Source organism: Cervus elaphus, chromosome 1, assembly GCF_910594005.1.
Source record: "Cervus elaphus chromosome 1, mCerEla1.1, whole genome shotgun sequence".
Lineage (NCBI taxonomy): Eukaryota > Metazoa > Chordata > Mammalia > Artiodactyla > Cervidae > Cervus > Cervus elaphus.
The window spans coordinates 1,236,539-1,307,409 of NC_057815.1; positions in this window are offsets into that span (position 1 = coordinate 1,236,539).

Genomic DNA, 70,871 nt, shown 5'->3' on the forward strand with positions numbered 1-70,871 from the left:
ATGTGTGATGTGCAACACGGAATTGCTCTGCACGCAGTGCAGGGGAATCGGGCCTCATCTCGCGGCGAGGGGGAAGTCTCATGGTTTTTCTCGAGTTGCGGCGGGAACCTGGGGTATATTCTCGAGTTACGACGGGGATGGCCCTTCCACCCACGTGTTTGTTCAGCGACGTCAGGACTCCTGCCTAGTTGCGAGGGACAACTCGGGATTCTCCTCGAGGCTTGGCAGGGCAATTGGGACGCCTCTCCAGCTGAGTCGGGAGACCAAGGGTCCCTTTCCACGTGCCACAGGAATCCTGGGACTCCTATCAAGTTTCACGAGGAGTCAGGCATCGTCTCCTTTGGAGGCACTGATCTCCGCGTACCTCTGGAGTTTTCAAAGGATGTGAGGCCTCCGGTCGCGATGAGGTGGGGAACTAGGTCTTTCTCTGTGGTCTCCACAGGGGATTCAGACATCCTTTCATCTTGGGAGATGCAAGACGAGCCTGCATTCAAGTCACTGCAGGGATATTCGGCCTTATTTCGAGTCAGGGCATCGCGGTCTCCATTCCACTTGAGGCCGCAAACTCAGGGTCCCTCTCACATAGCTAGAGCTGAGAGAAGCCTACTCTTGAGGTGCTTGTGGTAAGGTGGTATTCCTCTGGAGTCGAAGCCAGGGACTAACCTCTCATCTCGAGTTGGTTTTTGGTCCACGGGGCTCTTTCGTGTTGCTACAGTGACCTCAGGATCCCTCTAGCCTTGAAACAGTGTTCTTGGGGTTTCTCTGGAGTGCCATCAAGGAAATCAAGGCTCCTTTCATGTGTGATGTGCAACATGGAATTGCTCTGCACGCAGTGCAGGGGAATCGGGCCTCATCTCGTGGCGAGGGGGAAGTCTCATGGTTTTTCTCGAGTTGCGGCGGGAACCTGGGGAATATCCTCGAGTTACGAGGGGATGGCCCTTCCACACACGTGTTTGTTCAGCGACGTCAGGACTCCTGCCTAGTTGCGAGGGACAACTCGGGATTCTCCTCGAGGCTTGGCAGGGCAATTGGGACGCCTCTCCAGCTGAGGCGGGAGACCAAGGGTCCCTTTCCACGTGCCACAGGAATCCTGGGACTCCTATCAAGTTTCACGAGGAGTCAGGCATCGTCTCCTTTGGATGCACTGATCTCCGCGTACCTCTGGAATTTTCAAAGGATGTGAGGCCTCCGGTCGCGATGAGGTGGGGAACTAGGTCTTTCTCTGTGGTCTCCACGGGGGATTCAGACATCCTTTCGTCTTGGGAGATGCAAGACGAGCCTGCATTCAAGTCACTGCAGGGATATCCGGCCTTATTTCGCGTCAGGGCATCGCGGTGTCCATTCCATTTGAGGCCGCACAGTCAGGCTCCCTCTCACATACCTAGAGCTGAGAGAAGCCTCCTCTTGAGGTGCTTGTGCAAGGTGGTATTCCTCTGGAGTCGAAGCCAGGGACTAACCTCTCATCTCGAGTTGATTTTTGGTCCACGGAGCTCTTTCGTGTTGCTACAGTGACCTCAGGATCCCTCTAGCCTTGAAACAGTGTTCTTGGGGTTTCTCTGGAGTGCCATCAAGGAAATCAAGGCTCCTTTCATGTGTGATGTGCAACACGGAATTGCTCTGCACGCAGTGCAGGGGAATCGGGCCTCATCTCGCGGCGAGGGGGAAGTCTCATGGTTTTTCTCGAGTTGCGGCGGGAACCTGGGGTATATTCTCGAGTTACGACGGGGATGGCCCTTCCACCCAAGTGTTTGTTCAGCGACGTCAGGACTCCCGCCTAGTTGCGAGGGACAACTCGGGATTCTCCTCGAGGCTTGGCAGGGCAATTGGGACGCCTCTCCAGCTGAGGCGGGAGACCAAGGATCCCTTTCCACGTGCCACAGGAATCCTGGGACTCCTATCAAGTTTCACGAGGAGTCAGGCATCGTCTCCTTTGGAGGCCCTGATCTCCGCGTACCTCTGGAATTTTCAAAGGATGTGAGGCCTCCGGTCGCCATGAGGTGGGGAACTAGGTCTTTCTCTGTGGTCTACAAAGGTGATTCAGACATCCTTTCGTTTTGGGAGATGCAAGACGAGCCTGCATTCAAATCACTGCAGGGATATTCGGCCTTATTTCGAGCCAGAGCATCGCGGTGTCCATTCCACTTGAGGCCGCAAACTCAGGGTCCCTCTCACATAGCTAGAGCTGAGAGAAGCCTCCTCTTGAGGTGCTTGTGGTAAGGTGGTATTCCTCTGGAGTCGAAGCAAGGGACTAACCTCTCATCTCGAGTTGATTTTTGGTCCACGGAGCTCTTTCGTGTTGCTACAGCGACCTCAGGATCCCTGTAGCCTTGAAACAGTGTTCTTGGGGTTTCTCTGGAGTGCCATCAAGGAAATCAAGGCTCCTTTCATGTGTGATGTGCAACACGGAATTGCTCTGCACGCACTGCAGGGGAATCGGGACTCATCTCGCGGCAAGGGGGAAGTCTCATGGTTTTTCTCGAGTTGCGGCGGGAACCTGGGGAATATTCTCGAGTTACGACGGGGATGGCCCTTCCACCCACGTGTTTCTTCAGCGACATCAGGACTCCTGCCTAGCTGCGAGGGACAACTCGGGATTCTCCTCGAGGCTTGGCAGGGAAATTGGGACGCCTCTCCAGCTGAGGCGGGAGACCAAGGGTCCCTTTCCACGTGCCACAGGAATCCTGGGACTCCTATCAAGTTTCACGAGGAGTCAGGCATCGTCTCCTTTGGAGGCACTGATCTCCGCATACCTCTGGAGTTTTCAAAGGATGTGAGGCCTCCGGTCGCGATGAGGTGGGGAACTAGGTCTTTCTCTGTGGTCTCCACAGGGGATTCAGACATCCTTTCATCTTGGGAGATGCAAGACGAGCCTGCATTCAAGTCACTGCAGGGATATTCGGCCTTATTTCGAGTCAGGGCATCGCGGTTTCCATTCCACTTGAGGCCGCAAAATCAGGGTCCCTCTCACATACCTAGAGCTGAGAGAAGCCTACTCTTGAGGTGCTTGTGGTAAGGTGGTATACCTCTGGAGTCGAAGCCAGTGACTAACCTCTCATCTCGAGTTGATTTTTGGTCCAGGGAGCTCTTTCGTGTTGCTACAGTGACCTCAGGATCCCTCTAGCCTTGAAACAGTGTTCTTGGGGTTTCTCTGGAGTGCCATCAAGGAAATCAAGGCTCCTTTCATGTGTGATGTGCAACACGGAATTGCTCTGCACACAGTGCAGGGGAATCGGGCCTCATCTCGCGGCGAGGGGGAAGTCTCATGGTTTTTCTCGAGTTGCGGCGGGAACCTGGGGTATATTCTCGAGTTACGACGGGGATGGCCCTTCCACACACGTGTTTCTTCAGCGACGTCAAGACTCCTGCCTAGTTGCGAGGGACAACTCGGGATTCTCCTCGAGGCTTGGCAGGGCAATTGGGACGCCTCTCCAGCTGAGGCGGGAGACCAAGGGTCCCTTTCCACGTGCCACAGGAATCCTGGGACTCCTATCAAGTTTCACGAGGAGTCAGGCATCGTCTCCTTTGGAGGCACTGATCTCCGCATACCTCTGGAGTTTTCAAAGGATTTCAGGCCTTCGGTCGCCATGAGGTGGGGAACTAGGTCTTTCTCTGTGGTCTCCACAGGGAATTCAGACATCCTTTCATCTTTGAGATGCAAGACGAACCTGCATTCAAGTCACTGCAGGGATATTCGGCCTTATTTCGAGTCATGGCATCGCGGTGTCCATTCCACTTGAGGCCGCAAATTCAGGGTCCCTCTCACATAGCTAGAGCTGAGAGAAGCCTCCTCTTGAGGTGCTTGTGGTAAGGTGGTATTCCTCTGGAGTCGAAGCCAGGGACTAACCTCTCATCTCGAGTTGATTTTTGGTCCACGGAGCTCTTTCGTGTTGCTACAGTGACCTCAGGATCCCTCTAGCCTTGAAACAGTGTTCTTGGGGTTTCTCTGGAGTGCCATCAAGGATATCAAGGCTCCTTTCTTGTTTGATGTGCAACACGGAATTGCTCTGCATGCAGTGCAGGGGAATCGGGCCTCATCTCGCGGTGAGGGGGAAATCTCATGGTTTTTCTCGAGTTGCGACGGGAACCTGGGGTATATTCTCGAGTTATGACGGGGATGACCCTTCCACCCACGTGTTTGTTCAGCGACGTCAGGACTCCTGCCTACTTGCGAGGGACAACTCGGGATTCTCCTCGAGGCTTGGCAGGGCAATTGGGACGCCTCTCCAGCTGAGGCGGGAGACCAAGGGTCCCTTTCCACGTGCCACAGGAATCCTGGGACTCCTATCAAGTTTCACGAGGAGTCAGGCATCATCTCCTTTGGAGGCACTGATCTCCGCGTACCTCTGGAGTTTTCAAAGGATGTGAGGCCTCCGGTCGCGATGAGGTGGGGAACTAGGTCTTTCTCTGTGGTCTCCACAGGGGATTCAGACATCCTTTCGTCTTGGGAGATGCAAGACGAGCCTGCATTCAAGTCACTGCAGGGATATCCGGCCTTATTTCGAGTCAGGGCATCGCGGTTTCCATTCCACTTGAGGCCGCAAACTCAGGGTCCCTCTCACATACCTAGAGCTGAGAGAAGCCTCCTCTTGAGGTGCTTGTGGTAAGGTGGTATTCCTCTGGAGTCGAAGCCAGGGACTAACCTCTCATCTCGAGTTGATTTTTGGTCCACGGAGCTCTTTCGTGTTGCTACAGTGACCTCGGGATCCCTCTAGCCTTGAAACAGTGTTCTTGGGGTTTCTCTGGAGTGCCATCAAGGAAATCAAGGCTCGTTTTTTGTTTGATGAGCAACACGGAATTGCTCTGCATGCAGTGCAGGGGAATCAGGCCTCATCTAACGGCGAGGGGGAAGTCTCATGGTTTTTCTCGAGTTGTGGCGGGAACCTGGGGTATATTCTCGAGTTACGACGGGGATGGCCCTTCCACCCACGTGTTTGTTCAGCGACGTCAGGACTCCTGCCTAGTTGCGAGGGACAACTCGGGATTCTCCTCGAGGCTTGGCAGGGCAATTGGGACGCCTCTCCAGCTGAGGCGGGAGACCAAGGGTCCCTTTCCACGTGCCACAGGAATCCTGGGACTCCTATCAAGTTTCACGAGGAGTCAGGCATCGTCTCCTTTGGAGGCACTGATCTCCGCGTACCTCTGGAGTTTTCAAAGGATGTGAGGCCTCCGGTCGCGATGAGGTGGGGAACTAGGTCTTTCTCTGTGGTCTCCACAGGGGATTCAGACATCCTTTCATCTTGGGAGATGCAAGACGAGCCTGCATTCAAGTCACTGCAGGGATATCCGGCCTTATTTCGAGTCAGGGCTTTGCGGTGTCCATTCCTCTTGAGGCCGCAAACTCAGGGTCCCTCTCACATACCTAGAGCTGAGAGAAGTCTCCTCTTGAGGTGCTTGTGGTAAGGTGGTATTCCTCTGGAGTCGAAGCCAGGGACTAACCTCTCATCTCGAGTTGATTTTTGGTCCACGGAGCTCTTTCGTGTTGCTACAGTGACCTCAGGATCCCTCTAGCCTTGAAACAGTGTTCTTGGGGTTTCTCTGGTGTGCCATCAAGGAAATCAAGGCTCCTTTCATGTGTGATGTGCAACACGGAATTGCTGTGCACGCAGTGCAGGGGAATCGGGCCCCATCTCGCGGCGAGGGGGAAGTCTCATGGTTTTTCTCGAGTTGCGGCGGGAACCTGGGGTATATTCTCGAGTTACGACGGGGATGGCCCTTCCACCCACGTGTTTGTTCAGCGACGTCAGGACTCCTGCCTAGTTGCGATTGACAACTCGGGATTCTCCTCGAGGCTTGGCAGGGCAATTGGGACGCCTCTCCAGCTGAGGCGGGAGAGCAAGCGTCCCTTTCCACGTGCCACAGGAATCCTGGGACTCCTATCAAGTTTCACGAGGAGTCAGGCATCGTCTCCTTTGGAGGCACTGATCTCCGCGTACCTCTGGAGTTTTCAAAGGATGTGAGGCCTCCGGTCGCGAAGAGGTGGGTAACTAGGTCTTTCTCTGTGGTCTCCACAGGGGATTCAGACATCCTTTCGTCTTGGGAGATGCAAGACGAGCCTGCATTCAAGTCACTGCAGGGATATCCGGCCTTAATTCGAGTCAGGGCATCGCGGTTTCCATTCCACTTGAGGCCGCAAATTCAGGGTCCCTCTCACTTACCTAGAGCTGAGAGAAGCCTCCTCTTGAGGTGCTTGTGGTAAGGTGGTATTCCTCTGGAGTCGAAGCCAGGGACTAACCTCTCATCTCCAGTTGATTTTTGGTCCACGGAGCTCTTTCGTGTTGCTACAGTGACCTCAGGATCCCTCTAGCCTTGAAACAGTGTTCTTGGGGTTTTTCTGAAGTGCCATCATGGAAATCAAGGCTCCTTTCATGTGTGATGTGCAACACGGAATTACTCTGCACGCAGTGCAGGGGAATCGGGCCTCATCTCGGGGCGAGGGGGAAGTATCATGGTTTTTCTCGAGTTGCGGCGGGAACCTGGGGTATATTCTCGAGTTACGATGGAAATGGCCCTTCTACACAAGTGTTTGTTCAGCGACGTCAGGACTCCTGCCTAGTTGCGAGGGACAACTCGGGATTCTCCTCGAGGCTTGGCAGGGAAATTGGGACGCCTCTCCATCCGAGGTGGGAGACCAAGGGTGCCTTTCCACGTGCCACAGCAATCCTGGGACTCCTATCAAGTTTCACGAGGAGTCAGGCATCGTCTCCTTTGGAGGCACTGATCTCCGCGTACCTCTGGAGTTTTCAAAGGATGTGAGGCCTCCGGTCGCGATGAGGTGGGGAACTAGGTCTTTCTCTGTGGTCTCCACAGGGGATTCAGACATCCTTTCGTCTTGGGAGATGCAAGACGAGCCTGCATTCAAGTCACTGCAGGGATATCCGGCCTTATTTCGCGTCACGGCATCGCAGTGTCCATTCCACTTGAGGCCGCAAAATCAGGGTCCCTCTCACATACCTAGAGCTGAGAGAAGCCTCCTCTTGAGGTGCTTGTGGTAAGGTGGTATTCCTCTGGAGTCGAAGCCAGGGACTAACCTCTCATCTCGAGTTGATTTTTGGTCCACGGAGCTCTTTCGTGTTGCTACAGTGACCTCAGGATTCCTCGAGCATTGAAACAGTGTTCTTGGGGTTTCTCTGGAGTGCCATCAAGTAAATCAAGGCTCCTTTCATATGTGATGTGCAACACGGAATTGCTCTGCACGCAGTGCAGGGGAATCGGGCCTCATCTCGCGGCGAGGGGGAAGTCTCATGGTTTTTGTCGAGTTGCGGCGGGAACCTGGGGTATATTCTCGAGTTACGACGGTGATGGCCCTTCCACCCACGTGTTTGTTCAGCGACGTCAGGACTCCTGCCTAGTTTCGAGGGACAACTCGGGATTCTCCTCGAGGCTTTGCAGGGCAATTGGGACGCCTCTCCAGCTGAGTCGGGAGACCAAGGGTCCCTTACCACGTGCCACAGGAATCCTGGGACTCCTATCAAGTTTCACGAGGAGTCAGGCATCGTCTCCTTTGGAGGCACTGATCTCCGCATACCTCTGGAGTTTTCAAAGGATGTGAGGCCTCCGGTCGCGATGAGGTGGGGAAGTAGGTCTTTCTCTGTGGTCTCCACAGGGGATTCAGACATCCTTTCGTCTTGGGAGATGCAAGACGAGCCTGCATTCAAGTCACTGCAGGGATATCCGGCCTTATTTCGAATCAGGGCATCGGGATGTCCATTCCACTTGAGGCCGCAAACTCAGGGTCCCTCTCACATACCTAGAGCTGAGAGAAGCCTCCTCTTGAGGTGCTTGTGGTGAGGTGGTATTCCTCTGGAGTCGAAGCCAGGGACTAACCTCTCATCTCGTGTTGATTTTTGGTCCATGGATCTCTTTCGTGTCGCTACAGTGACCTCAGGATCCCTCTAGCCTTGAAACAGTGTTCTTGGGGTTTCTCTGGAGTGCCAACAAGAAAATCAAGGCTCCTTTCATGTGTGATGTGCAACACGGAATTGCTCTGCACGCAGTGCAGGGGAGTCGGGCCTCATCTAGCGGCGAGGGGGAAGTCTCATGGTTTTTCTGGAGTTGCGGCGGGAACCTGGGGTATATTCTCGAGTTACGACGGGGATGGCCCTTCCACACACGTGTTTGTTCAGCGACGTCAGGACTCCTGCCTAGTTGCGAGGGACAACTCGGGATTCTCCTCGAGGCTTGGCAGGGCAATTGGGACGCCTCTCCAGCTGAGGCGGGAGACCAAGGGTCCCTATCCACGTGCCACAGGAAACCTGGGACTTCTATGAAGTTTCACGAGGAGTCAGGCATCGTCTCCTTTGGAGGCACTGATCTCCGCGTACCTCTGGAGTTTTCAAAGGATGTGAGGCCTCCGGTCGCGATGAGGTGGGAAACTAGGTCTTTTTCTGTGGTCTCCACAGGGTATTCAGACATCCTTTCATCTTGGGAGATGCAAGACGAGCCTGCATTCAAGTCACTGCAGGGATATCCGGCCTTATTTCGCGTCACGGCATCGCAGTGTCCATTCCACTTGAGGCCGCAAAATCAGGGTCCCTCTCACATACCTAGAGCTGAGAGAAGCCTCCTCTTGAGGTGCTTGTGGTAAGGTGGTATTCCTCTGGAGGCGAAGCCAGGGACTAACCTCTCATCTCGACTTGATTTTTGGTCCACGGAGCTCTTTCTTGTTGCTACAGTGACCTCAGGATCCCTCTAGCCTTGAAACAGTGTTCTTGGGGTTTCTCTGGAGTGCCATCAAGTAAATCAAGGCTCCTTTCATATGTGATGTGCAACACAGAATTGCTCTGCACGCAGTGCAGGGGAATCGGGCCTCATCTCGTGGCGAGGGGGAAGTCTCATGGTTTTTCTCGAGTTGCGGCGGGAACCTGGGGAATATTCTCGAGTTACGACCGGGATGGCCCTTCCACCCACGTGTTTGTTCAGCGACGACAGGACTCCTGCCTAGTTGCGAGGGAGAACTCGGGATTCTCCTTGAGGCTTGGCAGGGCAATTTGGACGCCTCTCCAGCTGAGGCGGGAGACCAAGGGTCCCTTACCACGTGCCACAGGAATCCTGGGACTCCTATCAAGTTTCACGAGGAGTCAGGCATCGTCTCCTTTGGAGGCACTGATCTCCGCATACCTCTGGAGTTTTCAAAGGATGTGAGGCCTCCGGTCGCGATGAGGTGGGGAACTAGGTCTTTCTCTGTGGTCTCCACAGGGGATTCAGACATCCTTTCGTCTTGGGAGATGCAAGACGAGCCTGCATTCAAGTCACTGCAGGGATATCCGGCCTTATTTCGAGTCAGGGTATCGGGGTGTCCATTCCACTTGAGGCCGCAAACTCAGGGTCCCTCTCACATACCTAGAGCTGAGAGAAGCCTCCTCTTGAGGTGCTTGTGGTGAGGTGGTATTCCTCTGGAGTCGAAGCCAGGGACTAACCTCTCATCTCGTGTTGATTTTTGGTCCATGGAGCTCTTTCGTGTTGCTACAGTGACCTCAGGATCCCTTTAGCCTTGAAACAGTGTTCTTGGGGTTTCTCTGGAGTGCCACCAAGAAAATCAAGGCTCCTTTCATGTGTGATGTGCAACACGGAATTGCTCTGCACGCAGTGCAGGGGAATCGGGCCTCATCTCGCGGCGAGGGGGAAGTCTGATGGTTTTTCTCGAGTTGCGGCGGGAACCTGGGGTATATTCTCGAGTTACGACGGGGATTGCCCTTCCACACACGTGTTTCTTCAGCGACGTCAGGACTCCTTCCCAGTTGCATGGGACAACTCGGGATTCTCCTCGAGGCTTGGCAGGGCAATTGGGACGCCTCTCCAGCTGAGGCGGGAGACCAAGGGTCCCTTTCCACGAGCCACAGGAATCCTGGGACTCCTATCAAGTTTCACGAGGAGTCAGGCATCGTCTCCTTTGGAGGCACTGATCTCCGCGTACCTCTGGAGCTTTCAAAGGATGTGAGGCCTCCGGTCGCGATGAGGTGGGGAACTAGGTCTTTCTCTGTGGTCTCCACAGGGGATTCAGACATCCTTTTGTCTTGGGAGATGCAAGACGAGCCTGCATTCAAGTCACTGCAGATATATCCGGCCTTATTTCGAGTCAGGGCATCGCGGTGTCCACTCCACTTGAGGCCTCAAACTCAGGGTCCCTCTCACATACCTAGAGCTGAGAGAAGCCTCCTCTTGAGGTGCTTGTGGTAAGGTGGTATTCCTCTGGAGTCGAAGCCAGGGACTAACCTCTCATCTCGAGTTGATTTTTGGTCCACGGAGATCTTTTGTGTTGCTACAGTGACCTCAGGATCCCTCTAGCCTTGAAACAGTGTTCTTGGGGTTTCTCTGGAGTGCCATCAAGGAAATCAAGGCTCCTTTTATGTGTGATGTGCAACACGGAATTGCTCTGTACGCAGGGCAGGGGAATCAGGCCTCATCTCGCGTCGAGGGGGAAGTCTCCTTGTTTTTCTCGAGTTGCGGCGGGAACCTGGGGTATATTCTCCAGTTACGACGGGGATGGACCTTCCACACACGTGTTTCTTCAGCGACGTCAGGACTCCTGCCTAGTTTCGAGGGACAACTCGGGATTCTCCTCGAGGCTTGGCAGGGCAATTGGGACGCCTCTCCAGCTGAGGCGGGAGACCAAGGGTCCCTTTCCACGTGCCACAGGAATCCTGGGACTCCTATCAAGTTTCACGAGGAGTCAGGCATCGTCTCCTTTGGAGGCACTGATCTCCGCATACCTCTGGAGTTTTCAAAGGATGTGAGGCCTCCGATCGCGATAAGGTGGGGAACTAGGTCTTTCTCTGTGGTCTCCACAGGGGATTCAGACATCTTTTCATCTTGGGAGATGCAAGACGAGCCTGCATTCAAGTCACTGCAGGGATATCCGGCCTTATTTCGAGTCATGGCATCGCGGTCTCCATTCCACTTGAGGCCGCAAACTCAGGGTCCCTCTCACATAGCTAGAGCTGAGAGAAGCCTCCTCTGGAGGTTCTTGTGGTAAGGTGGTATTCCTCTGGACTCGAAGCCAGGGACTAACCTCTCATCTCGAGTTGATTTTTGGGCCACGGGGCTCTTTCGTGTTGCTACAGTGACCTCAGGATCCCTCTAGCCTTAAAACAGTGTTCTTGGGGTTTCTCTGGAGTGCCATCAAGGAAATCAAGGCTCCTTTCATGTGTGATGTGCAACACGGAATTACTCTGCACGCAGTGCAGGGGAATCGGGCCTCATCTCGCGGCGAGGGGGAAGTCTCATGGTTTTTCTCGAGTTGCGGCGGGAACCTGGGGAATATTCTCGAGTTACGAGGGGATGGCCCTTCCACACACGTGTTTGTTCAGCGACGTCAGGACTCCTACCTAGTTGCGAGGGACAACTCGGGATTCCCCTCGAGGCTTGGCAGGGCAATTGGGACGCCTCTCCAGCTGAGGCGGGAGACCAAGGGTCCCTTTCCACGTGCCACAGGAATCCTGGGACTCGTATCAAGTTTCACGAGGAGTCAGGCATCGTCTCCTTTGGAGGCACTGATCTCCGCGTACCTCTGGAGTTTTCAAAGGATGTGAGGCCTCCGGTCGCGATGAGGTGGGGAACTAGGTCTTTCTCTGTGGTCTCCACAGGGGATTCAGACATCCTTTCGTCTTGGGAGATGCAAGACGAGCCTGCATTCAAGTCACTGCAGGGATATCCGGCCTTATTTCGAGTCAGGGCATCGCGGTGTCCATTCCACTTGAGGCCGAAAAATCAGGGTCCCTCTCACATACCTAGAGCTGAGAGAAGCCTCCTCTTGAGGTGCTTGTGGTAAGGTGGTATTCCTCTAGAGTCGAAGCCAGGGACTAACCTCTCATCTCGAGTTGATTTTTGGTCCACGGAGCTCTTTCGTGTTGCTACAGTGACCTCAGGATCCCTCTATCCTTGAAACAGTGTTCTTGGGGTTTCTCTGGAGTGCCATCAAGGAAATCAAGGCTCCTTTCATGTGTGATGTGCAACACGGAATTGCTCTGCACGCAGTGCAGGGGAATCGGGTCTAATCTCGCGGCGAGGGAGAAGTCTCATGGTTTTTCTCGAGTTGCGGCGGGAACCTGGGGTATATTCTCGAGTTACGACGGGGATGGCCCTTCCACACACGTGTTAGTTCAGCGACGGCAGGACTCCTGCCTAGACGCGAGGGACAACTCGGGATTCTCCTCGAGGCTGGGCAGGGCAATTGGGACGCGTCTCCAGCTGAGGCGGGAGACCAAGGGTCCCTTTCCACGTGCCACAGGAATCCTGGGACTCCTATCAAGTTTCACGAGGAGTCAGGCATCGTCTCCTTTGGAGGCACTGATCTCCGCGTACCTCTGGAGTTTTTAAAGGATGTGAGGCCTCCGGTCGCGATGAGGTGGGGAACTAGGTCTTTCTCTGTGGTCTCCACAGGGGATTCAGACATCCTTTCATCTTGGGAGATGCAAGACGAGCCTGCATTCAAGTCACTGCAGGGATATCCGGCCTTATTTCGAGTCAGGGCATTGCGGTCTCCATTCCACTTGAGGCCGCAAACTCAGGGTCCCTCTCACATAGCTAGAGCTGAGAGAAGCCTACTCTTAAGGTGCTTGTGGTAAGGTGGTATTCCTCTGGAGTCGAAGCCAGGGACTAACCTCTCATCTCGAGTTGATTTTTGGTCCACGGGGCTCTTTCGTGTTGCTACAGTGACCTCAGGATCCCTCTTGCCTTGAAACAGTGTTCTTGGGTTTTCCCTGGAGTGCCATCAAGGAAATCAAGGCTCCTTTCATGTGTGATGTGCAACACGGAATTGCTCTGCACGCAGTGCAGGGGAATCGGGCCTCATCTCGCGGCGAGGGGGAAGTCTCATGGTTTTTCTCGAGTTGCGGCGGGAACCTGGGGAATATCCTCGAGTTACGAGGGGATGGCCCTTCCACACACGTGTTTGTTCAGCGACGTCAGGACTCCTGCCTAGTTGCGAGGGACAACTCGGGATTCTCCTCGAGGCTTGGCAGGGCAATTGGGACGCCTCTCCAGCTGAGGCGGGAGACCAAGTGTTCCTTTCCACGTGCCACAGGAATCCTGGGAATCCTATCAAGTCTCACGAGGAGTCAGGCATCGTCTCCTTTGGAGGCACTGATCTCCGCGTACCTCTGGAGTTTTCAAAGGATGTGAGGCCTCCGGTCGCGATGAGGTGGGGAACTAGGTCTTTCTCTGTGGTCTCCACAGGGGATTCAGACATTCTTTCGTCTTGGGAGATGCAAGACGAGCCTGCATTCAAGTCACTGCAGGGATATCCGGCCTTATTTCGAGTCAGGGCATCGCGGTGTCCATTCCACTTGAGGCCGAAAAATCAGGGTCCCTCTCACATACCTAGAGCTGAGAGAAACCTCCTCTTGAGGTGCTTGTGGTAAGGTGGTATACCTCTGGAGTCGAAGCCAGGGACTAACCTCTCATCTCGAGTTGATTTTTGGTCCACGGAGCTCTTTCCTGTTGCTACAGTGACCTCAGGATCCCTCTAGCCTAGAAACAGTGTTCTTGGGGTTTCTCTGGAGTGCCATCAAGGAAATCAAGGCTCCTTTCATGTGTGATGTGCAACACGGAATTGCTCTGCACGCAGTGCAGAGGAATCGGGCCTCATCTCGCAGCGAGGGGGAAGTCACATGGTTTTTCTCGAGTTGCGGCGGGAACCTGGGGTATATTCTCGAGTTACGATGGGGATGGCCCTTCCACACACGTGTTAGTTCAGCGACGTCAGGACTCCTGCCTACTTGCGAGGGACAACTCGTGGTTCTCCTCGAGGCTTGGCAGGGCAATTGGGACGCCTCTCCAGCTGAGGCGGGAGACCAAGGGTCCCTTTCCACGTGCCACAGGAATCCTGGGACTCCTATCAAGTTTCACGAGGAGTCAGGCATCGTCTCCTTTGGAGGCACTCATCTCCGCGTACCTCTGGAATTTTCAAAGGATGTGAGGCCTCCGGTCGCGATGAGGTGGGGAACTAGATCTTTCTCTGTGGTCTCCACAGGGGATTCAGACATCCTTTCGTCTTGGGAGATGCAAAACGAGCCTGCATTCAAGTCACTGCAGGGATATCCGGCCTTAATTCGCGTCAGGGCATCGCGGTGTCCATTCCATTTGAGGCCGCAAACTCAGGGTCCCTCTCACATACCTAGAGCTGAGAGAAGCCTCCTCTTGAGGTGCTTGTGCAAGGTGGTATTCCTCTGGAGTCAAAGCCAGGGACTAACCTCTCATCTCGAGTTGATTTTTGGTCCACGGAGCTCTTTCGTGTTGCTACAGTGACCTCAGGATCCCTCTAGCCTTGAAACAGTGTTCTTGGGGTTTCTCTGGAGTGCCATCAAGGAAATCAAGGCTCCTTTCATGTGTGATGTGCAACACGGAATTGCTCTGCACGCAGTGCAGGGGAATCGGGCCTCATCTCGCGGCGAGGGGGAAGTCTCATGGTTTTTCTCGAGTTGCGGCCGGAACCTGGGGTATATTCTCGAGTTACGACGGGGATGGCCCTTCCACCCACGTGTTTGTTCAGCGACGTCAGGACTCCTGCCTAGTTGCGAGGGACAACTCGGGATTCTCCTCGAGGCTTGGCAGGGCAATTGGGACGCCTCTCCAGCTGAGTCGGGAGACCAAGGGTCCCTTTCCACGTGCCACAGGAATCCTGGGACTCCTATCAAGTTTCACGAGGAGTCAGGCATCGTCTCCTTTGGAGGCACTGATCTCCGCATACCTCTGGAGTTTTCAAAGGATGTGAGGCCTCCGGTCGCGATGAGGTGGGGAACTAGGTCTTTCTCTGTGGTCTCCACAGGGGATTCAGACATCCTTTCATCTTGGGAGATGCAAGACGAGCCTGCATTCAAGTCACTGCAGGGATATTCGGCCTTATTTCGAGTCAGGGCATCGCGGTCTCCATTCCACTTGAGGCCGCAAACTCAGGGTCCCTCTCACATAGCTAGAGCTGAGAGAAGCCTACTGTTGAGGTGCTTGTGGTAAGGTGGTATTCCTCTGGAGTCGAAGCCAGGGACTAACCTCTCATCTCGAGTTGGTTTTTGGTCCACGGGGCTCTTTCGTGTTGCTACAGTGACCTCAGGATCCCTCTAGCCTTGAAACAGTGTTCTTGGGGTTTCTCTGGAGTGCCATCAAGGAAATCAAGGCTCCTTTCATGTGTGATGTGCAACACGGAATTGCTCTGCACGCAGTGCAGGGGAATCGGGCCTCATCTCGTGGCGAGGGGGAAGTCTCATGGTTTTTCTCGAGTTGCGGCGGGAACCTGGGGAATATCCTCGAGTTACGAGGGGATGGCCCTTCCACACACGTGTTTGTTCAGCGACGTCAGGACTCCTGCCTAGTTGCGAGGGACAACTCGGGATTCTCCTCGAGGCTTGGCAGGGCAATTGGGACGCCTCTCCAGCTGAGGCGGGAGACCAAGGGTCCCTTTCCACGTGCCACAGGAATCCTGGGACTCCTATCAAGTTTCACGAGGAGTCAGGCATCGTCTCCTTTGGAGGCACTGATCTCCGCGTACCTCTGGAATTTTCAAAGGATGTGAGGCCTCCGGTCGCGATGAGGTGGGGAACTAGGTCTTTTTCTGTGGTCTCCACAGGGGATTCAGACATCCTTTCGTCTTGGGAGATGCAAGACGAGCCTGCATTCAAGTCACTGCAGGGATATCCGGCCTTATTTCGCGTCAGGGCATCGCGGTGTCCATTCCATTTGAGGCCGCAAACTCACGGTCCCTCTCACATACCTAGAGCTGAGAGAAGCCTCCTCTTGAGGTGCTTGTGCAAGGTGGTATTCCTCTGGAGTTGAAGCCAGGGACTAACCTCTCATCTCGAGTTGATTTTTGGTCCACGGAGCTCTTTCGTGTTGCTACAGTGACCTCAGGATCCCTCTAGCCTTGAAACAGTGTTCTTGGGGTTTCTCTGGAGTGCCATCAAGGAAATCAAGGCTCCTTTCATGTGTGATGTGCAACACGGAATTGCTCTGCACGCAGTGCAGGGGAATCGGGCCTCATCTCGCGGCGAGGGGGAAGTCTCATGGTTTTTCTCGAGTTGCGGCGGGAACCTGGGGTATATTCTCGAGTTACGACGGGGATGGCCCTTCCACCCAAGTGTTTGTTCAGCGACGTCAGGACTCCCGCCTAGTTGCGAGGGACAACTCGGGATTCTCCTCGAGGCTTGGCAGGGCAATTGGGACGCCTCTCCAGCTGAGGCGGGAGACCAAGGATCCCTTTCCACGTGCCACAGGAATCCTGGGACTCCTATCAAGTTTCACGAGGAGTCAGGCATCGTCTCCTTTGGAGGCCCTGATCTCCGCGTACCTCTGGAATTTTCAAAGGATGTGAGGCCTCCGGTCGCCATGAGGTGGGGAACTAGGTCTTTCTCTGTGGTCTACACAGGTGATTCAGACATCCTTTCGTTTTGGGAGATGCAAGACGAGCCTGCATTCAAATCACTGCAGGGATATTCGGCCTTATTTCGAGCCAGAGCATCGCGGTGTCCATTCCACTTGAGGCCGCAAACTCAGGGTCCCTCTCACATAGCTAGAGCTGAGAGAAGCCTCCTCTTGAGGTGCTTGTGGTAAGGTGGTATTCTTCTGGAGTCGAAGCAAGGGACTAACCTCTCATCTCGAGTTGATTTTTGGTCCACGGAGCTCTTTCGTGTTGCTACAGCGACCTCAGGATCCCTGTAGCCTTGAAACAGTGTTCTTGGGGTTTCTCTGGAGTGCCATCAAGGAAATCAAGGCTCCTTTCATGTGTGATGTGCAACACGGAATTGCTCTGCACACAGTGCAGGGGAATCGGGCCTCATCTCGCGGCGAGGGGGAAGTCTCATGGTTTTTCTCGAGTTGCGGCGGGAACCTGGGGTATATTCTCGAGTTACGACGGGGATGGCCCTTCCACACACGTGTTTCTTCAGCGACGTCAAGACTCCTGCCTAGTTGCGAGGGACAACTCGGGATTCTCCTCGAGGCTTGGCAGGGCAATTGGGACGCCTCTCCAGCTGAGGCGGGAGACCAAGGGTCCCTTTCCACGTGCCACAGGAATCCTGGGACTCCTATCAAGTTTCACGAGGAGTCAGGCATCGTCTCCTTTGGAGGCACTGATCTCCGCATACCTCTGGAGTTTTCAAAGGATTTCAGGCCTTCGGTCGCCATGAGGTGGGGAACTAGGTCTTTCTCTGTGGTCTCCACAGGGAATTCAGACATCCTTTCATCTTGGGAGATGCAAGACGAACCTGCATTCAAGTCACTGCAGGGATATTCGGCCTTATTTCGAGTCATGGCATCGCGGTGTCCATTCCACTTGAGGCCGCAAATTCAGGGTCCCTCTCACATAGCTAGAGCTGAGAGAAGCCTCCTCTTGAGGTGCTTGTGGTAAGGTGGTATTCCTCTGGAGTCGAAGCCAGGGACTAACCTCTCATCTCGAGTTGATTTTTGGTCCACGGAGCTCTTTCGTGTTGCTACAGTGACCTCAGGATCCCTCTAGCCTTGAAACAGTGTTCTTGGGGTTTCTCTGGAGTGCCATCAAGGATATCAAGGCTCCTTTCTTGTTTGATGTGCAACACGGAATTGCTCTGCATGCAGTGCAGGGGAATCGGGCCTCATCTCGCGGTGAGGGGGAAATCTCCTGGTTTTTCTCGAGTTGCGACGGGAACCTGGGGTATATTCTCGAGTTACGACGGGAATGACCCTTCCACCCACGTGTTTGTTCAGCGACGTCAGGACTCCTGCCTAGTTGCGTGGGACAACTCGGGATTCTCCTCGAGGCTTGGCAGGGCAATTGGGACGCCTCTCCAGCTGAGGCGGGAGACCAAGGGTCCCTTTCCACGTGCCACAGGAATCCTGGGACTCCTATCAAGTTTCACGAGGAGTCAGGAATCATCTCCTTTGGAGGCACTGATCTCCGCGTACCTCTGGAGTTTTCAAAGGATGTGAGGCCTCCGGTCGCGATGAGGTGGGGAACTAGGTCTTTCTCTGTGGTCTCCACAGGGGATTCAGACATCCTCTCGTCTTGGGAGATGCAAGACGAGCCTGCATTCAAGTCACTGCAGGGATATCCGGCCTTATTTCGAGTCAGGGCATCGCGGTTTCCATTCCACTTGAGGCCGCAAACTCAGGGTCCCTCTCACATACCTAGAGCTGAGAGAAGCCTCCTCTTGAGGTGCTTGTGGTAAGGTGGTATTCCTCTGGAGTCGAAGCCAGGGACTAACCTCTCATCTCGAGTTGATTTTTGGTCCACGGAGCTCTTTCGTGTTGCTACAGTGACCTCGGGATCCCTCTAGCCTTGAAACAGTGTTCTTGGGGTTTCTCTGGAGTGCCATCAAGGAAATCAAGGCTCCTTTTTTGTTTGATGAGCAACACGGAATTGCTCTGCATGCAGTGCAGGGGAATCAGGCCTCATCTAACGGCGAGGGGGAAGTCTCATGGTTTTTCTCGAGCTGTGGCGGGAACCTGGGGTATATTCTCGAGTTACGACGGGGATGGCCCTTCCACCCACGTGTTTCTTCAGCGACGTCAGGACTCCTGCCTAGTTGCGAGGGACAACTCGGGATTCTCCTCGAGGCTTGGCAGGGCAATTGGGACGCCTCTCCAGCTGAGGCGGGAGACCAAGGGTCCCTTTCCACGTGCCACAGGAATCCTGGGACTCCTATCAAGTTTCACGAGGAGTCAGGCAGCGTCTCCTTTGGAGGCACTGATCTCCGCGTACCTCTGGAGTTTTCAAAGGATGTGAGGCCTCCGGTCGCGATGAGGTGGGGAACTAGGTCTTTCTCTGTGGTCTCCACAGGGGATTCAGACATCCTTTCATCTTGGGAGATGCAAGACGAGCCTGCATTCAAGTCACTGCAGGGATATCCGGCCTTATTTCGAGTCAGGGCATTGCGGTGTCCATTCCACTTGAGGCCGCAAACTCAGGGTCCCTCTCACATACCTAGAGCTGAGAGAAGTCTCCTCTTGAGGTGCTTGTGGTAAGGTGGTATTCCTCTGGAGTCGAAGCCAGGGACTAACCTCTCATCTCGAGTTGATTTTTGGTCCACGGAGCTCTTTCGTGTTGCTACAGTGACCTCAGGATCCCTCTAGCCTTGAAACAGTGTTCTTGGGGTTTCTCTGGTGTGCCATCAAGGAAATCAAGGGTCCTTTCATGTGTGATGTGCAACACGGAATTGCTGTGCACGCAGTGCAGGGGAATCGGGCCTCATCTCGCGGTGAGGGGGAAGTCTCATGGTTTTTCTCGAGTTGGGGCGGGAACCTGGGGTATATTCTCGAGTTACGACGGGGATGGCCCTTCCACCCACGTGTTTGTTCAGCGACGTCAGGACTCCTGCCTAGTTGCGATTGACAACTCGGGATTCTCCTCGAGGCTTGGCAGGGCAATTGGGACGCCTCTCCAGCTGAGGCGGGAGAGCAAGTGTCCCTTTCCACGTGCCACAGGAATCCTGGGACTCCTATCAAGTTTCACGAGTAGTCAGGCATCGTCTCCTTTGGAGGCACTGATCTCCGCGTACCTCTGGAGTTTTCAAAGGATGTGAGGCCTCCGGTCGCGAAGAGGTGGGTAACTAGGTCTTTCTCTGTGGTCTCCACAGGGGATTCAGACATCCTTTCGTCTTGGGAGATGCAAGACGAGCCTGCATTCAAGTCACTACAGGGATATCCGGCCTTAATTCGAGTCAGGGCATCGCGGTTTCCATTCCACTTGAGGCCGCAAATTCAGGGTCCCTCTCACTTACCTAGAGCTGAGAGAAGCCTCCTCTTGAGGTGCTTGTGGTAAGGTGGTATTCCTCTGGAGTCGAAGCCAGGGACTAACCTCTCATCTCCAGTTGATTTTTGGTCCACGGAGCTCTTTCGTGTTGCTACAGTGACCTCAGGATCCCTCTAGCCTTGAAACAGTGTTCTTGGGGTTTTTCTGAAGTGCCATCAAGGAAATCAAGGCTCCTTTCATGTGTGATGTGCAACACGGAATTACTCTGCACGCAGTGCAGGGGAATCGGGCCTCATCTCGGGGCGAGGGGGAAGTATCATGGTTTTTCTCGAGTTGCGGCGGGAACCTGGGGTATATTCTCGAGTTACGATGGAAATGGCCCTTTTACACACGTGTTTGTTCAGCGACGTCAGGACTCCTGCCTAGTTGCGAGGGACAACTCGGGATTCTCCTCGAGGCTTGGCAGGGAAATTGGGACGCCTCTCCATCCGAGGTGGGAGACCAAGGGTGCCTTTCCACGTGCCACAGCAATCCTGGGACTCCTATCAAGTTTCACGAGGAGTCAGGCATCGTCTCCTTTGGAGGCACTGATCTCCGCGTACCTCTGGAGTTTTCAAAGGATGTGAGGCCTCCGGTCGCGATGAGGTGGGGAACTAGGTCTTTCTCTGTGGTCTCCACAGGGGATTCAGACATCCTTTCGTCTTGGGAGATGCAAGACGAGCCTGCATTCAAGTCACTGCAGGGATATCCGGCCTTATTTCGTGTTAGGGCATCGCAGTGCCCATTCCACTTGAGGCCGCAAAATCAGGGTACCTCTCACAAACATAGAGCTGAGAGAAGCCTCCTCTTGAGGTGCCTGTGGTAAGGTGGTATTTCTCTGGAGTCGAATCCAGGGACTAACCTCTCATCTCGAGTTGATTCTTGGTCCACGGAGCTCTTTCCTGTTGCTACAGTGACCTCAGGATCCCTCTAGCCTTGAAACAGTGTTCTTTGGGTTTCTCTGGAGTGCCATCAAGGAAATTAAGACTCCTTTCATGTGTGATGTGCAACACGGAATTGCTCTGCACGCAGTGCAGGGGAATCGGGCCTCATCTCGGGGCGAGGGGGAAGTCTGATGGTTTTTCTCGAGTTGCGGCGGCAACCTGGGGTATATTCTCCAATTACGATGGGGATGGCCCTTCCACGCACGTGTTTGTTCAGCGACGTCAGGACTCCTGCCTAGTTGCGAGGGACAACTCGGGATTCTCCTCGAGGCTTGGCAGGGCCATTGGGATGCCTCTCCAGCTGAGGCGCGAGACCAAGGGTCCCTTTCCACGTGCCACAGGAATCCTGGGACTCCTATCAAGTTTCACGAGGAGTCAGGCATCGTCTCCTTTGGAAGCACTGATCTTCGCATAACTCTGGAGTTGTCAAAGGATGTGAGGCCTCAGGTCGCCATGAGGTGGGGAACTAGGTCTTTCTCTGTGGTCTCCACAGGGGATTCAGACATCCTTTCATCTTGGGAGATGCAAGACGAGCCTGCATTCAAGTCACTGCAGGGATATCCGGCCTTATTTCGAGTCAGGGCATCGTGGTGTCCATTCGACATGAGGCTGCAAACTCAGGGTCCCTCTCACATACCTAGAGCTGAGAGAAGCCTCCTCTTGAGGTGCTTGTGTTAAGGTGGTATTCCTCTGGAGTCGAAGCCAGGGACTATCCTCTCATCTCGAGTTGATTTTTGGGCCACGGTGCTCTTTCATGTGGCTACAGGGACCTCAGGATCCCTCTAGCCTTGAAAGAGTGTTCTTGGGGTTTCTCTGGAGTGCCCTCAAGGAAATCAAGGCTCCTTTCATGTGTGATGTGCAACACTGAATTGCTCTGCACGCAGTGCAGGGGAATCGGGCCTCATCTCGCGGCGAGGGGGAAGTCTCATGGCTTTTCTCGAGTTGCGGCGGGAACCTGGGGTATATTCTCGAGTTACGACGGGGATGGCCCTTCCACACACGTGTTTGTTCAGCGACGTCAGGACTCCTGCCTAGTTGCCAGGGACAACTCGGGATTCTCCTCGAGGCTTGGGAGGGCAATTGGGACGCTTCTACAGCTGAGGCGGGAAACCAAAGGTCCCTTTCCACGTGCCACAGGAATCCTGGGACTCCTATAAAGTTTCACGAGGAGTCAGGCATCGTCTCCTTTGGAGGCACTGATCTCCGCGTACCTCTGGAGTTTTCAAAGGATGTGAGGCCTCTGTTCGCGATGAGGTGGGGAACTAGGGCTTTTTCTGTGGTCTCCACAGGGGATTCGGACATCCTTTCGTCTTGGGAGATGCAAGACGAGCCTGCATTCAAGTCACTGCAGGGATATCCGGCCTTATTTCGAGTCAGGGCATCGCGGTGTCCATTCCACTTGAGGCCGCAAACTCAGCACATAGCTAGAGCGGAGAGAAGCCTCCTCTTGAGGTGCTTGTGGTAAGGAGGTATTCCTCTGGAGTCGAAGCCAGGGACTAACCTCTCATATCGAGTTGATTTTTGGTCCACGGAGCTCTTTCGTGTTGCTACAGTGACCGCAGGATCCCTCTAGCCTTGAAACAGTGTTCTTGGGGTTTCTCTGGAGTGCCATCAAGGAAATCAAGGCTCCTTTCATGTGTGATGTGCAACACGGAATTGCTCTGCACGCAGTGCAGGGGAATCGGGCCTCATCTCGCGGCGAGGGGGATGTCTCATGATTTTTCTCGAGTTGCGGCGGGAACCTGGGGTATATTCTCGAGTTACGACGGGGATGGCCCTTCCACACACGTGTTTCTTCAGCGACGTCAGGACTCCTGCCTAGTTGCGAGGAACAACTCGGGATTCTCCTCGAGGATTGGCAGGGCAATTGGGACGGCTCTCCAGCTGAGGCGGGAGACCAAGGGTCCCTTTCCACGTGCCACAGGAATCCTGGGACTCCTATCAAGTTTCACGAGGAGTCAGGCATCGTCTCCTTTGGAGGCACTGATCTCCGCGTACCTCTGGAGTTTTCAAAGGATGTGATTCCTCCGGTCGCGATGAGGTGGGGAACTAGGTCTTTCTCTGTGGTCTCCACAGGGGATTCGGACATCCTTTCGTCTTGGGAGATGCAAGACGAGCCTGCATTCAAGTCACTGCAGGGATATCCGGCCTTATTTCGAGTCAGGGCATCGCGGTGTCCATTCCACTTGAGGCCGCAAACTCAGCACATAGCTAGAGCTGAGAGAAGCCTCCTCTTGAGGTGCTTTTGGTAAGGTGGTATTCCTCTGGAGTCGAAGCCAGGGACTAACCTCTCATCTCGAGTTGATTTTTGGTCCACGGAGCTCTTTCGTGTTGCTCCAGTGACCTCAGGATCCCTCTATCCTTGAAACAGTGTTCTTGGGGTTTCTCTGGAGTGCCATCAAGGAAATCAAGGCTCCATTCATATGTGATGTGCAACACGGAATTGCTCTGCACGCAGTGCAGGGGAATCGGGCCTCATCTCCCGGCGAGGGGGAAGTCTCATGGTTTTTCTCGAGTTGCGGCGGGAACCTGGGGTATATTCTCGAGTTACGACGGGGATGGCCCTTCCAACCACGTGTTTGTTCAGCGAAGTCAGGACTCCTGCCTAGTTGCGAGGGACAACTCGCGATTCTCCTCGAGGCTTGGCAGGGCAATTGGGATGCCTCTCCAACTGAGGCGGGAGACCAAGGGTCCCTTCCACGTGCCACAGGAATCCTGGGACTCGTATCAAGTTTCACGAGGAGTCACGCATCGTCTCCTTTGGAGCCACTGATCTCCGCGTACCTCTGGAGTTTTCAAAGGATGTGAGGCCTCCGGTCGCGATGAGGTGGGGAACTAGGTCTTTCTCTGTGGTCTCCACAGGGGATTCAGACATCCTTTCGTCTTGGGAGATGCAAGACGAGCCTGCATTCAAGTCACTGCAGGGATATCCGGCCTTATTTCGAGTCAGGGCATCGCGGTGTCCATTCCACTTGAGGCCGCAAACTCAGGGTCCCTCTCACATACATAAAGCTGAGAGAAGCCTCCTCTTGAGGTGCTTGTGGTAAGGTGGTATTCCTCTGGAGTCGAAGCCAGCGACTAACCTCTCATCTCGAGTTGATTTTTGGTCCACGGAGCTCTTTCCTGTTGCTACAGTGACCTCAGGATCCCTCTATCCTTGAAACAGTGTTCTTGGGGTTTCTCTGGAGTGCCATCAAGGAAATCAAGGCTCCTTTCATGTGTGATGTGCAACACGGAATTGCTCTGCACGCAGTGCAGGGGAATCGGGCCTCATCTCACGGCGAGGGGGAAGTCTCATGGTTTTTCTCGAGTTGCAGCGGGAACCTGGGGTATATTCTCGAGTTACGACGGGGAGGGCCCTTCCACACTCGTGTTTGTTCAGCGACGTCAGGACTCCTGCCTAGTTGCGAGGGACAACTCGGGATTCTCCTCGAGGCTTGGCAGGGCAATTGGGACGCCTCTCCAGCTGAGGCGGGAGACCAAGGGTCCCTTTCCACGTGCCACAGGAATCCTGGGACTCCTATCAAGTTTCACGAGGAGTCAGGCATCGTCTCCTTTGGAGGCACTGATCTCCGCGTACCTCTGGAGTTTTCAAAGGATGTGAGGCCTCCGGTCACCATGAGGTGGGAAACTAGGTCTTTCTCTGTGGTCTCCACAGGGGATTCAGACATTCGTTCATTTTGGGAGATGTAACACGAGCCTGCATTCAAGTCACTGCAGGGATATCCGGCCTTATTTCGCGTCAGGGCATCGCAGTGTCCATTCCACTTGAGGCCGCAAAATCCGGGTCCCTCTCACATACCTAGAGCTGAGAGAAGCCTCCTCTTGAGGTGCCTTTGGTAAGGTGGTATTCCTCTGGAGTCGAAGCCAGGGACTAACCTCTCATCTCGAGTTGATTTTTGGTCCACGGAGCTCTTTCGTGTTGCTAGAGTGACCTCAGGATCCCTCTAGCCTTGAAGCAGTGTTCTTGGGGTTTCTCTGGAGTGCCACCAAGGAAATCAAGGCTCCTTTCATGTGTGATGTGCAACACGGAATTGCTCTGCACGCAGTGCAGGGGAATCGGGCCTCATCTCGCAGCGAGTGGGAAGTCTCATGGTTTTTCTCGAGTTGGGGCGGGAACCTGGGGTATATTCTCGAGTTACGACTGGGATGGCCCTTCCACCCACATGTTTGTTCAGCGACGTCAGAACTCCTGCCTAGTTGCGAGGGACAACTCGGGATTCTCCTCGAGGCTTGGCAGGGCAATTGGGACGCCTCTCCAGCTGAGGCGCGAGACCAAGGGTCCCTTTCCATGTGCCACAGGATTCCTGGGACTCCTATCAAGTTTCACGAAGAGTCAGGCATCGTCTCCTTTGGAGGCACTGATCTCCGCGTACCTCTGGAGTTTTCAAAGGATGTGAGGCCTCCGGTCGCCATGAGGTGGGGAACTAGGTCTTTCTCTGTGGTCTCCACAGGGGATTCAGACATCCTTTCATCTTGGGAAATGCAAGACGAGCCTGCATTCAAGTCACTGCAGGTATATCCGGCCTTATTTCGAGTCAGGACATCGTGGTGTCCATTCGACATGATGCTGCAAACTCAGGGTCCCTCTCACATACCTAGAGCTGAGAGAAGCCTCCTCTTGAGGTGCTTGTGTTAAGGTGGTATTCCTCTGGAGTCGAAGCCAGGGACTATCCTCTCATCTCGAGTTGATTTTTGGGCCACGGTGCTCTTTCGTGTGGCTACAGTGACCTCAGGATCCCTCTAGCCTTGAAACAGTGTTCTTGGGGTTTCTCTGGAGTGCCATCAAGGAAATCAAGGCTCCTTTCATGTGTGATGTGCAACACTGAATTGCTCTGCACGCAGTGCAGGGGAATTGGGCCTCATCTCGTGGCGAGGGGGAAGTCTCATGGTTTTTCTCGAGTTGCGGCGGGAACCTGGGGTATATTCTCGAGTTACGACGGGGATGGCCCTTCCACCCACGTGTTTGTTCAGCGACGTCAGGACTCCTGCCTAGTTGCGAGGGACAACTCTGGATTCTCCTCGAGGCTTGGGAGGGCAATTGGGACGCCTCTACAGCTGAGGCGGGAGACCAAGGGTCCCTTTCCACATGCCACAGGAATCCTGGGACTCCTATCAAGTTTCACGAGGAGTCAGGCATCGTCTCCTTTGGAGGCACTGATCTCCACGTACCTCTGGAGTTTTCAAAGGATGTGAGGCCTCCGGTCGCGATGAGGTGGGGAACTTGTTCTTTCTCTGTGGTCTCCACAGGGGATTCAGACATCCTTTCATCTTGGGAGATGCAAGACGAGCCTGCATTCAAGTCACTGCAGGGATATCCGGCCTTATTTCGAGTCAGGGCATCGCGGTGTCCATTCCACTTGAGGCCGCAAACTCAGGGTCCCTCTCACATACCTAGAGCTGAGAGAAGCCTCCTCTTGAGGTGCTTGTGGTAAGGTGGTATTCCTCTGGAGTCGAAGCCAGGGACTAACCTCTCATCTCGAGTTGATTTTTGGTCCACGGAGCTCTTTCGTATTGCTCCAGTGACCTCAGGATCCCTCTAGCCTTGAAACAGTGTTCTTGGGGTTTCTCTGGAGTGCCATCAAGGAAATCAAGGCTCCATTCATATGTGATGTGCAACACGGAATTGCTCTGCACGCAGTGCAGGGGAATCGGGCCTCATCTCGCGGCGAGGGGGAAGTCTAATGGTTTTTCTCGAGTTACGGCGGGAACCTGGGGTATATTCTCGAGTTACGACGGGGATGGCCCTTCCAACCACGTGTTTGTTCAGCGACGTCAGGACTCCTGCCTAGTTGCGAGGGACAACTCGCGATTCTCCTCGAGGCTTGGCAGGGCAATTGGGATGCCTCTCCAGCTGAGGCGGGAGACCAAGGGTCCTTTCCACGTGCCACAGGAATCCTGGGACTCGTATCAAGTTTCACGAGGAGTCAGGCATCGTCTCCTTTGGAGGCACTGATCTCCGCGTACCTCTGGAGTTTTCAAAGGATGTGAGGACTCCGGTCGCGATGAGGTGGGGAACTAGGTCTTTCTCTGTGGTCTCCACAGGGGATTCAGACATCCTTTCGTCTTGGGAGATGCAAGACGAGCCTGCATTCAAGTCACTGCAGGGATATCCGGCCTTATTTCGAGTCAGGGCATCGCGGTGTCCATTCCACTTGAGGCCGCAAACTCAGGGTCCCTCTCACATACATAAAGCTGAGAGAAGCCTCCTCTTGAGGTGCTTGTGGTAAGGTGGTATTCCTCTGGAGTCGAAGCCAGGGACTAACCTCTCATCTCCAGTTGATTTTTGGTCCATGGAGCTCTTTCGTGTTGCTACAGTGACCTCAGGATCCCTCTAGCCTTGAAACAGTGTTGTTGGGGTTTCTCTGGAGTGCCATCAAGGAAATCAAGGCTCCTTTCATGTGTAATGTGCAACACGGAATTGCTCTGCACGCAGTGCAGGGGAATCGGGCCTCATCTCGCGGCGAGGGGGAAGTCTCTTGATTTTTCTCGAGTTGCGGCGGCAACCTGGGGTATATTCTCGAGTTACGACCGGGATGGCCCTTCCACACACGTGTTTGTTCAGCGACGTCACGACTCCTGCCTAGTTGCGAGGAACAACTCGGGATTCTCCTCGAGACTTGGCAGGGCAATTGGGACGCCTCTCCAGCTGAGGCGGGAGACCAAGGGTCCCTTTCCACGTGACACAGGAATCCTGGGACTCCTATCAAGTTTCACGAGGAGTCAGGCATCGTCTCCTTTGGAGGCACTGATCTCCGCGTACCTCTGGAGTTTTCAAAGGATGTGAGGCCTCCGGTCGCGATGAGGTGGGGAACTTGTTCTTTCTCTGTGGTCTCCACAGGGGATTCAGACATCCTTTCATCTTGGGAGATGCAAGACGAGCCTGCATTCAAGTCACTGCAGGGATATCCGGCCTTATTTCGAGTCAGGGCATCGCGGTGTCCATTCCACTTGAGGCCGCAAACTCAGTGTCCCTCTCACATACCTAGAGCTGAGAGAAGCCTCCTCTTGAGGTGCTTGTGGTAAGGTGGTATTCCTCTGGAGTCGAAGCCAGGGACTAACCTCTCATCTCGAGTTGATTTTTGGTCCACGGAGCTCTTTCGTATTGCTCCAGTGACCTCAGGATCCCTCTAGCCTTGAAACAGTGTTCTTGGGGTTTCTCTGGAGTGCCATCAAGGAAATCAAGGCTCCATTCATATGTGATGTGCAACACGGAATTGCTCTGCACGCAGTGCAGGGGAATCGGGCCTCATCTCGCGGCGAGGGGGAAGTCTCATGGTTTTTCTCGAGTTGCGGTGGGAACCTGGGGTATATTCTAGAGTTACGACGGGGATGGCCCTTCCAACCACGTGTTTGTTCAGCGACGTCAGGACTCCTGCCTAGTTGCGAGGGACAACTCGCGATTCTCCTCGAGGCTTGGCAGGGCAATTGGGATGCCTCTCCAGCTGAGGCGGGAGACCAAGGGTCCCTTCCACGTGCCACAGGAATCCTGGGACTCGTATCAAGTTTCACGAGGAGTCAGGCATCGTCTCTGTGGAGGCACTGATCTCCGCGTACCTCTGGAGTTTTCAAAGGATGTGAGGCCTCCGGTCGCGATGAGGTGGGGAACTAGGTCTTTCTCTGTGGTCTCCACAGTGGATTCAGACATCCTTTCGTCTTGGGAGATGCAAGACGAGCCTGCATTCAAGTCACTGCAGGGATATCCGGCCTTATTTCGAGTCAGGGCATCGCGTTGTCCATTCCACTTGAGGCCGCAAACTCAGGGTCCCTCTCACATACATAAAGCTGAGAGAAGCCTCCTCTTGAGGTGCTTGTGGTAAGGTGGTATTCCTCTGGAGTCGAAGCCAGGGACTAACCTCTCATCTCGAGTTGATTTTTGGTCCACGGAGCTCTTTCGTGTTGCTACAGTGACCTCAGGATCCCTCTATCCTTGAAACAGTGTTCTTGGGGTTTCTCTGGAGTGCCATCAAGGAAATCAAGGCTCCTTTCATGTGTGATGTGCAACACGGAATTGCTCTGCACGCAGTGCAGGGGAATCAGGCCTCATCTCCCGGCGAGGGGGAAGTCTCATGGTTTTTCTCGAGTTGCGGCGGGAACCTGGGGTATATTCTCGAGTTAAGACGGGGATGGCCCTTCCACACTCATGTTTGTTCAGCGACGTCAGGACTCCTGCCTAGTTGCGAGGGACAACTCGGGATTCTCCTCGAGGCTTGGCAGGGCAATTGGGACGCCTCTCCAGCTGAGGCGGGAGACCAAGGGTCCCTATCCACGTGCCACAGGAATCCTGGGACTCCTATCAAGTTTCACGAGGAGTCAGGCATCGTCTCCTTTGGAGGCACTGATCTCCGCGTACCTCTGGAGTTTTCAAAGGATGTGAGGCCTCCGGTCGCCATGAGGTGGGAAACTAGGTCTTTCTCTGTGGTCTCCACAGGGGATTCAGACATTCATTCATTTTGGGAGATGTAACACGAGCCTGCCTTCAAGTCACTGCAGGGATATCCGGCCTTATTTCGCGTCAGGGCATCGCAGTGTCCATTCCACTTGAGGCCGCAAAATCCGGGTCCCTCTCACATACCTAGAGCTGAGAGAAGCCTCCTCTTGAGGTGCCTTTGGTAAGGTGGTATTCCTCTGGAGTCGAAGCCAGGGACTAACCTCTCATCTCGAGTTGATTTTTGGTCCACGGAGCTCTTTCGTGTTGCTAGAGTGACCTCAGGATCCCTCTAGCCTTGAAGCAGTGTTCTTGGGGTTTCTCTGGAGTGCCACCAAGGAAATCAAGGCTCCTTTCATGTGTGATGTGCAACACGGAATTGCTCTGCACGCAGTGCAGGAGAATCGGGCCTCATCTCGCAGCGAGTGGGAAGTCTCATGGTTTTTCTCGAGTTGCGGCGGGAACCTGGGGTATATTCTCGAGTTACGACTGGGATGGCCCTTCCACCCACATGTTTGTTCAGCGACGTCAGGACTCCTGCCTAGTTGCGAGGGACAACTCGGGATTCTCCTCGAGGCTTGGCAGGGCAATTGGGACGCCTCTCCAGCTGAGGTGCGAGACCAAGGGTCCCTTTCCATGTGCCACAGGATTCCTGGGACTCCTATCAAGTTTCACGAAGAGTCAGGCATCGTCTCCTTTGGAGGCACTGATCTCCGCGTACCTCTGGAGTTTTCAAAGGATGTGAGGCCTCCGGTCGCCATGAGGTGGGGAACTAGGTCTTTCTCTGTGGTCTCCACAGGGGATTCAGACATCCTTTCATCTTGGGAAATGCAAGACGAGCCTGCATTCAAGTCACTGCAGGGATATCCGGCCTTATTTCGAGTCAGGGCATCGTGGTGTCCATTCGACATGAGGCTGCAAACTCAGGGTCCCTCTCACATACCTAGAGCTGAGAGAAGCCTCCTCTTGAGGTGCTTGTGTTAAGGTGGTATTCCTCTGGAGTCGAAGCCAGGGACTATCCTCTCATCTCGAGTTGATTTTTGGGCCACGGTGCTCTTTCGTGTGGCTACAGTGACCTCAGGATCCCTCTAGCCTTGAAACAGTGTTCTTGGGGTTTCTCTGGAGTGCCATCAAGGAAATCAAGGCTCCTTTCATGTGTGATGTGCAACACTGAATTGCTCTGCACGCAGTGCAGGGGAATTGGGCCTCATCTCGCGGCGAGGGGGAAGTCTCATGGTTTTTCTCGAGTTGCGGCGGGAACCTGGGGTATATTCTCGAGTTAAGACGGGGATGGCCCTTCCAACCACGTGTTTGTTCAGCGACGTCAGGACTCCTGCCTAGTTGCGAGGGACAACTCGCGATTCTCCTCGAGGCTTGGGAGGGCAATTGGGACGCCTCTACAGCTGAGGCGGGAGACCAAGGGTCCCTTTCCACATGCCACAGGAATCCTGGGACTCCTATAAAGTTTCACGAGGAGTCAGGCATCGTCTCCTTTGGAGGCACTGATCTCCGCGTACCTCTGGAGTTTTTAAAGGATGTGAGGCCTCCGGTCGCGATGAGGTGGGGAAGTAGGTCTTTCTCTGTGGTCTCCACAGGGGATTCGGACATCCTTTCGTCTTGGGAGATGCAAGACGAGCCTGCATTCAAGTCACTGCAGGGATATCCGGCCTTATTTCGAGTCAGGGCATCGCGGTGTCCATTCCACCTGAGGCCGCAAACTCAGCACATAGCTAGAGCTGAGAGAAGCCTCCTCTTGAGGTGCTTGTGGTAAGGAGGTATTCCTCTGGAGTCGAAGCCAGGGACTAACCTCTCATCTCGAGTTGATTTTTGGTCCACGGAGTTCTTTCGTGTTGCTACAGTGACCTCAGGATCCCTCTAGCCTTGAAACAGTGTTCTTGGGGTTTCTCTGGAGTGCCATCAAGGAAATCAAGGCTCCTTTCATGTGTAATGTGCAACACGGAATTGCTCAGCACGCAGTGCAGGGGAATCGGGCCTCATCTCGCGGCGAGGGGGAAGTCTCATGATTTTTCTCGAGTTGCGGCGGGAACCTGGGGTATATTCTCGAGTTACGACGGGGATGGCCCTTCCACACACGTGTTTGTTCAGCGACGTCACGACTCCTGCCTAGTTGCGAGGAACAACTCGGGATTCTCCTCGAGGATTGGCACGGCAATTGGGACGCCTGTCCAGCTGAGGCAGGAGACCAAGGGTCCCTTTCCACGTGACACAGGAATCCTGGGACTCCTATCAAGTTTCACGAGGAGTCAGGCATCGTCTCCTTTGGAGGCACTGATCTCCGCGTACCTCTGGAGTTTTCAAAGGATGTGAGGCCTCCGGTCGCGATGAGGTGGGGATCTTGTTCTTTCTCTGTGGTCTCCACAGGGGATTCAGACATCCTTTCATCTTGGGAGATGCAAGACGAGCCTGCATTCAAGTCACTGCAGGGATATCCGGCCTTATTTCGAGTCAGGGCATCGCGGTGTCCATTCCACTTGAGGCCGCAAACTCAGGGTCCCTCTCACATACCTAGAGCTGAGAGAAGCCTCCTCTTGAGGTGCTTGTGGTAAGGTGGTATTCCTCTGGAGTCGAAGCCAGGGACTAACCTCTCATCTCGAGTTGATTTTTGGTCCACGGAGATCTTTCGTGTTGCTACAGTGACCTCAGGATCCCTCTAGCCTTGAAACAGTGTTCTTGGGGTTTCTCTGGAGTGCCATCAAGGAAATCAAGGCTCCATTCATATGTGATGTGCAACACGGAATTGCTCTGCACGCAGTGCAGGGGAATCGGGCCTCATCTCGCGGCGAGGGGGAAGTCTCATGGTTTTTCTCGAGTTGCGGCGGGAACCTGGGGTATATTCTCGAGTTACGACGGGGATGGCCCTTCCAACCACGTGTTTGTTCAGCGACGTCAGGACTCCTGCCTAGTTGCGAGGGACAACTCGCGATTCTCCTCGAGGCTTGGCAGGGCAATTGGGATGCCTCTCCAGCTGAGGCGGGAGACCAAGGGTCCCTTCCACGTGCCACAGGAATCCTGGGACTCGTATCAAGTTTCACGAGGAGTCAGGCATCGTCTCCTTTGGAGGCACTGATCTCCGCGTACCTCTGGAGTTTTCAAAGGATGTGAGGCCTCCGGTCGCGATGAGGTGGGGAACTAGTTCTTTCTCTGTGGTCTCCACAGGGGATTCAGACATCCTTTCGTCTTGGGAGATGCAAGACGAGCCTGCATTCAAGTCACTGCAGGGATATCCGGCCTTATTTCGAGTCAGGGCATCGCGGTGTCCATTCCACTTGAGGCCGCAAATTCAGGGTCCCTCTCACATACAATAAGCTGAGAGAAGCCTCCTCTTGAGGTCTTGTGGTAAGGTGGTATTCCTCTGGAGTCGAAGCCAGGGACTAACCTCTCATCTCGAGTTGATTTTTGGTCCACGGAGCTCTTTCGTGTTGCTACAGTGACCTCAGGATCCCTCTATCCTTGAAACAGTGTTCTTGGGGTTTCTCTGGAGTGCCATCAAGGAAATCAAGGCTCCTTTCATGTGTGATGTGCAACACGGAATTGCTCTGCACGCAGTGCAGGGGAATCGGGCCTCATCTCACGGCGAGGGGGAAGTCTCATGGTTTTTCTCGAGTTGCAGCGGGAACCTGGGTTATATTCTCGAGTTACGACGGGGATGGCCCTTCCACACATGTGTTTGTTCAGCGATGGCAGGACTCCTGCCTAGTTGCGAGGGACAACTCGGGATTCTCCTCGAGGCTTGGCAGGGCAATTGGGACGCCTCTCCAGCTGAGGCGGGAGACCAAGGGTCCCTTTCCACGTGCCACAGGAATCCTGGGACTCCTATCAAGTTTCACGAGGAGTCAGGCATCGTCTCCTTTGGAGGCACTGATCTCCGCGTACCTCTGGAGTTTTCAAAGGATGTGAGGCCTCCGGTCGCCATGAGGTGGGGAACTAGGTCTTTCTCTGTGGTCTCCACAGGGGATTCAGACATCCTTTCGTCTTGGGAGATGCAAGACGAGCCTGCATTCAAGTCACTGCAGGGATATCCGGCCTTATTTCGAGCAAGGCATCGCGGTGTCCATTCCACTTGAGGCCGCAAACTCAGGGTCCCTCTCACATACCTAGAGCTGAGAGAAGCCTCCTCTTGAGGTGCTTGTGGTAAGGTGGTATTCCTCTGGAGTCGAAGCCAGGGACTAACCTCTCATCTCGAGTTGATTTTTGGTCCAAGGAGCTCTTTCGTGTTGCTACAGTGACCTCAGGATCCCTCTAGCCTTGAAACAGTGTTCTTGGGGTTTCTCTGGAGTGCCATCAAGGAAATCAAGGCTCCTTTCATGTGTGATGTGCAACACGGAATTGCTCTGCACGCAGTGCAGGGGAATCGGGCCTCATCTCGCGGCGAGGGGGAAGTCTCATGGTTTTTCTCGAGTTGCGGCGGGAACCTGGGGTATATTCTCGAGTTACGACGGGGATGGCCCTTCCACACACGTGTTTGTTCAGCGACGTCAGGACTCCTGCCTAGTTGCGAGGGACAACTCGGGATTCTCCTCGAGGCTTGGCAGGGCAATTGGGATGCCTCTCCTGCTGAGGCGGGAGACCAAGGGTCCCTTTCCACGTGCCACAGGAATCCTGGGACTCCTATCAAGTTTCACGAGGAGTCAGGCATCGTCTCCTTTGGAGGCACTGATCTCCGCGTACCTCTGGAGTTTTCAAAGGATGTGAGGCCTCCGGTCGCGATGAGGTGGGGAACTAGGTCTTTTTCTGTGGTCTCCACAGGGGATTCGGACATCCTTTCGTCTTGGGAGTTGCAAGACGAGACTGCATTCAAGTCACTGCAGGGATATCCGGCCTTATTTCGAGTCAGGGCATCGCGGTGTCCATTCCACTTGAGGCCGCAACTCAGCACATAGCTAGAGCTGAGAGAAGCTTACTCTTGAGGTGCTTGTGGTAAGGAGGTATTCCTCTGGAGTCGAAGCCAGGGACTAACCTCTCATCTCGAGTTGATTTTTGGTCCACGGAGCTCTTTCGTGTTGCTACAGTGACCTCAGGATCCCTCTAGCCTTGAAACAGTGTTTTTGGGGTTTCTCTGGAGTGCCATCAAGGAAATCAAGGCTCCTTTCATGTGTGATGTGCAACACGGAATTGCTCTGCACGCAGTGCAGGGGAATCGGGCCTCATCTCGCGGCGAGGGGGAAGTCTCAAGGTTTTTCTCGAGTTGCGGCGGGAACCTGGGGTATATTCTCGAGTTACGACGGAAATGGCCCTTCTACACACGTGTTTGTTCAGCGATGGCAGGACTCCTGCCTAGTTGCGAGGGACAACTCGGGATTCTCCTCGAGGCTTGGCAGGGAAATTGGGACGCCTCTCCATCCGAGGTGGGAGACCAAGGGTCCCTTTCCACGTGCCACAGGAATCCTGGGACTCCTATCAAGTTTCACGAGGAGTCAGGCATCGTCTCCTTTGGAGGCACTGATCTCCGCGTACCTCTGGAGTTTTCAAAGGATGTGAGGCCTCCGGTCGCTATGAGGTGGGTAACTAGGTCTTTCTCTGTGGTCTCCACAGGGGATTCAGACATCCTTTCATCTTGGGAGATGCAAGACGAGCCTGCATTCAAGTCACTGCAGGGATATCCGGCCTTATTTCGCGTCAGGGCATCGCAGTGTCCATTCCACTTGAGGCCGCAAACTCAGGGTCCCTCTCACATACCTAAAGCTGAGAGAAGCCTCCTCTTGAGGTGCTTGTGGTAAGGTGGTATTCCTCTGGAGTCGAAGTTAGGGACTAACCTCTCATCTCGAGTTGAATCTTGGTCCACGGAGCTCTTTCGTGTTGCTACAGTGACCTCAGGATCCCTCTAGCCTTGAAACAGTGTTCTTGGGGTTTCTCTGGAGTGCCATCAAGGAAATCAAGTCTCCTTTCATATGTGATGTGCAACACGGAATTGCTCTGCACGCAGTGCAGGGGAATCGGGCCTCATCTCGCGGCGAGGGGGAAGTCTCATGGTTTTTCTCGAGTTGCGGCGGGAACCTGGGGTATATTCTCGAGTTACGACGGGGATGGCCCTTCCACCCACGTGTTTGTTCAGCGACGTCAGGACTCCTGCCTACTTGCGAGGGACAACTCGGGATTCTCCTCGAGGCTTGGCAGGGCAATTGGGACCCCTCTCCAGCTGAGGCGGGAGACCAAGGGTCCCTTTCGATGTGCCACAGGAATCCTGGGACTCCTATCAAGTTTCACGAGGAGTCAGGCATCGTCTCCTTTGGAGGCACTGATCTCCGCGTACCTCTGGAGTTTTCAAAGGATGTGAGGCCTCCGGTCGCAATGAGGTGGGGAACTAGGTCTTTCTCTGTGGTCTCCACAGGGGATTCAGACATCCTTTCATCTTGGGAGATGCAAGACGAGCCTGCATTCAAGTCACTGCATGGATATCCGGCCTTATTTCGAGTCAGGGCATCACGGTGTCCATTCCACTTGAGGCCGCAAACTCAGGGTCCCTCTCACATACCTAGAGCTGAGAGAAGCCTCCTCTTGAGGTGCTTGTGGTAAGGTGGTATTCCTCTGGAGTCGAAGCCAGGGACTAACCTCTCATCTCGAGTTGATTTTTGGTCGACGGAGCTCTTTCGTGTTGCTCCAGTGACCTCAGGATCCCTCTATCCTTGAAACAGTGTTCTTGGGGTTTCTCTGGAGTGCCATCAAGGAAATCAAGGCTCCTTTCATGTGTGATGTGCAACACGGAATTGCTCTGCACGCAGTGCAGGGGAATCAGGCCTCATCTCCCGGCGAGGGGGAAGTCTCATGGTTTTTCTCGAGTTGCGGTGGGAACCTGGGGTATATTCTCGAGTTAAGACGGGGATGGCCCTTCCACACTCGTGTTTGTTCAGCGACGTCAGGACTCCTGCCTAGTTGCGAGGGACAACTCGGGATTCTCCTCGAGGCTTGGCAGAGCAATTGGGACGCCTCTCCAGCTGAGGCGGGAGACCAAGGGTCCCTATCCACGTGCCACAGGAATCCTGGGACTCCTATCAAGTTTCACGAGGAGTCAGGCATCGTCTCCTTTGGAGGCACTGATCTCCGCGTACCTCTGGAGTTTTCAAAGGATGTGAGGCCTCCGGTCGCCATGAGGTGGGAAACTAGGTCTTTCTCTGTGGTCTCCATAGGGGATTCAGACATTCGTTCATTTTGGGAGATGTAACACGAGCCTGCATTGAAGTCACTGCAGGGATATCCGGCCTTATTTCGCGTCAGGGCATCGCAATGTCCATTCCACTTGAGGCCGCAAAATCCGGGTCCCTCTCACATACCTAGAGCTGAGAGAAGCCTCCTCTTGAGGTGCCTTTGGTAAAGTGGTATTCCTCTGGAGTCGAATCCGGGGCCTAACCTCTCATCTCGAGTTGATTCTTGGTCCACGGAGCTCTTTCATGTTGCTACAGTTACCTCAGGATCCCTCTAGCCTTGAAACAGTGTTCTTTGGGTTTCTCTGGAGTGCCATCAAGGAAATTAAGACTCCTTTCATGTGTGATGTGCAACACGGAATTGCTCTGCACGCAGTGCAGGGGAATCGGGACTCATCTCGGGGCGAAGGGGAAGTCTCATGGTTTTTCTCTAGTTGCGGCGGGAACCTGTGGTATATTCTCGAATTACGATGGGGATGGCCCTTCCACCCACGTGTTTGTTCAGCGACGTCAGGACTTCTGCCTAGTTGCGAGGGACAACTCGGGATTCTCCTCGAGGCTTGGCAGGACCATTGGGATGCCTCTCCAGCTGAGGCGGGAGACCAAGGGTCCCTTTCCACGTGCCACAGGAATCCGGGGACTCCTATCAAGTTTCACGAGGAGTCAGGCATCGTCTCCTTTGGAGGCACTGATCTCCGCGTACCTCTGGGGTTTTCAAAGGATGTGAGGCCTCCGGTCGCGATGAGGTGGGGAACTAGGTCTTTTTCTGTGGTCTCCACAGGGGATTCGGACATCCTTTCGTCTTGGGAGTTGCAAGACGAGCCTGGATTCAAGTCACTGCAGGGATATCCGGCCTTATTTCGAGTCAGGGCATCGCGGTGTCCATTCCACTTGAGGCCGCAAACTCAGCACATAGCTAGAGCTGAGAGAAGCCTCCTCTTGAGGTGCTTGTGGTAAGGAGGTATTCCTCTGGAGTCGAAGCCAGGGACTAACCTCTCATCTCGAGTTGATTTTTGGTCCACGGAGCTCTTTCGTGTTGCTACAGTGACCTCAGGATCCCTCTAGCCTTGAAACAGTGTTCTTGGGGTTTCTCTGGAGTGCCATCAAGGAAATCAAGGCTCCTTTCATGTGTGATGTGCAACACGGAATTGCTCTGCACGCAGTGCAGGGGAATCGGGCCTCATCTCGCGGCGAGGGGGAAGTCTCATGGTTTTTCTCGAGTTGCGGCGGGAACCTGGGGTATATTCTCGAGTTACGACGGGGATGGCCCTTCCAACCACGTGTTTGTTCAGCGACGTCAGGATTCCTGCCTAGTTGCGAGGGACAACTCGCGATTCTCCTCGAGGCTTGGCAGGGCAATTGGGATGCCTCTCCAGCTGAGGCGGGAGACCAAGGGTCCCTTCCACGTGCCACAGGAATCCTGGGACTCGTATCAAGTTTCACGAGGAGTCAGGCATCGTCTCCTTTGGAGGCACTGATCTCCGCGTACCTCTGGAGTTTTCAAAGGATGTGAGGCCTCCGGTCGCGATGAGGTGGGGAACTAGGTCTTTCTCTGTGGTCTCCACAGGGGATTCAGACAGCCTTTCGTCTTGGGAGATGCAAGACGAGCCTGCATTCAAGTCACTGCAGGGATATCCGGCCTTATTTCGAGTCAGGGCATCGCGGTGTCCATTCCACTTGAGGCCGCAAATTCAGGGTCCCTCTCACATACAATAAGCTGAGAGAAGCCTCCTCTTGATGTGCTTGTGGTAAGGTGGTATTCCTCTGGAGTCGAAGCCAGGGACTAACCTCTCATCTCGAGTTGATTTTTGGTCCACGGAGCTCTTTCGTGTTGCTACAGTGACCTCAGGATCCCTCTATCCTTGAAACAGTGTTCTTGGGGTTTCTCTGGAGTGCCATCAAGGAAATCAAGGCTCCTTTCATGTGTGATGTGCAACACGGAATTGCTCTGCATGCAGTGCAGGGGAATCGGGCCTCATCTCACGGCGAGGGGGAAGTCTCATGGTTTTTCTCGAGTTGCAGCGGGAACCTGGGGTATATTCTCGAGTTACGACGGGGATGGCCCTTCCACACATGTGTTTGTTCAGCGATGGCAGGACTCCTGCCTAGTTGCGAGGGACAACTCGGGATTCTCCTCGAGGCTTGGCAGGGCAATTGGGACGCCTCTCCAGCTGAGGCGGGAGACCAAGGGTCCCTTTCCACGTGCCACAGGAATCCTGGGACTCCTATCAAGTTTCACGAGGAGTCAGGCATCGTCTCCTTTGGAGGCACTGATCTCCGCGTACCTCTGGATTTTTCAAAGGATGTGAGGCCTCCGGTCGCCATGAGGTGGGGAACTAGGTCTTTCTCTGTGGTCTCCACAGGGGATTCAGACATCCTTTCGTCTTGGGAGATGCAAGACGAGCCTGCATTCAAGTCACTGCAGGGATATCCGGCCTTATTTCGAGCAAGGCATCGCGGTGTCCATTCCACTTGAGGCCGCAAACTCAGGGTCCCTCTCACATACCTAGAGCTGAGAGAAGCCTCCTCTTGAGGTGCTTGTGGTAAGGTGGTATTCCTCTGGAGTCGAAGCCAGGGACTAACCTCTCATCTCGAGTTGATTTTTGGTCCAAGGAGCTCTTTCGTGTTGCTACAGTGACCTCAGGATCCCTCTAGCCTTGAAACAGTGTTCTTGGGGTTTCTCTGGAGTGCCATCAAGGAAATCAAGGCTCCTTTCATGTGTGATGTGCAACACGGAATTGCTCTGCACGCAGTGCAGGGGAATCGGGCCTCATCTCGCGGCGAGGGGGAAGTCTCATGGTTTTTCTCGAGTTGCGGTGGGAACCTGGGGTATATTCTCGAGTTACGACGGGGATGGCCCTTCCACACACGTGTTTGTTCAGCGACGTCAGGACTCCTGCCTAGTTGCGAGGGACAACTCGGGATTCTCCTCGAGGCTTGGCAGGGCAATTGGGATGCCTCTCCTGCTGAGGCGGGAGACCAAGGGTCCCTTTCCACGTGCCACAGGAATCCTGGGACTCCTATCAAGTTTCACGAGGAGTCAGGCATCGTCTCCTTTGGAGGCACTGATCTCCGCGTACCTCTGGAGTTTTCAAAGGATGTGAGGCCTCCGGTCGCGATGAGGTGGGGAACTAGGTCTTTTTCTGTGGTCTCCACAGGGGATTCGGACATCCTTTCGTCTTGGGAGTTGCAAGACGAGCCTGCATTCAAGTCACTGCAGGGATATCCGGCCTTATTTCGAGTCAGGGCATCGCAGTGTCCATTCCACTTGAGGCCGCAACTCAGCACATAGCTAGAGCTGAGAGAAGCTTACTCTTGAGGTGCTTGTGGTAAGGAGGTATTCCTCTGGAGTCGAAGCCAGGGACTAACCTTTCATCTCGAGTTGATTTTTGGTCCACGGAGCTCTTTCGTGTTGCTACAGTGACCTCAGGATCCCTCTAGCCTTGAAACAGTGTTCTTGGGGTTTCTCTGGAGTGCCATCAAGGAAATCAAGGCTCCTTTCATGTGTGATGTGCAACACGGAATTGCTCTGCACGCAGTGCAGGGGAATCGGGCCTCATCTCGCGGCGAGGGGGAAGTCTCATGGTTTTTCTCGAGTTGCGGCGGGAACCTGGGGTATATTCTCGAGTTACGACGGAAATGGCCCTTCTACACACGTGTTTGTTCAGCGATGGCAGGACTCCTGCCTAGTTGCGAGGGACAACTCGGGATTCTCCTCGAGGCTTGGCAGGGAAATTGGGACGCCTCTGCATCCGAGGTGGGAGACCAAGGGTCCCTTTCCACGTGCCACAGGAATCCTGGGACTCCTATCAAGTTTCACGAGGAGTCAGGCATCGTCTCCTTTGGAGGCACTGATCTCCGCGTACCTCTGGAGTTTTCAAAGGATGTGAGGCCTCCGGTCGCGATGAGGTGGGTAACTAGGTCTTTCTCTGTGGTCTCCACAGGGGATTGAGACATCCTTTCATCTTGGGAGATGCAAGACGAGCCTGCATTCAAGTCACTGCAGGGATATCCGGCCTTATTTCGCGTCAGGGCATCGCAGTGTCCATTCCACTTGAGGCCGCAAACTCAGGGTCCCTCTCACATACCTAAAGCTGAGAGAAGCCTCTTCTTGAGGTGCTTGTGGTAAGGTGGTATTCCTCTGGAGTCGAAGTTAGGGACTAACCTCTCATCTCGAGTTGAATCTTGGTCCACGGAGCTCTTTCGTGTTGCTACAGTGACCTCAGGATCCCTCTAGCCTTGAAACAGTGTTCTTGGGGTTTCTCTGGAGTGCCATCAAGGAAATCAAGTCTCCTTTCATATGTGATGTGCAACACGGAATTGCTCTGCACGCAGTGCAGGGGAATCGGGCCTCATCTCGCGGCGAGGGGGAAGTCTCATGATTTTTCTCGAGTTGCGGCGGCAACCTGGGGTATATTCTCGAGTTACGACGGGGATGGCCCTTCCACACACGTGTTTGTTCAGCGACGTCACGACTCCTGCCTAGTTGCGAGGAACAACTCGGGATTCTCCTCGAGACTTGGCAGGGCAATTGGGACGCCTCTCCAGCTGAGGCGGGAGACCAAGGGTCCCTTTCCACGTGACACAGGAATCCTGGGACTCCTATCAAGTTTCACGAGGAGTCAGGCATCGTCTCCTTTGGAGGCACTGATCTCCGCGTACCTCTGGAGTTTTCAAAGGATGTGAGGCCTCCGGTCGCGATGAGGTGGGGAACTTGTTCTTTCTCTGTGGTCTCCACAGGGGATTCAGACATCCTTTCATCTTGGGAGATGCAAGACGAGCCTGCATTCAAGTCACTGCAGGGATATCCGGCCTTATTTCGAGTCAGGGCATCGCGGTGTCCATTCCACTTGAGGCCGCAAACTCAGTGTCCCTCTTACATACCTAGAGCTGAGAGAAGCCTCCTCTTGAGGTGCTTGTGGTAAGGTGGTATTCCTCTGGAGTCGAAGCCAGGGACTAACCTCTCATCTCGAGTTGATTTTTGGTCCACGGAGCTCTTTCGTGTTGCTACAGTGACCTCAGGATCCCTCTAGCCTTGAAACAGTGTTCTTGGGGTTTCTCTGGAGTGCCATCAAGGAAATCAAGGCTCCATTCATATGTGATGTGCAACACGGAATTGCTCTGCACGCAGTGCAGGGGAATCGGGCCTCATCTCGCGGCGAGGGGGAAGTCTCATGGTTTTTCTCGAGTTGCGGTGGGAACCTGGGGTATATTCTCGAGTTACGACGGGGATGGCCCTTCCAACCACGTGTTTGTTCAGCGACGTCAGGACTCCTGCCTAGTTGCGAGGGACAACTCGCGATTCTCCTCGAGGCTTGGCAGGGCAATTGGGATGCCTCTCCAGCTGAGGCGGGAGACCAAGGGTCCCTTCCACGTGCCACAGGAATCCTGGGACTCGTATCAAGTTTCACGAGGAGTCAGGCATCGTCTCTTTGGAGGCACTGATCTCCGCGTACCTCTGGAGTTTTCAAAGGATGTGAGGCCTCCGGTCGCGATGAGGTGGGGAACTAGGTCTTTCTCTGTGGTCTCCACAGTGGATTCAGACATCCTTTCGTCTTGGGAGATGCAAGACGAGCCTGCATTCAAGTCACTGCAGGGATATCCGGCCTTATTTCGAGTCAGGGCATCGCGGTGTCCATTCCACTTGAGGCCGCAAACTCAGGGTCCCTCTCACATACATAAAGCTGAGAGAAGCCACCTCTTGAGGTGCTTGTGGTAAGGTGGTATTCCTCTGGAGTCGAAGCCAGGGACTAACCTCTCATCTCGAGTTGATTTTTGGTCCACGGAGCTCTTTCGTGTTGCTACAGTGACCTCAGGATCCCTCTATCCTTGAAACAGTGTTCTTGGGGTTTCTCTGGAGTGCCATCAAGGAAATCAAGGCTCCTTTCATGTGTGATGTGCAACACGGAATTGCTCTGCACGCAGTGCAGGGGAATCAGGCCTCATCTCCCGGCGAGGGGGAAGTCTCATGGTTTTTCTCGAGTTGCGGCGGGAACCTGGGGTATATTCTCGAGTTAAGACGGGGATGGCCCTTCCACACTCATGTTTGTTCAGCGACGTCAGGACTCCTGCCTAGTTGCGAGGGACAACTCGGGATTCTCCTCGAGGCTTGGCAGGGCAATTGGGACGCCTCTCCAGCTGAGGCGGGAGACCAAGGGTCCCTATCCACGTGCCACAGGAATCCTGGGACTCCTATCAAGTTTCACGAGGAGTCAGGCATCGTCTCCTTTGGAGGCACTGATCTCCGCGTACCTCTGGAGTTTTCAAAGGATGTGAGGCCTCCGGTCGCCATGAGGTGGGAAACTAGGTCTTTCTCTGTGGTCTCCACAGGGGATTCAGACATTCATTCATTTTGGGAGATGTAACACGAGCCTGCATTCAAGTCACTGCAGGGATATCCGGCCTTATTTCGCGTCAGGGCATCGCAGTGTCCATTCCACTTGAGGCCGCAAAATCCGGGTCCCTCTCACATACCTAGAGCTGAGAGAAGCCTCCTCTTGAGGTGCCTTTGGTAAGGTGGTATTCCTCTGGAGTCGAAGCCAGGGACTAACCTCTCATCTCGAGTTGATTTTTGGTCCACGGAGCTCTTTCGTGTTGCTAGAGTGACCTCAGGATCCCTCTAGCCTTGAAGCAGTGTTCTTGGGGTTTCTCTGGAGTGCCACCAAGGAAATCAAGGCTCCTTTCATGTGTGATGTGCAACACGGAATTGCTCTGCACGCAGTGCAGGAGAATCGGGCCTCATCTCGCAGCGAGTGGGAAGTCTCATGGTTTTTCTCGAGTTGCGGCGGGAACCTGGGGTATATTCTCGAGTTACGACTGGGATGGCCCTTCCACCCACATGTTTGTTCAGCGACGTCAGGACTCCTGCCTAGTTGCGAGGGACAACTCGGGATTCTCCTCGAGGCTTGGCAGGGCAATTGGGACGCCTCTCCAGCTGAGGTGCGAGACCAAGTGTCCCTTTCCATGTGCCACAGGATTCCTGGGACTCCTATCAAGTTTCACGAAGAGTCAGGCATCGTCTCCTTTGGAGGCACTGATCTCCGCGTACCTCTGGAGTTTTCAAAGGATGTGAGGCCTCCGGTCGCCATGAGGTGGGGAACTAGGTCTTTCTCTGTGGTCTCCACAGGGGATTCAGACATCCTTTCATCTTGGGAAATGCAAGACGAGCCTGCATTCAAGTCACTGCAGGGATATCCGGCCTTATTTCGCGTCAGGGCATCGCAGTGTCCATTCCACTTGAGGCCGCAAAATCCGGGTCCCTCTCACATACCTAGAGCTGAGAGAAGCCTCCTCTTGAGGTGCTTGTGTTAAGGTGGTATTCCTCTGGAGTCGAAGCCAGGGACTATCCTCTCATCTCGAGTTGATTTTTGGGCCACGGTGCTCTTTCGTGTGGCTACAGTGACCTCAGGATCCCTCTAGCCTTGAAACAGTGTTCTTGGGGTTTCTCTGGAGTGCCATCAAGGAAATCAAGGCTCCTTTCATGTGTGATGTGCAACACTGAATTGCTCTGCACGCAGTGCAGGGGAATTGGGCCTCATCTCGTGGCGAGGGGGAAGTCTCATGGTTTTTCTCGAGTTGCGGCGGGAACCTGGGGTATATTCTCGAGTTAAGACGGGGATGGCCCTTCCAACCACGTGTTTGTTCAGCGACGTCAGGACTCCTGCCTAGTTGCGAGGGACAACTCGCGATTCTCCTCGAGGCTTGGGAGGGCAATTGGGACGCCTCTACAGCTGAGGCGGGAGACCAAGGGTCCCTTTCCACATGCCACAGGAATCCTGGGACTCCTATAAAGTTTCACGAGGAGTCAGGCATCGTCTCCTTTGGAGGCACTGATCTCCGCGTACCTCTGGAGTTTTCAAAGGATGTGAGGCCTCCGGTCGCGATGAGGTGGGGAAGTAGGTCTTTCTCTGTGGTCTCCACAGGGGATTCGGACATCCTTTCGTCTTGGGAGATGCAAGACGAGCCTGCATTCAAGTCACTGCAGGGATATCCGGCCTTATTTCGAGTCAGGGCATCGCGGTGTCCATTCCACCTGAGGCCGCAAACTCAGCACATAGCTAGAGCTGAGAGAAGCCTCCTCTTGAGGTGCTTGTGGTAAGGTGGTATTCCTCTGGAGTCGAAGCCAGGGACTAACCTCTCATCTCGAGTTGATTTTTGGTCCACGGAGTTCTTTCGTGTTGCTACAGTGACCTCAGGATCCCTCTAGCCTTGAAACAGTGTTCTTGGGGTTTCTCTGGAGTGCCATCAAGGAAATCAAGGCTCCTTTCATGTGTAATGTGCAACACGGAATTGCTCAGCACGCAGTGCAGGGGAATCGGGCCTCATCTCGCGGCGAGGGGGAAGTCTCATGATTTTTCTCGAGTTGCGGCGGGAACCTGGGGTATATTCTCGAGTTACGACGGGGATGGCCCTTCCACACACGTGTTTGTTCAGCGACGTCACGACTCCTGCCTAGTTGCGAGGAACAACTCGGGATTCTCCTCGAGGATTGGCACGGCAATTGGGACGCCTGTCCAGCTGAGGCAGGAGACCAAGGGTCCCTTTCCACGTGACACAGGAATCCTGGGACTCCTATCAAGTTTCACGAGGAGTCAGGCATCGTCTCCTTTGGAGGCACTGATCTCCGCGTACCTCTGGAGTTTTCAAAGGATGTGAGGCCTCCGGTCGTGATGAGGTGGGGATCTTGTTCTTTCTCTGTGGTCTCCACAGGGGATTCAGACATCCTTTCATCTTGGGAGATGCAAGACGAGCCTGCATTCAAGTCACTGCAGGGATATCCGGCCTTATTTCGAGTCAGGGCATCGCGGTGTCCATTCCACTTGAGGCCGCAAACTCAGGGTCCCTCTCACATACCTAGAGCTGAGAGAAGCCTCCTCTTGAGGTGCTTGTGGTAAGGTGGTATTCCTCTGGAGTCGAAGCCAGGGACTAACCTCTCATCTCGAGTTGATTTTTGGTCCACGGAGCTCTTTCGTGTTGCTACAGTGACCTCAGGATCCCTCTAGCCTTGAAACAGTGTTCTTGGGGTTTCTCTGGAGTGCCATCAAGGAAATCAAGGCTCCATTCATATGTGATGTGCAACACGGAATTGCTCTGCACGCAGTGCAGGGGAATCGGGCCTCATCTCGCGGCGAGGGGGAAGTCTCATGGTTTTTCTCGAGTTGCGGCGGGAACCTGGGGTATATTCTCGAGTTACGACGGGGATGGCCCTTCCAACCACGTGTTTGTTCAGCGACGTCAGGACTCCTGCCTAGTTGCGAGGGACAACTCGCGATTCTCCTCGAGGCTTGGCAGGGCAATTGGGATGCCTCTCCAGCTGAGGCGGGAGACCAAGGGTCCCTTCCACGTGCCACAGGAATCCTGGGACTCGTATCAAGTTTCACGAGGAGTCAGGCATCGTCTCCTTTGGAGGCACTGATCTCCGCGTACCTCTGGAGTTTTCAAAGGATGTGAGGCCTCCGGTCGCGATGAGGTGGGGAACTAGGTCTTTCTCTGTGGTCTCCACAAGGGATTCAGACATCCTTTCGTCTTGGGAGATGCAAGACGAGCCTGCATTCAAGTCACTGCAGGGATATCCGGCCTTATTTCGAGTCAGGGCATCGCGGTGTCCATTCCACTTGAGGCCGCAAATTCAGGGTCCCTCTCACATACAATAAGCTGAGAGAAGCCTCCTCTTGAGGTGCTTGTGGTAAGGTGGTATTCCTCTGGAGTCGAAGCCAGGGACTAACCTCTCATCTCGAGTTGATTTTTGGTCCACGGAGCTCTTTCGTGTTGCTACAGTGACCTCAGGATCCCTCTATCCTTGAAACAGTGTTCTTGGGGTTTCTCTGGAGTGCCATCAAGGAAATCAAGGCTCCTTTCATGTGTGATGTGCAACACGGAATTGCTCTGCACGCAGTGCAGGGGAATCGGGCCTCATCTCACGGCGATGGGGAATTCTCATGGTTTTTCTCGAGTTGCAGCGGGAACCTGGGGTATATTCTCGAGTTACGACGGGGATGGCCCTTCCACACATGTGTTTGTTCAGCGATGGCAGGACTCCTGCCTAGTTGCGAGGGACAACTCGGGATTCTCCTCGAGGCTTGGCAGGGCAATTGGGACGCCTCTCCAGCTGAGGCGGGAGACCAAGGGTCCCTTTCCACGTGCCACAGGAATCCTGGGACTCCTATCAAGTTTCACGAGGAGTCAGGCATCGTCTCCTTTGGAGGCACTGATCTCCGCGTACCTCTGGAGTTTTCAAAGGATGTGAGGCCTCCGGTCGCCATGAGGTGGGGAACTAGGTCTTTCTCTGTGGTCTCCACAGGGGATTCAGACATCCTTTCGTCTTGGGAGATGCAAGACGAGCCTGCATTCAAGTCACTGCAGGGATATCCGGCCTTATTTCGAGCAAGGCATCGCGGTGTCCATTCCACTTGAGGCCGCAAACTCAGGGTCCCTCTCACATACCTAGAGCTGAGAGAAGCCTCCTCTTGAGGTGCTTGTGGTAAGGTGGTATTCCTCTGGAGTCGAAGCCAGGGACTAACCTCTCATCTCGAGTTGATTTTTGGTCCAAGGAGCTCTTTCGTGTTGCTACAGTGACCTCAGGATCCCTCTAGCCTTGAAACAGTGTTCTTGGGGTTTCTCTGGAGTGCCATCAAGGAAATCAAGGCTCCTTTCATGTGTGATGTGCAACACGGAATTGCTCTGCACGCAGTGCAGGGGAATCGGGCCTCATCTCGCGGCGAGGGGGAAGTCTCATGGTTTTTCTCGAGTTGCGGCGGGAACCTGGGGTATATTCTCGAGTTACGACGGGGATGGCCCTTCCACACACGTGTTTGTTCAGCGACGTCGGGACTCCTGCCTAGTTGCGAGGGACAACTCGGGATTCTCCTCGAGGCTTGGCAGGGCAATTGGGATGCCTCTCCTGCTGAGGCGGGAGACCAAGGGTCCCTTTCCACGTGCCACAGGAATCCTGGGACTCCTATCAAGTTTCACGAGGAGTCAGGCATCGTCTCCTTTGGAGGCACTGATCTCCGCGTACCTCTGGAGTTTTCAAAGGATGTGAGGCCTCCGGTCGCGATGAGGTGGGGAACTAGGTCTTTTTCTGTGGTCTCCACAGGGGATTCGGACATCCTTTCGTCTTGGGAGTTGCAAGACGAGACTGCATTCAAGTCACTGCAGGGATATCCGGCCTTATTTCGAGTCAGGGCATCGCGGTGTCCATTCCACTTGAGGCCGCAACTCAGCACATAGCTAGAGCTGAGAGAAGCTTACTCTTGAGGTGCTTGTGGTAAGGAGGTATTCCTCTGGAGTCGAAGCCAGGGACTAACCTCTCATCTCGAGTTGATTTTTGGTCCACGGAGCTCTTTCGTGTTGCTACAGTGACCTCAGGATCCCTCTAGCCTTGAAACAGTGTTTTTGGGGTTTCTCTGGAGTGCCATCAAGGAAATCAAGGCTCCTTTCATGTGTGATGTGCAACACGGAATTGCTCTGCACGCAGTGCAGGGGAATCGGGCCTCATCTCGCGGCGAGGGGGAAGTCTCATGGTTTTTCTCGAGTTGCGGCGGGAACCTGGGGTATATTCTCGAGTTACGACGGAAATGGCCCTTCTACACACGTGTTTGTTCAGCGATGGCAGGACTCCTGCCTAGTTGCGAGGGACAACTCGGGATTCTCCTCGAGGCTTGGCAGGGAAATTGGGACGCCTCTCCATCCGAGGTGGGAGACCAAGGGTCCCTTTCCACGTGCCACAGGAATCCTGGGACTCCTATCAAGTTTCACGAGGAGTCAGGCATCGTCTCCTTTGGAGGCACTGATCTCCGCGTACCTCTGGAGTTTTCAAAGGATGTGAGGCCTCCGGTCGCTATGAGGTGGGTAACTAGGTCTTTCTCTGTGGTCTCCACAGGGGATTGAGACATCCTTTCATCTTGGGAGATGCAAGACGAGCCTGCATTCAAGTCACTGCAGGGATATCCGGCCTTATTTCGAGTCAGGGCATCACGGTGTCCATTCCACTTGAGGCCGCAAACTCAGGGTCCCTCTCACATACCTAGAGCTGAGAGAAGCCTCCTCTTGAGGTGCTTGTGGTAAGGTGGTATTCCTCTGGAGTCGAAGCCAGGGACTAACCTCTCATCTCGAGTTGATTTTTGGTCGACGGAGCTCTTTCGTGTTGCTCCAGTGACCTCAGGATCCCTCTATCCTTGAAACAGTGTTCTTGGGGTTTCTCTGGAGTGCCATCAAGGAAATCAAGGCTCCTTTCATGTGTGATGTGCAACACGGAATTGCTCTGCACGCAGTGCAGGGGAATCAGGCCTCATCTCCCGGCGAGGGGGAAGTCTCATGGTTTTTCTCGAGTTTCGGTGGGAACCTGGGGTATATTCTCGAGTTAAGACGGGGATGGCCCTTCCACACTCGTGTTTGTTCAGCGACGTCAGGACTCCTGCCTAGTTGCGAGGGACAACTCGGGATTCTCCTCGAGGCTTGGCAGGGCAATTGGGACGCCTCTCCAGCTGAGGCGGGAGACCAAGGGTCCCTATCCACGTGCCACAGGAATCCTGGGACTCCTATCAAGTTTCACGAGGAGTCAGGCATCGTCTCCTTTGGAGGCACTGATCTCCGCGTACCTCTGGAGTTTTCAAAGGATGTGAGGCCTCCGGTCGCCATGAGGTGGGAAACTAGGTCTTTCTCTGTGGTCTCCATAGGGGATTCAGACATTCGTTCATTTTGGGAGATGTAACACGAGCCTGCATTCAAGTCACTGCAGGGATATCCGGCCTTATTTCGCGTCAGGGCATCGCAATGTCCATTCCACTTGAGGCCGCAAAATCCGGGTCCCTCTCACATACCTAGAGCTGAGAGAAGCCTCCTCTTGAGGTGCCTTTGGTAAGGTGGTATTCCTCTGGAGTCGAATCCGGGGCCTAACCTCTCATCTCGAGTTGATTCTTGGTCCACGGAGCTCTTTCATGTTGCTACAGTTACCTCAGGATCCCTCTAGCCTTGAAACAGTGTTCTTTGGGTTTCTCCGGAGTGCCATCAAGGAAATTAAGACTCCTTTCATGTGTGATGTGCAACACGGAATTGCTCTGCACGCAGTGCAGGGGAATCGGGACTCATCTCGGGGCGAAGGGGAAGTCTCATGGTTTTTCTCTAGTTGCGGCGGGAACCTGTGGTATATTCTCGAATTACGATGGGGATGGCCCTTCCACCCACGTGTTTGTTCAGCGACGTCAGGACTTCTGCCTAGTTGCGAGGGACAACTCGGGATTCTCCTCGAGGCTTGGCAGGACCATTGGGATGCCTCTCCAGCTGAGGCGGGAGACCAAGGGTCCCTTTCCACGTGCCACAGGAATCCGGGGACTCCTATCAAGTTTCACGAGGAGTCAGGCATCGTCTCCTTTGGAGGCACTGATCTCCGCGTACCTCTGGGGTTTTCAAAGGATGTGAGGCCTCCGGTCGCGATGAGGTGGGGAACTAGGTCTTTTTCTGTGGTCTCCACAGGGGATTCGGACATCCTTTCGTCTTGGGAGTTGCAAGACGAGCCTGCATTCAAGTCACTGCAGGGATATCCGGCCTTATTTCGAGTCAGGGCATCGCGGTGTCCATTCCACTTGAGGCCGCAAACTCAGGGTCCCTCTCACATACTTAGAGCTGAGAGAAGCCTCCTCTTGAGGTGCTTGTGGTAAGGTGGTATTCCTCTGGAGTCGAAGTTAGGGACTAACCTCTCATCTCGAGTTGAATCTTGGTCCACGGAGCTCTTTCGTGTTGCTACAGTGACCTCAGGATCCCTCTAGCCTTGAAACAGTGTTCTTGGGGTTTCTCTGGAGTGCCATCAAGGAAATCAAGTCTCCTTTCATATGTGATGTGCAACACGGAATTGCTCTGCACACAGTGCAGGGGAATCGGGCCTCATCTCGCGGCGAGGGGGAAGTCTCATGGTTTTTCTCGAGTTGCGGCGGGAACCTGGGGTATATTCTCGAGTTACGACGGGGATGGCCCTTCCACCCACGTGTTTGTTCAGCGACGTCAGGACTCCTGCCTAGTTGCGAGGGACAACTCGGGATTCTCCTCGAGGCTTGGCAGGGCAATTGGGACCCCTCTCCAGCTGAGGCGGGTGACCAAGGGTCCCTTTCGATGTGCCACAGGAATCCTGGGACTCCTATCAAGTTTCACGAGGAGTCAGGCATCGTCTCCTTTGGAGGCACTGATCTCCGCGTACCTCTGGAGTTTTCAAAGGATGTGAGGCCTCCGGTCGCGATGAGGTGGGGAACTAGGTCTTTCTCTGTGGTCTCCATAGGGGATTCAGACATCCTTTCATCTTGGGAGATACAAGACGAGCCTGCATTCAAGTCACTGCAGGGATATCCGGCCTTATTTCGAGTCAGGGCATCACGGTGTCCATTCCACTTGAGGCCGCAAACTCAGGGTCCCTCTCACATACCTAGAGCTGAGAGAAGCCTCCTCTTGAGGTGCTTGTGGTAAGGTGGTATTCCTCTGGAGTCGAAGCCAGGGACTAACCTCTCATCTCGAGTTGATTTTTGGTCGACGGAGCTCTTTCGTGTTGCTCCAGTGACCTCAGGATCCCTCTATCCTTGAAACAGTGTTCTTGGGGTTTCTCTGGAGTGCCATCAAGGAAATCAAGGCTCCTTTCATGTGTGATGTGCAACACGGAATTGCTCTGCACGCAGTGCAGGGGAATCAGGCCTCATCTCCCGGCGAGGGGGAAGTCTCATGGTTTTTCTCGAGTTGCGGTGGGAACCTGGGGTATATTCTCGAGTTAAGACGGGGATGGCCCTTCCACACTCGTGTTTGTTCAGCGACGTCAGGACTCCTGCCTAGTTGCGAGGGACAACTCGGGATTCTCCTCGAGGCTTGGCAGGGCAATTGGGACGCCTCTCCAGCTGAGGCGGGAGACCAAGGGTCCCTATCCACGTGCCACAGGAATCCTGGGACTCCTATCAAGTTTCACGAGGAGTCAGGCATCGTCTCCTTTGGAGGCACTGATCTCCGCGTACCTCTGGAGTTTTCAAAGGATGTGAGGCCTCCGGTCGCCATGAGGTGGGAAACTAGGTCTTTCTCTGTGGTCTCCATAGGGGATTCAGATATTCGTTCATTTTGGGAGATGTAACACGAGCCTGCATTCAAGTCACTGCAGGGATATCCGGCCTTATTTCGCGTCAGGTCATCGCAATGTCCATTCCACTTGAGGCCGCAAAATCCGGGTCCCTCTCACATACCTAGAGCTGAGAGAAGCCTCCTCTTGAGGTGCCTTTGGTAAGGTGGTATTCCTCTGGAGTCGAATCCGGGGCCTAACCTCTCATCTCGAGTTGATTCTTGGTCCACGGAGCTCTTTCATGTTGCTACAGTGACCTCAGGATCCCTCTAGCCTTGAAACAGTGTTCTTGGGGTTTCTCTGGAGTGCCATCAAGGAAATTAAGACTCCTTTCATGTGTGATGTGCAACACGGAATTGCTCTGCACGCAGTGCAGGGGAATCGGGACTCATCTCGGGGCGAAGGGGAAGTCTCATGGTTTTTCTCTAGTTGCGGCGGGAACCTGTGGTATATTCTCGAATTACGATGGGGATGGCCCTTCCACGCACGTGTTTGTTCAGCGACGTCAGGACTCCTGCCTAGTTGCGAGGGACAACTCGGGATTCTCCTCGAGGCTTGGCAGGGCAATTGGGACGCCTCTCCAGCTGAGGCGGGAGACCAAGGGTCCCTTTCCACGTGCCACAGGAATCCAGGGACTCCTATCAAGTTTCACGAGGAGTCAGGCATCGTCTCCTTTGGAGGCACTGATCTCCGCGTACCTCTGGAGTTTTCAAAGGATGTGAGGCCTCCGGTCGCGATGAGGTGGGGAACTAGGTCTTTCTCTGTGGTCTCCACAGGGGATTCAGACATCCTTTCGTCTTGGGAGATGCAAGACGAGCCTGCATTCAAGTCACTGCAGGGATATCCGGCCTTATTTCGAGCCAGGGCATCGCGGGGTCCATTCCACTTGAGGCCGCAAACTCAGGGTCCCTCTCACATACCTAGAGCTGAGAGAAGCCTTCTCTTGATGTGCTTGTGGTAAGGTGGTATTCCTCTGGAGTCGAAGCCAGGGACTAACCTCTCATCTCGAGTTGATTTGTGGTCTATGGAGCTCTTTCGTGTTGCTAAAGTGACCTCAGGATCCCTCCAGCCTTGAAACAGTGTTCTTGGGGTTTCTCTGGAGTGCCATCAAGGAAATCAAGGCTCCTTTCATGTGTGATGTGCAACACGGAATTGCTCTGCACGCAGTGCAGGGGAATCGGGCCTCATCTCGTGGCGAGGGGGAAGTCTCATGGTTTTTCTCGAGTTGCGGAGGGAACCTGGGGTATATTCTCGAGTTACGACGGGGATGGCCCTTCCTCCCACGTGTTTGTTCAGCGATGTCAGGACTCCTGCCTAGTTGCGAGGGACAACTCGGGATTCTCCTCGAGGCTTGGCAGGGCAATTGGGACGCCTCTCCAGCTGAGGCGGGAGACCAAGGGTCCCTTTCCACGTGCCACAGGAATCCTGGGACTCCTATCAAGTTTCACGAGGAGTCAGGCATCGTCTCCTTTGGAGGCACTGATCTCCGCGTACCTCTGGAGTTTTCAAAGGATGTGAGGCCTCCGGTCGCGATGAGGTGGGGAACTAGGTCTTTCTCTGTGGTCTCCACAGGGGACTCAGACATCCTTTCGTCTTGGGAGATGCAAGACGAGCCTGCATTCAAGTCACTGCAGGGATATCCGGCCTTATTTCGAGCAAGGCATCGCTGTGTCCATTCCACTTGAGGCCGCAAACTCAGGGTCCCTCTCACATACCTAGAGCTGAGAGAAGCCTCCTCTTGAGGTGCTTGTGGTAAGGTGGTATTCCTCTGGAGTCGAAGCCAGGGACTAACCTCTCATCTAGAGTTGATTTTTGGTCCAAGGAGCTCTTTCGTGTTGCTACAGTGACCTCAGGATCCCTCTAGCCTTGAAACAGTGTTCTTGGGGTTTCTCTGGAGTGCCATCAAGGAAATCAAGGCTCCATTCATATGTGATGTGTAACACGGAATTGCTCTGCACGCAGTGCAGGGGAATCGGGCCTCATCTCGCGGCGAGGGGGAAGTCTCATGGTTTTTCTCGAGTTGCGGCGGGAACCTGGGGTATATTCTCGAGTTACGACGGGGATGGCCCTTCCAACCACGTGTTTGTTCAGCGACGTCAGGACTCCTGCCTAGTTGCGAGGGACAACTCGCGATTCTCCTCGAGGCTTGGCAGGGCAATTGGGATGCCTCTCCAGCTGAGGCGGGAGACCAAGGGTCCCTTCCACGTGCCACAGGAATCCTGGGACTCGTATCAAGTTTCACGAGGAGTCAGGCATCGTCTCCTTTGGAGGCACTGATCTCCGCGTACCTCTGGAGTTTTCAAAGGATGTGAGGCCTCCGGTCGCGATGAGGTGGGGAACTAGGTCTTTCTCTGTGGTCTCCACAGGGGATTCAGACATCCTTTCGTCTTGGGAGTTGCAAGACGAGCCTGCATTCAAGTCACTGCAGGGATATCCGGCCTTATTTCGAGTCAGGGCATCGCAGTGTCCATTCCACTTGAGGCCGCAAATTCAGGGTCCCTCTCACATACAATAAGCTGAGAGAAGCCTCCTCTTGAGGTGCTTGTGGTAAGGTGGTATTCCTCTGGAGTCGAAGCCAGGGACTAACCTCTCATCTCGAGTTGATTTTTGGTCCACGGAGCTCTTTCGTGTTGCTACAGTGACCTCAGGATCCCTCTATCCTTGAAACAGTGTTCTTGGGGTTTCTCTGGAGTGCCATCAAGGAAATCAAGGCTCCTTTCATGTGTGATGTGCAACACGGAATTGCTCTGCACGCAGTGCAGGGGAATCGGGCCTCATCTCACGGCGAGGGGGAAGTCTCATGGTTTTTCTCGAGTTGCAGCGGGAACCTGGGGTATATTCTCGAGTTACGACGGGGATGGCCCTTCCACACATGTGTTTGTTCAGCGATGGCAGGACTCCTGCCTAGTTGCGAGGGACAACTCGGGATTCTCCTCGAGGCTTGGCAGGGCAATTGGGACGCCTCTCCAGCTGAGGCGGGAGACCAAGGGTCCCTTTTCACGTGCCACAGGAATCCTGGGACTCCTATCAAGTTTCACGAGGAGTCAGGCATCGTCTCCTTTGGAGGCACTGATCTCCGCGTACCTCTGGAGTTTTCAAAGGATGTGAGGCCTCCGGTCGCCATGAGGTGGGGAACTAGGTCTTTCTCTGTGGTCTCCACAGGGGATTCAGACATCCTTTCGTCTTGGGAGATGCAAGACGAGCCTGCATTCAAGTCACTGCAGGGATATCCGGCCTTATTTCGAGCAAGGCATCGCGGTGTCCATTCCACTTGAGGCCGCAAACTCAGGGTCCCTCTCACATACCTAGAGCTGAGAGAAGCCTCCTCTTGAGGTGCTTGTGGTAAGGTGGTATTCCTCTGGAGTCGAAGCCAGGGACTAACCTCTCATCTCGAGTTGATTTTTGGTCCAAGGAGCTCTTTCGTGTTGCTACAGTGACCTCAGGATCCCTCTAGCTTTGAAACAGTGTTCTTGGGGTTTCTCTGGAGTGCCATCAAGGAAATCAAGGCTCCTTTCATGTGTGATGTGCAACACGGAATTGCTCTGCACGCAGTGCAGCGGAATCGGGCCTCATCTCGCGGCGAGGGGGAAGTCTCATGGTTTTTCTCGAGTTGCGGCGGGAACCTGGAGTATATTCTCGAGTTACGACGGGGATGGCCCTTCCACACACGTGTTTGTTCAGCGACGTCAGGACTCCTGCCTAGTTGCGAGGGACAACTCCGGATTCTCCTCGAGGCTTGGCAGGGCAATTGGGATGCCTCTCCTGCTGAGGCGGGAGACCAAGGGTCCCTTTCCACGTGCCACAGGAATCCTGGGACTCCTATCAAGTTTCACGAGGAGTCAGGCATCGTCTCCTTTGGAGGCACTGATCTCCGCGTACCTCTGGAGTTTTCAAAGGATGTGAGGCCTCCGGTCGCGATGAGGTGGGGAACTAGGTCTTTTTCTGTGGTCTCCACAGGGGATTCGGACATCCTTTCGTCTTGGGAGTTGCAAGACGAGCCTGCATTCAAGTCACTGCAGGGATATCCGGCCTTATTTCGAGTCAGGGCATCGCGGTGTCCATTCCACTTGAGGCCGCAACTCAGCACATAGCTAGAGCTGAGAGAAGCTTACTCTTGAGGTGCTTGTGGTAAGGTGGTATTCCTCTGGAGTCGAAGCCAGGGACTAACCTCTCATCTCGAGTTGATTTTTGGTCCACGGAGCTCTTTCGTGTTGCTACAGTGACCTCAGGATCCCTCTAGCCTTGAAACAGTGTTCTTGGGGTTTCTCTGGAGTGCCATCAAGGAAATCAAGGCTCCTTTCATGTGTGATGTGCAACACGGAATTGCTCTGCACGCAGTGCAGGGGAATCAGGCCTCATCTCGCGGCGAGGGGGAAGTCTCATGGTTTTTCTCGAGTTGCGGCGGGAACCTGGGGTATATTCTCGAGTTACGACGGGGATGGCCCTTCTACACACGTGTTTGTTCAGCGATGGCAGGACTCCTGCCTAGTTGCGAGGGACAACTCGGGATTCTCCTCGAGGCTTGGCAGGGAAATTGGGACGCCTCTCCATCCGAGGTGGGAGACCAAGGGTCCCTTTCCACGTGCCACAGGAATCCTGGGACTCCTATCAAGTTTCACGAGGAATCAGGCATCGTCTCCTTTGGAGGCACTGATCGCCGCGTACCTCTGGAGTTTTCAAAGGATGTGAGGCCTCCGGTCGCGATGAGGTGGGTAACTAGGTCTTTCTCTGTGGTCTCCACAGGGGATTGAGACATCCTTTCATCTTGGGAGATGCAAGACGAGCCTGCATTCAAGTCACTGCAGGGATATCCGGCCTTATTTCGCGTCAGGGCATCGCAGTGTCCATTCCACTTGAGGCCGGAAACTCAGGGTCCCTCTCACATACCTAAAGCTGAGAGAAGCCTCCTCTTGAGGTGCTTGTGGTAAGGTGGTATTCCTCTGGAGTCGAAGTTAGGGACTAACCTCTCATCTCGAGTTGAATCTTGGTCCACGGAGCTCTTTCGTGTTGCTACAGTGACCTCAGGATCCCTCTAGCCTTGAAACAGTGTTCTTGGGGTTTCTCTGGAGTGCCATCAAGGAAATCAAGTCTCCTTTCATATGTGATGTGCAACACGGAATTGCTCTGCACGCAGTGCAGGGGAATCGGGCCTCATCTCGCGGCGAGGGGGAAGTCTCATGGTTTTTCTCGAGTTGCGGCGGGAACCTGGGGTATATTCTCGAGTTACGACGGGGATGGCCCTTCCACCCACGTGTTTGTTCAGCGACGTCAGGACTCCTGCCTAGTTGCGAGGGACAACTCAGGATTCTCCTCGAGGCTTGGCAGGGCAATTGGGACGCCTCTCCAGCTGAGGCGGGAGACCAAGGGTCCCTTTCGATGTGCCACAGGAATCCTGGGACTCCTATCAAGTTTCACGAGGAGTCAGGCATCGTCTCCTTTGGAGGCACTGATCTCCGCGTACCTCTGGAGTTTTCAAAGGATGTGAGGCCTCCGGTCGCGATGAGGTGGGGAACTAGGTCTTTCTCTGTGGTCTCCACAGGGGATTCAGACATCCTTTCATCTTGGGAGATGCAAGACGAGCCTGCATTCAAGTCACTGCAGGGATATCCGGCCTTATTTCGAGTCAGGGCATCACGGTGTCCATTCCACTTGAGGCCGCAAACTCAGGGTCCCTCTCACATACCTAGAGCTGAGAGAAGCCTCCGCTTGAGGTGCTTGTGGTAAGGTGGTATTCCTCTGGAGTCGAAGCCAGGGACTAACCTCTCATCTCGAGTTGATTTTTGGTCGACGGAGCTCTTTCGTGTTGCTCCAGTGACCTCAGGATCCCTCTATCCTTGAAACAGTGTTCTTGGGGTTTCTCTGGAGTGCCATCAAGGAAATCAAGGCTCCTTTCATGTGTGATGTGCAACACGGAATTGCTCTGCACGCAGTGCAGGGGAATCAGGCCTCATCTCCCGGCGAGGGGGAAGTCTCATGGTTTTTCTCGAGTTGCGGTGGGAACCTGGGGTATATTCTCGAGTTAAGACGGGGATGGCCCTTCCACACTCGTGTTTGTTCAGCGACGTCAGGACTCCTGCCTAGTTGCGAGGGACAACTCGGGATTCTCCTCGAGGCTTGGCAGGGCAATTGGGACGCCTCTCCAGCTGAGGCGGGAGACCAAGGGTCCCTATCCACGTGCCACAGGAATCCTGGGACTCCTATCAAGTTTCACGAGGAGTCAGGCATCGTCTCCTTTGGAGGCACTGATCTCCGCGTACCTCTGGAGTTTTCAAAGGATGTGAGGCCTCCGGTCGCCATGAGGTGGGAAACTAGGTCTTTCTCTGTGGTCTCCATAGGGGATTCAGACATTCGTTCATTTTGGGAGATGTAACACGAGCCTGCATTCAAGTCACTGCAGGGATATCCGGCCTTATTTCGCGTCAGGGCATCGCGGTGTCCATTCAACTTGAGGCCGCAACTCAGCACATAGCTAGAGCTGAGAGAAGCTTACTCTTGAGGTGCTTGTGATAAGGAGGTATTCCTCTGGAGTCGAAGCCAGGGACTAACCTCTCATCTCGAGTTGATTTTTGGTCCACGGAGCTCTTTCGTGTTGCTACAGTGACCTCAGGATCCCTCTAGCCTTGAAACAGTGTTCTTGGGGTTTCTCTGGAGTGCCATCAAGGAAATCAAGGCTCCTTTCATGTGTGATGTGCAACACGGAATTGCTCTGCACGCAGTGCAGGGGAATCGGGCCTCATCTCGCGGCGAGGGGGAAGTCTCATGATTTTTCTCGAGTTGCGGCGGGAACCTGGGGTATATTCTCGAGTTACGACGTGGATGACCCTTCCACGCACGTGTTTGTTCAGCGACGTCAGGACTCCTGCCTAGTTGCGAGGGACAACTCGGGATTCTCCTCGAGGCTTGGCAGGACCATTGGGATGCCTCTCCAGCTGAGGCGGGAGACCAAGGGTCCCTTTCCACGTGCCACAGGAATCCGGGGACTCCTATCAAGTTTCACGAGGAGTCAGGCATCGTCTCCTTTGGAGGCACTGATCTCCGCGTACCTCTGGAGTTTTCAAAGGATGTAAGGCCTCTGGTCGCAATGAGGTGGGAACTAGGTCTTTCTCTGTGGTCTCCACAGGGGATTCAGACATCCTTTCATCTTGGGAGATGCAAGACGAGCCTGTATTCAAGTCACTGCAGGGATAACCGGCCTTATTTCGAGTCAGGGCTTCACGGTGTCCATTCCACTTGAGGCCGCAAAATCAGGGTCCCTCTCACATACCTAGAGCTGAGAGAAGCCTCCTCTTGAGGTGCTTGTGGTAAGGTGGTATTCCTCTGGAGTCGAAGCCAGGGACTAACCTCTCATCTCGAGTTGATTTGTGGTCCACGGAGCTCTTTCGTGTTGCTCCAGTGACCTCAGGATCCCTCTAGCCTTGAAACAGTGTTCTTGGGGTTTCTCTGGAGTGCCATCAAGGAAATCAAGGCTCCTTTCATGTGTGATGTGCAACACGGAGTTGCTCTGCATGCAGTGCAGGGGAATCGGGCCTCATCTCACGGCGAGGGGGAAGTCTCATGGTTTTTCTCGAGTTGCGGCGGGAACCTGGGGTATATTCTCGAGTTACGACGGGGATGGCCCTTCCACCCACGTGTTTGTTCAGCGAAGTCAGGAATCCTGCCTAGTTGGGAGGGACAACTCGGGATTCTCCTCGAGGCTTGGCAGGGCAATTGGTACGCCTCTCCAGCTGAGGTGGGAGACCAAGGGTCCCTTTCCACGTGCCACAGGAATCCTGGGACTCCTATCAAGTTTCACGAGGAGTCAGGCATCGTCTCCTTTGGAGGCACTGATCTCCGCGTACCTCTGGAGTTTTCAAAGGATGTGAGGCCTCCGGTCGCGATGAGGTGGGTAACTAGGTCTTTCTCTGTGGTCTCCACAGGGGATTCAGACATCCTTTCGTCTTGGGAGATGCAAGACGAGCCTGCATTCAAGTCACTGCAGGGATATCCGGCCTTATTTCGAGTCAGGGCATCGCGGTGTCCATTCCACTTGAGGCCGCAAACTCAGGGTCCCTCTCACATACCTAAAGCTGAGAGAAGCCTCCTCTTGAGGTGCTTGTGGTAAGGTGGTATTCCTCTGGAGTCGAAGCCAGGGACTAACCTCTCATCTCGAGATGATTTTTGGTCCAAGGAGCTCTTTAGTGTTGCTACAGTGACCTCAGGATCCCTCTAGCCTTGAAACAGTGTTCTTGGGGTTTCTCTGGAGTGCCATCAAGGAAATCAAGGCTCCTTTCATGTGTGATGTGCAACACGGAATTGCTCTGCACGCAGGGCAGGGGAATCAGGCCTCATCTCGCGGCGAGGGGGAAGTCTCATGGATTTTCTCGAGTTGCGGCGCGAAGCTGGGGTATATTCTCGAGTTACGACGGGGATGGCCCTTCCACAACGTGTTTGTACAGCGATGGCAGGACTCCTGCCTAGTTGCGAGGGACAACTCGGGATTCTCCTCGAGGCTTGGCAGGGCAATTGGGACCCCTCTCCAGCTGAGGTGCGAGACCAAGGGTCCCTTTCCACGTGCCACAGGAATCCTGGGACTCCTATCAATTTTCACGAGGAGTCAGGCATCGTCTCCTTTGGAAGCACTGATCTCCACAAACCTCTGGAGTTTTCAAAGGATGTGAGGCCTCAGGTCGCCATGAGGTGGGGAACTAGGTCTTTCTCTGTGGTCTCCACAGGGGATTCAGACATCCTTTCATTTTGGGAGATGCAAGACGAGCCTGCATTCAAGTCACTGCAGGGATATCCGGCCTTATTTCGCGTCAGGGCATCGCAGTGTCCATTTCAATTGAGGCCGCAAAATCAGGGTCCCTCTCACATACCTAGAGCTGAGAGAAGCCTCCTCTTGAGGTGCTTGTGGTAAGGTGGTATTCCTATGGAGTCGAAGTTAGGGACTAACCTCTCATCTCGAGTTGATTTTTGGTGCACGGAGCTCTTTCGTGTTGCTACAGTGACCTCAGGATCCCTCTAGCCTTGAAACAGTGTTCTTGGGGTATCTCTGGAGTGCCATCAAGGAAATCAAGGCTCCTTTCATGTGTGATGTGCAACACGGAATTGCTCTGCACGCAGTGCAGTGGAATCGGGCCTCATCTCGCGGTGAGGGGGAAGTCTCAGGGTTTTTCTCGAGTTGCGGCGGGAACCTGGGGTAGATTCTCGAGGTACGACGGGGATGGCCCTTCCACCCACGTGTTTGTTCAGCGACGTCACGACTCCTGCCTAGTTGCGAGGGACAACTCGCGATTCTCCTCGAGGCTTGGCAGGGCAATTGGGACGCCTCTCCAGCTGAGGCGGGAGACCAAGGGTCCCTTTCCACGTGCCACAGGAATCCTGGGACTCCTATCAAGTTTCACGAGGAGTCAGGCATCGTCTCCTTTGGAGGCACTGATCTCCGTGTACCTCTGGAGTTTTCAAAGGATATGAGGCCTCCGGTCGCGATGAGGTGGGAACTAGGTCTTTCTCTGTGGTCTACACAGGTGATTCAGACATCCTTTCGTCTTGGGAGATGCAAGACGAGCCTGCATTCAAGTCACTGCAGGGATATTCGGCCTTATTTCGAATCAGGGCATCGCGGTGTCCATTCCACTTGAGGCCGCAAACTTAGGGTCCCTCTCACATACCTAGAGCTGAGAGAAGCCTCCTCTTGAGGTGCTTGTGGTAAGGTGGTATTCCTCTGGAGTCGAAGCCAGGGACTAACCTCTCATCTCGAGTTGATTTTTGGTCCACGGAGCTCTTTCGTGTTGCTCCAGTGACCTCAGGATCCCTCTAGCCTTGAAACAGTGTTCTTGGGGTTTCTCTGGAGTGCCATCAAGGAAATCAAGGCTCCTTTCATGTGTGATGTGCAACACGGAATTGCTCTGCACGCAGTGCAGGGGAATCAGGCCTCATCTCGCGGCGAGGGGGAAGTCTCATGGTTTTTCTCGAGTTGTGGCGCGAACCTGGGGTATATTCTCGAGTTACGACGGGGATGGCCCTTCCACACACGTGTTTGTTCAGCGACGTCAGGACTCCTGCCTAGTTGCGAGGGACAACTCGCGATTCTCCTCGAGGCTTGACAGGGCAATTGGGACGCCTCTCCAGCTGAGGCGGGAGACCAAGGGTCCCTTTCCACGTGCCACAGGAATCCTGGGACTCCTATCAAGTTTCACGAGGAGTCACGCATCGTCTCCTTTGGAGGCACTGATCTCCGCGTACCTCTGGAGTTTTCAAAGGATGTGAGGCCTCCGGTCGCGATGAGGTGGGGAACTAGGTCTTTCTCTGTGGTCTCCACAGGGGATTCAGACATCCTTTCATCTTGGGAGATGCAAGACGAGCCTGCATTCAAGTCACTGCAGGGATATCCGGCCTTATTTCGAGTCAGGGCATCGCGGTGTCCATTCCACTTGAGGCCGCATACTCAGAGTCCCTCTCACATACCTAGAGCTGAGAGAAGCCTCCTCTTGAGGTGCTTGTGGTAAGGTGGTATTCCTCTGGAGTCGAAGCCAGGGACTAACCTCTCATCTCGAGTTGATTTGTGGTCCACAGAGCTCTTTCGTGTTGCTACAGTGACCTCAGGATCCCTCTAGCCTTGAAACAGTGTTCTTGGGGTTTCTCTGGAGTGCCATCAAGGAAATCAAGGCTCCTTTCATGTGTGATGTGCAACACGAAGTTGCTCTGCATGCAGTGCAGGGGAATCGGGCCTCATCTCACGGCGAGAGGGAAGTCTCATGGTTTTTCTCGAGTTGCGGCGGGAACCTGGGGTATATTCTCGAGTTACGACTGGGATGGCCCTTCCACCCACGTGTTTGTTCAGCGACGTCAGGACTCCTGCCTAGTTGCGAGGGATAACTCGGGATTCTCCTCGAGGCTTGGCAGGGCAATTGGGATGCCTCTCCAGCTGAGGCGGGAGACCAAGGGTCCCTTTCCACGTGCCACAGGAATCCTGGGACTCCTATCAAGTTTCATGAGGAGTCAGGCATCGTCTCCTTTGGAGGCACTGATCTCCGCGTACCTCTGGAGTTTTCAAAGGATGTGAGGCCTCCGGTCGCGATGAGGTGGGGAACTAGGTCTTTTTCTGTGGTCTCCACAGGGGATTCGGACATCCTTTCGTCTTGGGAGTTGCAAGACGAGCCTGCATTCAAGTCACTGCAGGGATATCCGGCCTTATTTCGAGCCAGGGCATCGCGGGGTCCATTCCACTTGAGGCCGCAAACTCAGGGTCCCTCCCACATACCTAAAGCTGAGAGAAGCCTCCTCTTGAGGTGCTTGTGGTAAGGTGGTATTCCTCTGGAGTCGAATCCAGGGACTAACCTCTCATCTCGAGTTGATTTTTTGTCTATGGAGCTCTTTCTTGTTGCTACAGTGACCTCAGGATCCCTCTAGCCTTGAAACAGTGTTCTTGGGGTATCTCTGGAGTGCCATCAAGGAAATCAAGGCTCCTTTCATGTGTGATGTGCAACACGGAATTGCTCTGCATGCAGTGCAGGGGAATAGGGCCTCATCTCGCGGCAAGGGGGAAGTCTCATGGTTTTTCTCGAGTTGCGGCGGGAACCTGGGGTATATTCTCGAGTTACGACGGGGATGGCCTTCCACACACGTGTTTGTTCAGCGACGTCAGGACTCCTGCCTAGTTGCGAGGGACAACTCGGGATTCTCCTCGAGGCTTGGCAGGGCAATTGGGACGCCTCTCCAGCTGAGGCGGGAGACCAAGGGTCCCTTTCCACGTGCCACAGTAATCCTGGGACTCCTATCAAGTTTCACGAGGAGTCAGGCATCGTCTCCTTTGGAGGCACTGATCTCCGCGTACCTCTGGAGTTTTCAAACGATGTGAGGCCTCCGGTCACGATGAGGTGGGGAACTAGGTCTTTCTCTGTGGTCTCCACAGGGGATTCAGACATCCTTTCGTCTTGGGAGATGCAAGACGAGCCTGCATTCAAGTCACTGCAGGGATATCCGGCCTTATTTCGAGTCAGGGCATCGCGGTGTCCATTCCACTTGAGGCCGCAAACTCAGGGTCCCTCCCACATACCTAAAGCTGAGAGAAGCCTCCTCTTGAGGTGCTTGTGGTAAGGTGGTATTCCTCTGGAGTCGAATCCAGGGACTAACCTCTCATCTCGAGTTGATTTTTGGTCTATGGAGCTCTTTCTTGTTGCTACAGTTACCTCGGGATCCCTCTAGCCTTGAAACAGTGTTCTTGGGGTTTCTCTGGAGTGCCATCAAGGAAATCAAGGCTCCTTTCATGTGTGATGTGCAACACGGAATTGCTCTGCACGCAGTGCAGGGGAATAGGGCCTCATCTCGCGGCAAGGGGGAAGTCTCATGGTTTTTCTCGAGGTGCGGCGGGAACCTGGGGTATATTCTCGAGTTACGACGGGGATGGCCCTTTCACACACGTGTTTGTTCAGCGACGTCAGGACTCCTGCCTAGTTGCGAGGGACAACTCGGGATTCTCCTCGAGGCTTGGCAGGGCAATTGGGACGCCTCTCCAGCTGAGGCGGGAGACCAAGGGTCCCTTTCCACGTGCCACAGTAATCCTGGGACTCCTATCAAGTTTCACGAGGAGTCAGGCATCGTCTCCTTTGGAGGCACTGATCTCCGCGTACCTCTGGAGTTTTCAAAGGATGTGAGGCCTCCGGTCGCGATGAGGTGGGGAACTAGGTCTTTCTCTGTGGTCTCCACAGGGGATTCAGTCATCCTTTCGTCTTGGGAGATGCAAGACGAGCCTGCATTCAAGTCACTGCAGGGATATCCGGCCTTATTTCGAGTCACGGCATCGCGGTGTCCATTCCACTTGAGGCCGCAAACTCAGGGTCCCTCTCACATACCTAAAGCTGAGAGAAGCCTCCTCTTGAGGTGCTTGTGGTAAGGTGGTATTCCTCTGGAGTCGAAGCCAGGGGCTAACCTCTCATATCGAGTTGATTTGTCGTCCACGGAGCTTTTTCGTGTTGCTACAGTGACCTCAGGATCCCTCTAGCCTTGAAACAGTGTTCTTGGGGTTTCTCTGGAGTGCCATCAAGGAAATCAAGGCTCCTTTCATGTGTGATGTGCAACAACGAATTGCTCTGCACGCAGTGCAGGGGAATCAGGCCTCATCTCGTGGCGAGGGGGAAGTCTCATGGTTTTTCTCGAGTTGCGGCGCGAACCTGGGGTATATTCTCGAGTTACGACGGGGATGGCCCTTCCACACACGTGTTTGTACAGCGATGGCAGGACTCCTGCCTAGTTGCGAGGGACAACTCGGGATTCTCCTCGAGGCTTGGCAGGGCAATTGGGACGCCTCTCCAGTTGAGGCGGGAGAACAAGGGTCCCTTTCCACGTGCCACAGTAATCCTGGGACTCCTATCAAGTTTCACGAGGAGTCAGGCATCGTCTCCTTTGGAGGCACTGATCTCCGCGTACCTCTGTAGTTTTCAAAGGATGTGAGGCCTCCGGTCGCGATGAGGTGGGGAACTAGGTCTTTTTCTGTGGTCTCCACAGGGGATTCGGACATCCTTTCGTCTTGGGAGTTGCAAGACGAGCCTGCATTCAAGTCACTGCAGGGATATCCGGCCTTATTTCGAGTCAGGGCATCGCGGTGTCCATTCCACTTGAGGCCGCAAACTCAACACATAGCTAGAGCTGAGAGAAGCCTCCTCTTGAGGTGCTTGTGGTAAGGAGGTATTCCTCTGGAGTCGAAGCCAGGGACTAACCTCTCATCTCGAGTTGATTTTTGGTCCACGGAGCTCTTTCGTGTTGCTCCAGTGACCTCAGGATCCCTCTAGCCTTGAAACAGTGTTCTTGGGGTTTCTCTGGAGTGCCATCAAGGAAATCAAGGCTCCTTTCATGTGTGATGTGCAACACGGAGTTGCTCTGCATGCAGTGCAGGGGAATCGGGCCTCATCTCACGGCGAGGGGGAAGTCTCATGGTTTTTCTCGAGTTGCGGCGGGAACCTGGGGTATATTCTCGAGTTACAACGGGGATGGCCCTTCCACACACGTGTTTGTTCAGCGACGTCAGGACTCCTGCCTAGTTGCGAGGGACAACTCGGGATTCTCCTCGAGGCTTGGCAGGGCAATTGGGACGCCTCTCCAGCTGAGGCGGGAGACCAAGGGTCCCTTTCCACGTGCCACAGGAATCCTGGGACTCCTATCAAGTTTCACGAGGAGTCAGGCATCGTCTCCTTTGGAGGCACTGATCTCCGCGTACCTCTGGAGTTTTCAAGGGATGTGAGGCCTTCGGTCGCGATGAGGTGGGGAACTAGGTCTTTCTCTGTGGTCTCCACAGGGGATTCAGACATCCTTTCGTCTTGGGAGATGCAAGACGAGCCTGCATTCAAGTCACTGCAGGGATATCCGGCCTTATTTCGAGTCAGGGCATCGCGGTGTCCATTCCACTTGAGGCCGCAAACTCAGGGTCCCTCTCACATACCTAAATCTGAGAGAAGCCTCCTCTTGAGGTGCTTGTGGTAAGGTGGTATTCCTCTGCAGTCGAAGCCAGGGACTAACCTCTCACCTCGAGTTGATTTTTGGTCTATGGAGCTCTTTCGTGTTGCTACAGTGACCTCAGGATCCCTCTAGCCTTGAAACAGTGTTCTTGGGGTTTCTCTGGAGTGCCATCAAGGAAATCAAGGCTCCTTTCATGTGTGATGTGCAACACGGAATTGCTCTGCACGCAGTGCAGGGGAATAGGGCCTCATCTCGCGGCAAGGGGGAAGTCTCATGGTTTTTCTCGAGTTGCGCCGGGAACCTGGGGTATATTCTCGAGTTACGACGGGGATGGCCCTTCCACACACGTGTTTGTTCAGCGACGTCAGGACTCCTGCCTAGTTGCGAGGGACAACTCGCGATTCTCCTCGAGGCTTGACAGGGCAATTGGGACGCCTCTCCAGTTGAGGCGGGAGACCAAGGGTCCCTTTCCACGTGCCACAGGAATCCTGGGACTCCTATCAAGTTTCACGAGGAGTCAGGCAGCGTCTCCTTTGGAGGCACTGATCTCCGCGTACCTCTGGAGTTTTCAAAGGATGTGAGGCCTCCGGTCGCGATGAGGTGGGGAACTAGGTCTTTCTCTGTGGTCTCCACAGGGGATTCAGACATCCTTTCGTCTTGGGAGATGCAAGACGAGCCTGCATTGAAGTCACTGCAGGGATATCCGGCCTTATTTCGAGTCAGGGCATCGCGGTGTCCATTCCACTTGAGGCCGCAAACTCAGGGTCCCTCTCACATACCTAAAGCTGAGAGAAGCCTCCTCTTGAGGTGCTTGTGGTAACGTGGTATTCCTATGGAGACGAAGCCAGGGACTAACCTCTCATCTCGAGTTGATTTTTGGTCTATGGAGCTCTTTCGTGTTGCTACAGTGACCTCAGGATCCCTCTAGCCTTGAAACAGTGTTCCTGGGGTTTCTCTGGAGTGCCATCAAGGAAATCAAGGCTCATTTCATGTGTGATGTGCAACACGGAATTGCTCTGCACGCAGTGCAGGGGAATAGGGCCTCATCTCGGGGCGAGGGGGAAGTCTCATGGTTTTTCTCGAGTTGCGGCGGGAACCTGGGGTATATTCTCGAGTTACGACGGGGATGGCCCTTCCACACACGTGTTTGTTCAGCGACGTCAGGACTCCTGCCTAGTTGCGAGGGACAACTCGGGATTCTCCTCGAGGCTTGGTAGGGCAATTGGGACGCCTCTCCAGCTGAGGCGGGAGACCAAGGGTCCCTTTCCACGTGCCACAGGAATCCTGGGACTCCTATCAAGTTTCACGAGGAGTCAGGCATCGTCTCCTTTGGAGGCACTGATCTCCGCGTACCTCTGGAGTTTTCAAAGGATGTGAGGCCTCCGGTCGCGATGAGGTGGGGAACTAGGTCTTTCTCTGTGGTCTCCACAGGGGATTCAGACATCCTTTCGTCGTGGGAGATGCAAGACGAGCCTGCATTCAAGTCACTGCAGGGATATCCGGCCTTATTTCGAGTCACGGCATCGCGGTGTCCATTCCACTTGAGGCCGCAAACTCAGGGTCCCTCTCACATACCTAAAGCTGAGAGAAGCCTCCTCTTGAGGTGCTTGTGGTAAGGTGGTATTCCTCTGGAGTCGAAGCCAGGGGCTAACCTCTCATATCGAGTTGATTTGTCGTCCACGGAGCTTTTTCGTGTTGCTACAGTGACCTCAGGATCCCTCTAGCCTTGAAACAGTGTTCTTGGGGTTTCTCTGGAGTGCCATCAAGGAAATCAAGGCTCCTTTCATGTGTGATGTGCAACAATGAATTGCTCTGCACGCAGTGCAGGAGAATCAGGCCTCATCTCGCGGCGAGGGGGAAGTCTCATGGTTTTTCTTGAGTTGCGGCGCGAACCTGGGGTATATTCTCGAGTTACGACGGGGATGGCCCTTCCACACACGTGTTTGTACAGCGATGGCAGGACTCCTGCCTAGTTGCGAGGGACAACTCGGGATTCTCCTCGAGGCTTGGCAGGGCAATTGGGACGCCTCTCCAGTTGAGGCGGCAGACCAAGGGTCCCTTTCCACGTGCCACAGTAATCCTGGGACTCCTATCAAGTTTCACGAGGAGTCAGGCATCGTCTCCTTTGGAGGCACTGATCTCCGCGTACCTCTGTAGTTTTCAAAGGATGTGAGGCCTCCGGTCGCGATGAGGTGGGGAACTAGGTCTTTTTCTGTGGTCTCCACAGGGGATTCGGACATCCTTTCGTCTTGGGAGTTGCAAGACGAGCCTGCATTCAAGTCACTGCAGGGATATCCGTCCTTATTTCGAGTCAGGGCATCGCGGTTCCATTCCACTTGAGGCCGCCAACTCAACACATAGCTAGAGCTGAGAGAAGCCTCCTATTGAGGTGCTTGTGGTAAGGAGGTATTCCTCTGGAGTCGAAGCCAGGGACTAACCTCTCATCTCGAGTTGATTTTTGGTCCACGGAGCTCTTTCGTGTTGCTCCAGTGACCTCAGGATCCCTCTAGCCTTGAAACAGTGTTCTTGGGGTTTCTCTGGAGTGCCATCAAGGAAATCAAGGCTCCTTTCATGTGTGATGTGCAACACGGAGTTGCTCTGCATGCAGTGCAGGGGAATCGGGCCTCATCTCACGGCGAGGGGGAAGTCTCATGGTTTTTCTCGAGTTGCGGCGGGAACCTGGGGTATATTCTCGAGTTACAACGGGGATGGCCCTTCCACACACGTGTTTGTTCAGCGACGTCAGGACTCCTGCCTAGTTGCTAGGGACAACTCGGGATTCTCCTCGAGGCTTGGCAGGGCAATTGGGACGCCTCTCCAGCTGAGGCGGGAGACCAAGGGTCCCTTTCCACGTGCCACAGGAATCCTGGGACTCCTATCAAGTTTCACGAGGAGTCAGGCATCGTCTCCTTTGGAGGCACTGATCTCCGCGTACCTCTGGAGTTTTCAAAGGATGTGAGGCCTTCGGTCGCGATGAGGTGGGGAACTAGGTCTTTCTCTGTGGTCTCCACAGGGGATTCAGACATCCTTTCGTCTTGGGAGATGCAAGACGAGCCTGCATTCAAGTCACTGCAGGGATATCCGGCCTTATTTCGAGTCAGGGCATCGCGGTGTCCATTCCACTTGAGGCCGCAAACTCAGGGTCCCTCTCACATACCTAAATCTGAGAGAAGCCTCCTCTTGAGGTGCTTGTGGTAAGGTGGTATTCCTCTGCAGTCGAAGCCAGGGACTAACCTCTCACCTCGAGTTGATTTTTGGTCTATGGAGCTCTTTCGTGTTGCTACAGTGACCTCAGGATCCCTCTAGCCTTGAAACAGTGTTCTTGGGGTTTCTCTGGAGTGCCATCAAGGAAATCAAGGCTCCTTTCATGTGTGATGTGCAACACGGAATTGCTCTGCACGCAGTGCAGGGGAATAGGGCCTCATCTCGCGGCAAGGGGGAAGTCTCATGGTTTTTCTCGAGTTGCGGCGGGAACCTGGGGTATATTCTCGAGTTACGACGGGGATGGCCCTTCCACACACGTGTTTGTTCAGCGACGTCAGGACTCCTGCCTAGTTGCGAGGGACAACTCGCGATTCTCCTCGAGGCTTGACAGGGCAATTGGGACGCCTCTCCAGTTGAGGCGGGAGACCAAGGGTCCCTTTCCACGTGCCACAGGAATCCTGGGACTCCTATCAAGTTTCACGAGGAGTCAGGCAGCGTCTCCTTTGGAGGCACTGATCTCCGCGTACCTCTGGAGTTTTCAAAGGATGTGAGGCCTCCGGTCGCGATGAGGTGGGGAACGAGGTCTTTCTCTGTGGTCTCCACAGGGGATTCAGACATCCTTTCGTCTTGGGAGATGCAAGACGAGCCTGCATTCAAGTCACTGCAGGGATATCCGGCCTTATTTCGCGTCAGGGCATCGCGGTGTCCATTCCACTTGAGGCCGCAAACTCAGGGTCCCTCTCACATACCTAAAGCTGAGAGAAGCCTCCTCTTGAGGTGCTTGTGGTAACGTGGTATTCCTATGGAGACGAAGCCAGGGACTAACCTCTCATCTCGAGTTGATTTTTGGTCTATGGAGCTCTTTCGTGTTGCTACAGTGACCTCAGGATCCCTCTAGCCTTGAAACAGTGTTCCTGGGGTTTCTCTGGAGTGCCATCAAGGAAATCAAGGCTCATTTCATGTGTGATGTGCAACACGGAATTGCTCTGCACGCAGTGCAGGGGAATAGGGCCTCATCTCGCGGCGAGGGGGAAGTCTCATGGTTTTTCTCGAGTTGCGGCGGGAACCTGGGGTATATTCTCGAGTTACGACGGGGATGGCCCTTCCACACACGTGTTTGTTCAGCGACGTCAGGACTCCTGCCTAGTTGCGAGGTACAACTCGAGATTCTCCTCGAGGCTTGGCAGGGCAATTGGGACGCCTCTCCAGCTGAGGCGGGAGACCAAGGGTCCCTTTCCACGTGCCACAGGAATCCTGGGACTCCTATCAAGTTTCACGAGGAGTCAGGCATCGTCTCCTTTGGAGGCACTGATCTCCGCGTACCTCTGGAGTTTTCAAAGGATGTGAGGCCTCCGGTCGCGATGAGGTGGGGAACTAGGTGTTTCTCTGTGGTCTCCACAGGGGATTCAGACATCCTTTCGTCTTGGGAGATGCAAGACGAGCCTGCATTCAAGTCACTGCAGGGATATCCGGCCTTATTTCGAGCAAGGCATCGCGGTGTCCATTCCACTTGAGGCCGCAAACTCAGGGTCCCTCTCACATACCTAGAGCTGAGAGAAGCCTCCTCTTGAGGTGCTTGTGGTAAGGTGGTATTCCTCTGGAGTCGAAGCCAGGGACTAACCTCTCATCTCGAGTTGATTTGTGGTCCACGGAGCTTTTTCGTGTTGCTACAGTGACCTCAGGATCCCTCTATCCTTGAAACAGTGTTCTTGGGGTTTCTCTGGAGTGCCATCAAGGAAATCAAGGCTCCTTTCATGTTTGATGTGCAACACGGAATTGCTCTGCACCCAGTACAGGGGAATCGGGCCTCATCTCGTGGCGAGGGGGAAGTCTCATGGTTTTTTCGAGTTGCGGCGGGAACCTGGGGTATATTCTCGAGTTACGACGCGGATGGCCCTTCCACACACGTGTTTGTTCAGCAACG